Genomic DNA, 70186 nt, shown 5'->3' with positions numbered 1-70186 from the left:
GCTGTGGTCTCCGCCGGCTGTCTGTCGGCGGCGCGCCGCTCGCGCCACTCGCGCCGTGGCGCGCCGCGCGCTCGCCCCTGTCAGTGTGACGCCCTCGTGGGCGCGCGCCGCCACCGTTACAAGGCTGTCCTCTCCGCTCTCAGATGGGGTCGGTTAACAAGGCGATACCGGACGATGTGCTGCGGGTGAGTTGGTCCGTGTGTATGTGGTGTGTGTGTGTGTGCGTGTGCGTGTGTGTGCGCGTGCTTGTACTGTGACGTCCGGCGCAGTCAGCTAGCCCGCATGCCCCGCTCACGCGTTCGGCACGGAGTTTGGTGTGCCCTCTGCCGGCTGCTGTCGACCGCATGCGCACTAAGGTGTGTCGACGAAACAGATCATGGTGGACCCATGTTTCCCTGGCGCGCACAAAGAAGAGCGAACTTGACCGAGTTGGTGGAAGAAACATGAAAGCTCTAATGGGCGGTTGAAGTTCTACCACTGACATCTGGCACTGGCACGGGCACCTGGCGAGTGGTTTGGGAGCTGCTGGCTCTCTCCTGCCTTCAGGGCCAGCATCATTGCGATCTGGCACGGACCTCTAGCTCTGTCTGATGATGTCTTTATATTTCCCTGACTAGCTTGAATGGTTGCGCTTTAAAAAAAAAAAAACAACATCAATGAGTTTGCCCCGCTGTTAGACCTACGCCATTTCAGGGGCTTTCCCGTCTTCCGCTTCGTTGGACGCGGCTGGTGCGTCACGCCGTGCTGATTCCACGTTTGGTATGCTAGGCAAAGCGCAAAGTAGAGCGGTATCCGGTGTGTGGTTTACGTTGTTTTTTCTCTGGACATTTGAAGCCATCGCGTGTGGATGGCCGTCAAGTCAGGGCAAACGAGGTAGGCCTCAGTTTTATCGGTGATTTCAAACCCTAGGATGACCTCAGATGCCCATGGCATGCCCCGCACTGCCCCGCGGCGGTAATGGCTGAAGTTTTGACCGGAACCAACTGTGCTGTGCGCCGGGCATCTGAAAAATCAGCAGATCCAAAAATTCAGTATAGCCAATAGAATAGTTAACTAGTAAGTCAAGAATGTAGAATCTAGAATCAGGCCAATCTCTGAAATGGCAGTGCGTTCGGTGCAGTCAAGTCGCCAATGGTTGAACTGCAATTTCCTCCGCAAAAAAGTTTCTTCTTCCCAGCAGCGTGTTCAAATTCGTGGTTCCATGTGCACCCCACACAAACATGGCTGGCCCAGCTAGACTGGTGGACGTCTCCTCAGTGTGCGGTGACACACCCTGCGTCCCATGCATGTGGCGGCCACGGCGCCAGTGGCGAACTGGCCCTGCAGAGGTCAAAGGCACCCGGTCAGATCCTGCAGAAGTCAGAGGCACCCGGTCAGATCCTACAGAGGCCAGAGGCACCCGGTCAGATCCTGCAGAAGTCAGAGGCACCCGGTCAGATCCTGCAGAGGCCAGAGGCACCCGGTCAGATCCTGCAGAAGTAGGCACCCGGTCAGATCCTACAGAGGCCAGAGGCACCCGGTCAGATCCTGCAGAGGCCAGAGGCACCCGGTCAGATCCTGCGGAAGTCAGAGGCCCGGTCAGATCCTACAGAAGTCAGAGGCACCCGGTCAGATCCTACAGAGGCCAGGACACCCGGTCAGATCCTGCAGAGGCCAGAGGCACCCGGTCAGATCCTGCAGAGGCCAGAGGCACCCGGTCAGATCCTGCAGAAGCCAAAGGCACCCGGTCAGATCCTGCAGAAGCCAGAGGCACCCGGTCAGATCCTGCAGAAGTCAGAGGCACCGCGGTCAGATACTACAGAGGCCAGAGACACCCGGTCAGAGCCGGCGCGCACGGCTCGGCTGCTTCCACCAGCGTTTCGCAGGCTGACTGGACTTGATACTACACGGCTTTGTTGCACTGTTTGTCGGCTTTTTGTGGTCTTCGTTTCGCTAACGCATCTGCCTGTGCCCTGGATTTAACGACTGAATGCTATTGGAGTTATTATGTTGTTGGTGTGCATTGTCGTTGAGTTGTCATGTTCATTACCTCTGTCCTAGATGTGGTGTGTTTCTCCTATCGGTATTTTATTTTTCTTGGTCAGCGTGTAAGTGGGGGCTACATCTTACGCCACTTTTAGACCAAGCCGTGCACTTATACGAGCCTGGAACAGGTCAGTGTTACCTAGGCTTGTGATGTTGACGTCCTCGATGAGTTGCGATAATTCACTAAGCTGGTGGTCCGCACATCCCTGCTGGGTTAACTGATTATGAGGCGCCGTTCGAATATCGCCTTATGACACTGCACGCCATCTCGCCTGGTCCACTCAGCACAGGCAGCGACTCTTATCAGCTTCATGTCGGCTGAGCCGAACTGTGTGAAAATGTCTGAGCAAGACGATTGCATTCGGAAGCGACGGTAATCCTGGCAAAATTAACCGTTGCTTTGCCCACACACGGAGTATCTCTCGCACTTCTCTCACTGGCTTCGTTCGAGTTCTAAATGGCTGGACGTTCTGGTACCGTGAGGTCCTCATTGAACAATGTTTTCCACGTGCGTTTCGTAATACAGGCTGGGAACAAACCGCGGATGACCATTTGGTGAATACGTCATGCTTTTCGACAGCTTTTTATCATATCCGTGTCGCACACAGGATATATGTGTATTCTTTATCCCCGCTTGGTTGCGCCGGTCAGTCATCTAGAGAAGACAGAGATGATTTTAGGTAGCTTGTGGGAATTCCCAGCACGTGTTCTATTTGTGCCACATTTGGAGACGCTAGCAGCGTTTTATTGGGCTACAATTTCCTTGTTCATCTAAATATTTCAGATGATTTAAGCGGACATTTGAGCCCAAGGTATAACTTACATTGCAACGAGCAAGTCGTCTTGGATCCCAATTGGAGCACCTTCGAATATGTTTTACGTGTCACACCTCTTTTCATGACGTCACCGACTCTCGAACGCGCGTCCGGACGGGCTTGAAAAAGACAACACAAACAAAATCGCCTGCCGCCGAACAGGCCGTTATATTGGGGTACGCAGCACACGCACTAAATGGGGCGCACTGCGTGCTAAGTGGGTTACGCAGCACACATCCACGCACGCCCCGCCCGGTTGTTCTCATGTGGCGGCTAACGGCAGCCGGTCAAGCAAGGTCAGCGTCGCTCGCCCGTGCGCCGGACGATCGGTGGGGGGCCCGCGAGTCGGACTCAGACCGGCCCCCGGGACCGCGGGGCGCGCGCCTGGCGCTCCGCCGGGTCTGACCGTTGGCGTTGTTTGTCATCGGTTGTCGGATGAGAGGTAAGGTGTCGCGGTGCCGGAGGGGGACGGGGGAGGGGGAGGCTCTGTTCGGCAGGTGCGTCGCTAATGTGTGGGTCACCGGTGTAGGAGTGGGACCAGTGGCAGGCACAGTTGGGTCGATGTGCACAGTGAGGTGTAGGTACACTGTGGAAGGATTCCGTGGCAGATGTTTGTTTAAACCAGGAAGGGTTAACGTGTCCATTGCTGCTCTACTGAAACGTGTTTACGCAAGTCTGTCCCTGAGGCTTATAAGCGGCATGTAATGGCGTTTATAACAAAATGTCGAAAATGATACCCTCGTCAACTCAAAGTGAGCAGCGTTCGACATCGGGCTGTAATGAGTATGTTCGTCGGACGAAGATCGAGAATCTGCCGAATGGCCCACGGCAGGCATCTCGGTAGACTCGGTCGAGGTCTCGGCAGACAAAACGCCTCGGTGTGGGATGTCGTCATAGCGTGGCGATGGTTTCGGCCCGAGGTTGGTAGTATGCTACCACAATAGAGAGGCACGCTGGGAACTCCAGAGGCGGTCGAGCAGGATGTTGCCCACACAAGATCCAGCCCCATCCGTCATGCGACCCTTAGAAAGTTAGCCAAGAGTCGGAACGGATTATGCACAATTTGGCAGCGGCGTTGTCTGGCTCTGCCAGTAAGATGTCAGGGATCCGGAAACACCTGTGCTATCAGATGTGTTGCTGTGGAGGCCCCCGGGGTCGCCCTCCTTGTTCGTTGCCTGCTGACTTTAGCTGACCCCTGACATTGAGGTCGGGCTCTTCTTGGCTCGATGCGGATGCCGGTGCACCGCTCTGTTCAAGTGTGATCTGATTCTGTGACACCAACTCCGGTGAGAAGTCGGGAGCACCGGGGTGCCGGCTAAACGCCCTCGTCATATGGACGCTGGGCGCTCGCCTCCACGTGCGGGCAGCGGTGCAACATCATACGCAAGGCACTGCTAGAAAGTGCCAGCTGCGTCCGGATGCGACGGACGCTGCTCAAGCATCCCCTGCCTGAAGGAGTCAGCGTGGTTGAAATTGTGCTGGAGCTTCACCGGGCGCATCACACACTAGTGGCTGGGGGTACACATTGAGACATTTCCACGTGCAGAGGGGGCCGATGCCAGCAAGAATCACCTGTTCGGTGGTCTGAGGCAGCGGTGGTCCACGGAAGGTGTACAGGTAGAAAATGGGTGCCTACGGATGATGCTGGCGAGCTTCGGGGAGCGAGCCCACTAGGTAGACGCCAGCCATGTAACCTCGCTGGTATTCCGCCCCCCCCCCCCCCCTGTCGTGTGAGGCAGTATTGCTGGGCTCTGACGTCACACGAACGTGCTTCCAGAGGCCGACCTTCGTCGGCTTGGCGGAGCGAACAAGCATCACACTCTGAGTGCATGTGGAACTCGCCGAGGTCTTGTGTGACCAGCTGTGTACTCCACATGATTAAGCACCACAGCTATGGCTGGAGCGAAGTTTCATGAATGAAATGCTAAGTGTTTTTGCTCGTTTTTTTGTGGAGTGACCAGCTGCACGACTGAGTTCCATGTACCAGCTGACCGGGGACCAGTGACCGGCCGTGTGCTCCACATGGTTAAGGACCACAGCTATGGCTGGAACGAAGCTTCATGAATGAAATGATAGTTGTTTTTTTTTTGCGAAATGCTTATCACAAAACGCTCAGAGGGCTCTGATGTTCCGGGCAGGATACCCCGAAGCATTTGTATCTTATCAAAGCCACACGGTGGCCGGGGAGGTGCAGAACTCTTATAACGGGTGCCTGACATCACATGAGCAGCACTCGCGCTGTATGGACATTTGCGCGAGGCGTTCCGTGGCGGGGGATGTACCGTAAGTGCTCTTCTGTCGCGTTCTCATCGCCATCAATGTTGGGGACGCGTCCTCAGTGCGCTGGCAGGCTCGATATAGGTAACATTGGATCTTCGTGCGATGTGGGCGGCTGCGATGGTCATTGCCATCACAGTCGGCCTCAAAACGGTGTAGGGAAGCCGAAGACAAAACAAAACGTCGAGTAGTGCGTCGCAGACCCACAACCTCTAGGCTGTGGTGAGACAAAAAGACGTAAGAACATGGGGACATCTGGCCAACAAAGAGCCATGATGTCCCATCGAAGTTGGCCTTCCTCAGGTTCCGCACACGTCCTCAAAGTTAATATTACCATCTGACCTGCCCGTGTTTAGCTATAAATGGGAGTTAAAGACCAATAGAACTTGTCCAAACAATTTTTGATCCTGCCAGGGAGGGGCTTGCTACAACTTCGTTTGACAGTCCATTCCAGTGGTTTGCTACTCTTTGGCCAATGATATCTGCCTCTTCATAGTTCTCCTCCTCTCTCGTGCTCAATGAAACTGGTTTCCTCTAAGTCTCCGCCTAATTTCCGGTGCTCCATGTAGATCTACCTCGTCGATCCCTCTCGTAATCTTGAATACCCCTATCAGATCCCCTCGAAGTCTATGCTAGTTCAGTGAATGCAATCCCAAACCTCTAAGCAAGGCATCCCAGGCCAAGCCATTCCCGATGCTGAAGGGAACGCCGTCTTACCAGTGGAACACGAGACAGTATTATCATCACCCTATGGACATGAACCGAGGTTGGAATTATTCCTCGGACGGTAGGTCGTCTGAGTCAGCCGAAGTTCCAACAAGGATGTCCGCGATGAAAGTCCGCGGACTCCGCGCTGTTGCCAGGATCGTGGATTTCACAGGAACTGCACGGCATCACTTGGGTGCATTGCCGGGCAGATTACGTGGCGAATGGGAGGATCGCGTCGGTGGACGTATAAAAATGATAGTGGTCGGCGGAGCGGATCTGGCCGGTGCATTCCCGGACAACGTGGGTGCAGGGCTGGAAGCGGACCTGTCCGGGGCGGGCTGCGTGACGCTGCGACGGGGTGATAACTGTGCTGTCACTCCGCGTCACCCGCCGTAGCGGTGAACGGGCGACTGCCGGCATGAGTGGAGCGGTGGGCGCCTGTTGACTGCGTTGCTCCCGGGGTTCCTCTGGCCGGCGCGTTCTGTCCGGCCGCCGCGTGCTGTCGTCCGCGACAGCTGGGTCTCGAGCGGTCGTCACGGGGTCACACGGGGCCTGCGTGAAGACCCCGTGGTTGGCGCGCCGCCTCCTCGCCGCCGCTGTCTGAGCCCGGCTCTGGGCCGCCGGGCGCGTGACGCGGCTGCGGTTGGGCCGCCGCCACTGCCACCTGACGACGATGATTGTAACGCGCCGTGGCGAGCCCGGAACGGCACCCGGGGAGGCCGGATGACCGCTGACCAGAGCTGGGGCGGGTACCGCGGGGAGGCCGGCTGACCGCTGACCAGAGCTGGGCGGCGCCGCCGGCGGTACCGCAGGGAGGTCGGCTGACCGCTGACCAGAGCTGGGCGGCACCGCGGGGAGGCCGGCTGACCGCTGACCAGAGCTGGGGGGCGCCGCGGCGGTACCGCAGGGAGGCGGCTGACCGCTGACCAGGCTGGGAACCAGGGGGGGCGGCGCCGCCGTCGGTAACCGCAAGGGAGGATCGCTGAACCGCTGACCAGAGCCTGGACGGCAAACCGCGGGGAGGCCGGCTGACCGCTGGACCAGAGCTGGGGTGGCCGGCGCCGGCGGTACAGGCGGGGAGGTCGGCTGACCGCTGACCAGAGCTGGACGGCGCCGCCGACGGCACCGCGTGGAGGCCGGCTGACCGCTGACCAGAGCTGGGCGGCGGCGCCGCTGCTTCTGGACCTTCGTCGGCCGCCGCCGGCGAAGGCGTAGCGAGATGGCCCCGCGGTGATCGCCCGCCGCCGCCGCCGCCGCCGCCGCCGCCGCCGCCGCCGCCGCCGCGAGGCGTCTCCGCTGTTGGTCAGTGTCCCGCTATCGGCGGCCAGTGGGAGCGAGTTCGAGCAGCGGCGACGCCGCCACAGCCCGCAGAGCGCCACCGGCTGCGGTCAAGCGAGCACGCCTGCTGAAGGCGAGCGACACGCCTGCTGAGGGCGAGCTGGACCGGCGCCCGCTGTGGCTGGCGAGCAGAGCTGGAGCGGTGTGCCCTGTCCTGCCCTGCCCTGCCCTGCCCTGACCGTCTGTGTGTCTGGGACCCGATGCGGCCCGCGCTGCTCGGCTGGCAGCCGGCCCGTCCCGGCCCGGCCCGGCCCGACCCGGGCCGTTCGACAGCCGGCCGGCCGCCGCCGCCCCTGAATCAGTCATGGATATTTCCTGTTGTGAGGCGCGCGCGCCTGTTGGCCGGCCGCCCGTCGCCGCCGTTGGCGCCGCTGCTGACGCCACCTCCACATTGGTGCTCTGCCGGGTCTGATGACTTCAGCCGTCCCAGTCAAAGGCTTGGGAGCTCAAGTCCCCGATTGATGGGCCCGTAATTCCTGTTGTCCCTGACCCATTATGCGCGGCGATGCACACGTGATGTGTTTGCAGCGCGTTAGACCGGTGTGTGGCGGTGTGAACGCGCCTGCAGCGGTCTTTTATGGCCTGCTGTCTGGGGCGTGCACCGAGCTGGAATGCATGCTCCGCGAGCTAACAGTTCCACGTGTGCATTTGCCGTGCGTCCTCCTATTAAAGCCAGAGTCTGCGAAATGGCTGATTAATTACCGTGGTTGTTCCGTGTCACGACAGGGTTAGGTGGAGGTGGCGGGGAGGGGAGGACAGAATTACACCAACATCCGTGTAGTGGCATGACGGTTCGCCGTTCTCACCATCGCTTCCCTTCTGCCGGCAGTAATTTGTTTTGCTTCTGGATTATGGCTAGAGATCACACCTGCTCGCACGCTTTGAACTGCGACGCTGTCAGACCCGGACTGGCTTTCGCAGCCTGGTGGTGATGACCTGGACTGACGGCGGGTGCCCGGTGTTGGCGACCCGGGCTGACGGCGGGACCCGGTGGTGATGCCCCGGGCTGACGGCGGGACCCGGTGGTGATGACCCGGGCTGACGCGGGAACCCTGTGGAGATGACCCGGGCTGACGGCGGGCCCCCTGCGGAGATGACCCGGGCTGACGCGGGAGCCCTGTGGAGATGACCCGGGCTGACGCGGGGGCCCCGTGGAGATGACGCGGGCTGACGCGAGAGCCCTGTGTGAGGTGACCCGGGATGACGCGAGAGCCCTGTGGAGATGACCCGGGCTGACGCGGGAGCCCTGTGGAGATGACCCGGCTGACGCGGGAGCCCTGTGGAGATGACCCGGACTGACGCGGGAGCCTTGTTGAGATGACCCGGGCTGACGGCGGGAGCCCTGTGGAGATGACCCGAGCTGACGCGGGAGCCCTGTGGAGATGACCCGGGCTGACGCGGGAGCCCTGTGGAGATCTTTGCCAGGGCGGCGGTCGGCCGGCCGGCTGTCCCGCGCCAGACTCGCGCCTATGTCGGACGACTGGGGCGCCGTAGACGCCCCTGCGTGTGCGTGTGGGACGTGCGCGCGCCCCGCGGCCGGTCGGCCCCCGAGGTCGGCAGCGGAGAGTCCGCCGCATGGGTGAAGCCTGGGGCCTGTCTCGCTGTCCCCACCGCATTAACCGCTCTGGACCTCCGCGGCCCGGCTTCGGCAGCCGACGCTCTCCAGCGTCACTGAATGACTGTCGCTTTGCTGAGTCATAGGCGGTGTTCGTGTGCTTTTGATGGGGAGTACCCGTTCCGCCCTCGGCGACTGCCGTCGACAATGGAGGCTTCCTTTTTTATTTTGCTGAGATGCCCAACGCGTCCGGAGCTCTCTGGTTACATCGAGGCACGGCTTGCAGCACGACGACCATTGCTGCAGTAGGGATGGTGTGCGTATTTCTGGCGACTGACCGTCGTCATCCGAGCGGACGTGACTGCCGCTAGGCTCGGGACCGACAGTGATGCGGGGGCTCCGAGTCTGGCGGAGAGTCGGCGAACTGCTGCTAGGTGTGGACCCAGCAGCAGTTCGGCAATCATGCTGGGGCTCTGAGTCTGGCGAAGAGTCGACGAACTACTGGTGTGTTCAAGCCCGGCAGTCATGCTGGGGCTCCGAGTCTGGCAAAGAATCGACGAACTGCTGCTGGGTCCAGGCCCGGCAGTCATGCTGGGGCTCCGAGTCTGGCGAAGAGTCGGCGAGCTGCTGCTGGTGTGTTCGAGCCCGGCAGTCATGCTGGGGCTCCGGGTCTGGCAAAGAATCGATGAACTGCTGCTGGGTCCGGGCCCGGCAGTCATGCTGGTGCTCCGAGTCTGGCGAAGAGTCGCCGAACTGCTGCTTGGTCCAGGCCCGGCAGTCGTGCTAGGGCTCCGAGCCTAGTGAAGAGTCAGCTGTCCCTGGGTAGCGGTGGTGGCGCTAGTCCGCCTGGCGGCAGACACGCGAAGTGAAGTAAAGCACACCAGTAAAGCCGACGCGTCCTGAAACACTTCTTCGTAGTTAGTGCGTCCGTTCCAAAATGCTGCAAGCAAACTCGTCTGTCCCCGAGTCAAGTATCTTCGATCGCGGCTGGGTTTTTTTTTTCGCGGACGCGTGTAGTTCACGGTAGAAGTATGGCGACCTTTGCCAGATGTTCGTTTAGGTGGAACGTGGTCGGAAGTCAACAGCAGACGAGCCCATGCGTGGGCGGGGTTGGACCTCTGAATCAGCTGAAAGCTGGCGCGAATGACGTTATCTCCTTCATCTTGTTTTTGCCCCCTCCGCAAAGGCTAAGGCTCATGTCATAGGACTTCGCTCTTAATGACTGGCATCAAAGAGATCAGTGCCAAGTGCACCTTTAACCCTAACTGCGTAAACAGCCGTATGATCTACCTGACCAAAATTTCAGGTGATTGGGCCGGCTAGAAATGTTACAGGTAACACGGATTGGGCTGTCTCGCGAATTACCTTGTCCCAGCGAACACTCGCCGACCGGCGGTATCCGATGAACCCGGAGACGCCTCGTGCCCAGCCTCGTGCAATAGGTGGCCATGTCGAACGGTGGCATGCCTGTCTGATGCCTGAAAGCGTTTTTTGAAGACTGCAGTATCGCGCTCGCTTCTACGGCATTTAACCACGGCGTAACCGGTCCCATCAATGGGCTTGGGTTCTGCCGATCGCTGCACAGACACAATTGTGGGGTGTGACGCCTGCCAGTGTTGTCGAAAACCGTGCATCCGGCGGCGTGAAGACTTGTTGGTCGGTTCGCACATGTGGCAGAGGCTGCGCACCGCGTGGGGGACCCCCGTACCACCGCAGTCCGGACCCCGGCGGGAGCTCGCGCTGCTCCGCTGACGCTGCCCTGACCGCGTTGCAGTTACGCCAACAGCAGGAGCTGCAGCAGCAGTTTCTGGTGCAGCAGTTCCAGGCGCAGCAGCAGCAGCTGACGGAGCAGCATGAGAAGCAGCTGCAGCAACACATCAAGGTACGGTCACACACGCACACATTGTCTGAGTCCGTTTGACAAGTGTTGCGTGTTTAGGTGGCCGTCAGTGGTCCGCGTGTTGGTCCAGCAGCAGTGCCCGTCGCTGTGTGGAGTCCTGCCGTGTGTCGGACCGTCCGAGTGCTGTCTCTCTTTGCTGTGCCTCTGGACGGACATGCGCTGGTCTGTGTCAGCCGTGCTCCTAGTTGCGTGCGTGTAGTTGAAGCTTTCCGCGTTGCCACCTCCTAAACAGGGCATGTTTCCGTGCGAGAGAGCCGCGAAGTCCGACACGGTGTTGCTGTGCTGTAAAATTACTATCACCGTGCCTCATCATCCTCAGCATCCGTTCAGGTTTCGGTGGAACTGTGTGGGTTAAGTCCCGAGTCCCGTTAAGTGCTGTCCCGAGTGCAACAATGCAGTTTTGAGCTCGGTCGAGGTGGCGATGACCCCCCAGTCGTGGTCATTATATTAACTATATGTTGAGAAGTTGCCTTCTAAGTTTCTCATTTCACATGTAATCAGTGTGCTCTTTCTTTTTTTGCGTTCAGCATTGCCTCGGCTCCAAACCTTTGTGTTTTGAGTTTGTGAGATTGCTGTACCAATTTTAACCGGATGGCAGCAAAGCGGTTATGTTTCATCTCAGAATAGATACTCAAAATTTCCAACGACAAAAACGCTGAGGGCTCCTGTCAAAACATTCCACTTGAAGGTCACCTACCATAACTGCCAAGTTTGCAGCGGCAGGCGGGCGGGAGCTCAAAGCAGTTCACCGCCACGCTTCAAAATGACTTTGGCAGACTCCATCCTTGGTGTTGTGGTCACTGAATTATCAATGACAAGATATTCTAGGTTGGAAAAATTGCCCGGGTGTCTTGCCATGTCACGACTTGAAGTCACGTTGTCATCAGGCGCAAGTGTAACAGAAGCGACCTGTGGAAAAAGCCCTTCCTGTCAGGGTGAGGGGCGGGCGATGCCGTGTAGCCCCAGCAGCTGTGTACGTCGTAAAGCCCCAAAAACGACGTCAGCTGCGTGTGGAACTGAATAAATAGGTCATTGCGAGTTGAACAGTGCGCGATTTTCTTATGCTTCGATTACCTTTGTTCAAGGAAGGGGCCGGCAAGGACCCTTATCGGGTGTAAAATATTTCGAAATGTGCGAGGCTTGAACTCATCGGTCGTTACTTTGATCGAACTGAAAATGGTCCCGCTAGGTTCGGAGCGTGAGGCAATGGTGTACTTACGTTGGCATAGAAATCGGAGAGATTAATGTTGATGTGGCATTTAACTCATCGATGTGCAAAGAATCTTGCCAAAAATAAATCACGATCAGGTTTTGAAATCCTCAGTGGTGATTAAACGCCACACGTGTACTTGTTTTTTTTTAGCGAAGCTTCATTGCGAGTCTTTAGCGCTGGAAAGCGCCTCTTTGCTGTTCTCTCATATATGCTTAGGCCGTGCAGTCTGTGAATACGGATCAAGCGGTCAAAGCATGACATACTAAGTAATCTGAAGAATGGCAATGTTGCATTAGCTTAACACGATCGTTCAAGCAATTTTCTTCTATTGTCATCGAATTATATTGTACCATTCCCATCGTTGCCGTTCTGGATATAGGCCAGTAAAGGCAACCACCTAGCGTAACCCTCCATGTACGTCCAAGGCTACGGCTCGGTTGCCGCGGCTCTGGTACTACCAAAAATTACAGTGCTAGATTCAGAGCACCAGATAACCCCATGGGCGCTGCATGGCCTTCAGCAGTCGATGCGCCCTAAAACCCCAAATCATCATCATCACCAGATAACCCCAACAGCACATTCTCACTTAATTCTAACGCGGGAGTGCTAGACCTCATCCCTCTGTCCTGGCATGATCTTAGATTTCCTGGTATCGCCGACTCGCGGGTCATTCATGCAAAATTTCTCCGTACGTGTCCTTTACGAGGGAAAATACGGCCGCCGACGTGTTTGCGAAAGGTGCTGGGCTGCGGCCGCCCGGACTTCAGTCCATGTTCTGCACGGCGGCCCGCGGCGGGCCAGGGCTTATTGGATCCCGAGCGCAGTGGCCTGTGGTGATCAAGGTCTCATTCAACTGCTGGGTTGATTGAGCCGTGAATGGTTGCAGCTAAGCGAATCGGCGGCTGGGCGGACTGTGATGGGCGGTGGAGAGCCGCGATGCTCCAGCGCTGAGCTGGTGCGGGCCTGATTGCACCGCGCCGTCGGCAAGCTAATCCCGTAAAGTTTCTGCACCGAGCATGGATGCATTGCTCCATTGCCGCGTATTGGAAACGGCCCTCGCCAGCCGGCGTCGGCTGGTGAGGGCCGAACATCGTTGGTGGGCCCGCCGGTCACGCGGACTCCTGCCCGGGTCTGCCGGTCACGCGGGGCGGTGGTCGTGGCCGGCCGGCTCAATGGCGCCGGCTCATCGGACTACCGACTGATGTGTTGACGCTGCCCGCTGATCAGACGCGCGTGCTGCGGCGGCGGCGGGCCCGCTGCCTGCAGACCAGCGCGGGGGGGCCGGCAGCCGCCTGGCCCAGCCAGCCGGCTAGGGAGCCAGCCCCACCTCACTGGCCGGCCGACTAGAGAGCCAGGCCCCAGTGACCGGCCAGCTGGCTGAGGAGCCAGGTCCTCCTCGCTGGCCGGCTGAGGAGCCAGGTCCTCCTCACTGGCCGGCTAGGGAGCCAGGTCCGCCTCACTGGCCGGCTGGGGAGCCAAGTCCGCCTCACCGGCCGGCTGGGGAGCCAGGTCCGCCTCGCCGGCTTGAAGTGCTCGCCTGGCGTGATCCCGTCTCACAACCGTACGCCTGACTCTCGCCATTTGGCGGCGCCGGCGTCCGGCGGCTCGCCTCCATCAGACGCTGGCGCTCGGAGCGTCCATCGCAGCGAGCGGTGTTGAGCCGGCGCCCCCGCAGCCAGGGTTGACCGCGATTGACTCAAACCGCGATGTTGGAGACGGAAGGTGCGTCAGGCTTCGGGCTCTTGTCAGGCGGATAGGCGCCGGGCTCGTGGTTGTTTGAGTTGTAAACTCAGCGCTTCGGTGCCGACTCTGTCCGATCTTCAGGTCAGGGGCATCAGCGCCAATGCCGCCGGCGGCGAATGCACCGGTCCGGTACGCCGCCCATGGGCGGCCGGCGGGAGGCCGCGCCGCCCACACCATGCAACCACGCAAAAGCCAGCACACAATACTTTTGGGGGAGAGCTCAGACAGCTTGGCCCTGAAAAAACGCTGCCGCTGCAGTAAGAGCGAACCGTGGCGGGTAGTTATCGCGAGGTGACTTTCCGTGGTGGCTTCGCATAACTGCGCCAGCGCAATAACAATGTGTCATGTTTATATGCCGTTGAGCATGTGCTACTCATTACGGTTGATAGTCGTATAGTGCGACGCTGCACAAGTCTTCTAGCTTTGACATTCAAAAGAGTGCAAGGGGGCGTTTGAATGCTTACCTAACGCGTCCACTGAAATAGTTATCATGCGCATGCGATAAACTGGGAATCGCGGGCACTTTCTGTTCAGGGGTCTGGCTGTGTTGTGCTTGGTGGGACTGCCATGGCGAGTATAGGTAGTCACATCACGCTATTGGCCGCTGCTCTGTGTTTTGGGGCGCGCTGCTGCTTCTGCTGCTCTGTTCAGGCTGTTCCCATGTCCCCTCCTTGGCTTTGTTGCCCTTCCCACGTGCGATTTCCATCAGTGCCGCGCCCTGGTCCCGTCTGGAGTGAGCCATGTCTCTGTCCCGCTGCCGCCGCTGCCGCCGCCGCTGCCGCCGCCGTCCTGCGCCGGGCGCCGGCCGGCCGCGCCAGCCGGCGGCGGGGCAGTGGTGGCTCTAGCGGCGTATGTGTGTTCTCCAGCATGTTTGGTGGCAGCAGGTGCAGCTTCAGCAGCATCTGCTGGTCGCCCAGCACCAGGAGCGCTCCGACCACCAGGACCCCGACTCGCCCATGCATGACAAGGTCGGTCGCCGCCGCCGCCGCCGCTGCGAGCACCTCCCCGCTCCTCGCCTCGCCTTCCCTCCTGCCACTGCATGTGACGCGCCTGGCCGCCCCCACCGCTTCAGGGCCGGGCTGGCCTGCCACCAGCCGTGGTCAGCCCCGGCTGGCGGCCCGCTGACACTGCCGTGCCCCCCGCTCCCGGCTGGGTGTGTCGCGCACGCCGGGGCGCGCTGCGGCACCTCCTGGTGCGCGCCTCTCCACAAGCCGTCCGGGTCCTCGCTGAGGGCCTGCCGCCTCAGAGGCGGACCTGGCGCCGCACGGGGGCGCGTGCGGTGCGCATGTGGGGTGCGGTAGACACCTCCCTTCGCAATGACCCAGGCATGGATCTCAGTACTAAGCAGGCACGACTCCTGACCCGTTGGCTTCACTGAGGCAACTTTGTCTGCGAAGTGACGTTTTTGTGTGTATGAAGCCGCATGCGCATGTCTGTGTGTGTGTATGTGTGACTGTCTCTGTTGGTCTTCGTTTTTAGCTTTTGCTTCGCGTACTCCATCCGCTCCCATGTCTACCGGCAGACTCCGTTGTGCCAGGCCCATGGCTTTCGCCCTTCGCCTGGTTTGAAGCAGGCACGGCGCTCGAGTGTCGGGCAGTGACGCCACTCAAACCGTGTTTGACCGCGCTGGCTCCAGCCCCCATGCCTCTCCTCTGTCCGAAGATGGGCTAGACATTGTGGAATCGTTATTGAAGCAAATATGTGAATTCCTATGTTACTTGAGCGTTCTTCGGAGCGCTTTTGCAATTTGAATGCAATGCAAAATCAAAGCGTTCGCAATTGTCGGACATGACAGTGTACCTCTCTTCTCTAACACCATGTAGTGTGACGTAAAACTTGAGGATGTGTATAAAAAGGACAGCTTTTGCACTACAAGGCCGCGCTAAGACATTTTTGAACTGGGGTGTGAAACTTTGCCTTCAGTGCAAAATTAATCCAAATGCTCTGGCTTCAGTTCGGTCTACCCGGTATTAGCGTGATATGGGTATTGATATTGTTCTCGCTTGCCAAACGAATCAGTGGACACAAAAAGCGTCGTAACACGTGCTTGGTAACATGTTTTGGTGTGGCACATAAACAACGTGGATTGGCCGGTCTAAGCAAGGGGCGTCACTGCATGTGCAATTACATGAAATTGCTCGCCAATGTGCATGGCTTTCACTAGCATATGTGTTCAGCACTCATTTGTTAGTCGCAGAGCATGTTTCTGTGCGCGTATTCCCAAGTTGCCTGCATGGAGCAGAACAGGGCAATGACGGCGCAGTTTTCGCACAAGTCTTCGAATACGCTGTTTGAAACGCATCGGGCAAGGTCTTTGTGTGGTCGGGGTCGGAGCGCCGGCGACGCGCTGGGGCTCGCAGACGTCACCTTCCAGCCACAACGGATGAGGGCTGAATACCGTCAGACATCTCTGTATACTGCTGGTTGATTATTTCGGCATAAGCACTTAATGCTGCAAAGCGAGAGCTGAATGCCTTTCTCGCTTATTTAGACCCGTGATTCAGGGGCGGCGCAGCAGGAAATATGAAAACTGCTCTTTTTCATCGTCCTCGACAATCACCGATTCCACGGCACCGACGTCACTCATCTCTACTGCTCTCGCCCACGCCTAGATGGCTAAGGCTTTACAACTCTTCGTGGACTCCACGCACGCCTCCACGCTGTCGCCCAACACCCGGCCGTATGCCGTCGTCGGGCTATCCTCAGCGTGGCTGCCTGACGCGGCGGTCCGCAGCCAGAGCGGCATGTCAGGCCAGGTCCACAGCGCGGCGTACGTGAAGATCACGACTCCCTCGGCTCCGGCCGGCCGGCTACGTGGTCACGAGGTCACGTAGCGTGACCCGCGCGAGCTGGCGGGGCGCGCGCCGGGCGCCAGACTGCGCCGGCGGGCGGCTGTCGTGTCGGCCGGCTGTTGGGGCGGCTGTCGTGTGGCTCAGCCCAGTCGGCGCGGGCGGGCGGGCCGTGTCCGGTGTCCGGGGAGCGCCGCGCCGGCCGGCCTGCGCCGCTGGCCGGCCGGCGCGGGCCGATGGGGAGGTGCAGCGGCTCCTCAAACGTGACCGGGGTGTCCCCTTCCCTGCTGCCGTCGCCGGCTTACGCGCCGCCCCGAACCCCCCTCTTTAGACGTCCGTGCGGAGCGATCGGCGTCGGTCTGGCCAGGCGGGTCTGAACAGCCGTCTGGCTGACTGGCCGATACGCCTCTGCTCTGTCTGTGGTCCGATAACGAATAACCGCGAGTGTCGGCTGGCCGCCCTGTCCCGCCGTCTGCCGCCGTGATGTTTTTCGCTGCCGTATTCCGCTCCGGTTTGTGGTCGGGGCGTCCGCCGGTGCTAGCTCCCACAATGCTGCACGTGCGCAGGCATGCATGCATGTACGTGTATGTGTGCATGTTGCACGGCGTGTCGCTCCTGCCGCACTTTCGGCTGTACCGCGGCCTCTGCGTCCGGCAGCGCGCCTTTGTGCTCGCGAGCTGGCCGCCTGCGCCGGACGCTCAACGCCTTTTGCACTTGTCACCATCCGCTGCTCCGTCGGCTGTAGCCTCCGCTGCCCTCTCGACCGCGGAAGAGAGACGCTGTCACGAACGGGCTGCGTCTGGCGGTCCGGCCGTTGGAGCCCGCCACCGTCCGGGTCGTAACGCGCAGGGGCACAGTGCCGGTCCCCTAGCCGGGTCATGGGACCGCCGCGCGGGCCGCCGGACGGCCGGCCGTGCGGCGCGCGCGGCCGCGGCTCGAGCCTGGCGCGCCTGTTGACTGCCGGACGATGCGCGGCAGGAGTACCAGGAGTCTCAGAAGAAGCGCGAGGAGCACCAGCTGGCGCTGGAGAAGGAGCGCCGCGAGCAGGACCGGCTGGAGCAGCTCAAGAAGAAGGACGTGCGCGAGCAGAGCGCCGTCGCTTCCACAGAGGTCAAGCAGCGTCTGCAGGTGAGTGTCGGCACGCTCTGTCCGCCCAGCCCCGGCCCCGGCCCCGGCCCTGGCCCTGGCCCTGGCCATGGCCTGGCCCTGACCTGGCCCTGACCTGGCCCTGGCCCTGGCCCTGGCCCTGGCCCTGGCCCTGGCCCTGACCCTGACCCTGACCCTGACCCTGGCCCTGGCCCTGGCTCTGGCCCTGGCCCTGGCCCTGGCCCTGGCCCTGGCCCTGGCCCTGGCCCTGGCCCTGGCCCTGGCCCCGTCCCAGTCCCAGGTCCAGGCACGATGTCACTTGGAGCCAGCGGGCGGCCCGCCATTACAAGCAAGATGGCATCCCGCTCACTTGTGCGCTACTTTGTGGAAGATTTGCAAATTGGCCCGTGTCTTTGCTGGTCCCGTTGACAGGTGCACTCGCGACACAGAGTACATGAAGGCGGAAGGGAGAGGGGGGGGGGGACTGGTTCTCGGCATGGCTGGTGGGTTTGTGCTCAGCGCTGTGGCGGTAGTGTGACCTGCCATTTGACCAGGGCAGAGAGGCCGCGTGCTGGTGGGCCGGCAGAGCCCAGCCGTGCGGTGCCGGGCCGTGCTGCGCTGTGCCGCGCCGCGCCGCGCCGCGCCGCGCCGCGCCGTGCCGTGCCGTGCCGTGCCGTGCCGTGCCGTGCCCCGTGCCGTGCCGTGCTGCGCTGTGCCGCGCCGTGCCTCGCCGTGCCGTGCCGTGCCGTGCCGTGCCGTGCCGTGCCGTGCCGTGCCGTGCCGTGCCGTGCCGTGCCGACAGTACTGCTGTGTCCGACAGGAGTTCGTGCTGCAGAAGAAGCAGCGTGAGGCGGCGGCGGCCAGCTCGCCGTATCGTAACTGGTGAGTCACGTTGACTTTATCGGCTCCCCCCCCCCCCCCGCTCCGAAAACAGCAGGCCACCCGGATACGCCTGAGGTGTTACGTTCACGCTGGAGCGCGCTGGAGGCCGCAGGCTTTGGCCCCGAAGCTGCGCTCGTCAGGCGACCGAAGAGTGGTGAAGGTCATGCCCGAGCCTAGCACCACCGAGGCGGCTTGTCAAATCTTAACGCGACGCGCAGGACCGGCTTTGGTCTGGAACGTGGAACAGAATGTCTCCTTCCCTGCTTGCTTTTGATGTCGATTTGATACTTGAATGGGGAACTTCGCGCACGGAAATGCCCGACTCCTGCGGCCGCTCAACCTCTTGTTGCTGACTCATGTCGAGGGCTGCTAGTAGGCTACACGCGGCTAATTATACATGCTCTTTACCGTGTATAAGACTAGGGTTTTCGTGTTTCGCCACTCCCGCGGTGCAGTTGCGGGCTCTGACACGTGGCAGTGCCTTGTTAGTTCCTTGTAATGTTCATACACGAAGTTAAAAAAACGTCAAACGCACGCTCGGGAATTGAGTAAAAGTTGATTTTTTAAGGTATTACCCCGAGCTTGAGCAGCACGTTAGAGCCACCCCTTCCGCCGGCGTGCTGGCGGGATGGGTACATCATCATCGTTATCCATTATCGCGGCACCCTGCAACGTATCAGATGGTGGCATTGGCCACCTGGCTGCGAAGGCACCGTTCCAAAGCTGCCAGATGTTGTGAATAACAGACCTGCATTTCAATTAACAAAAACTGACAGGGGGTACTTCACATTTAACACACTAACAGATTGGTTGTGAAGCATGGAGTGTAGGGCCATTCAGGAAATTGCGCAACTGACGGGCGGTGACAAGTCTTTTTTAGTTGCGCGTGATCATTGTTTTTTTCGAGCTTTCGCGTCGGCATACGTGTGTTGACAACACCTTGTTCGATAGTCTCCATTGATGACCGACCACACAGATGGCCTGGGCGCATCGCAGTGATCGTACGATCTTCATCCAAAGTGCATGTAGACGACAGCCTGTGCAACCCCATACCCTTATGAAGGCTTGCGTGGTCCGTAATGGACGGCGGCACTCGAGCGTGTCCAATAGCATGTACCACACCTAGTGTAACGTTATCCCAGCGAGCAATCAGACGTGTTTCTAGAGTCGTAACGAACCTCCACGCGTCATTGTCATTAACGTCAGTGTAGATTGCCGTGCTTCCCACTGCCACTGCCGTGTTGGTACGGCGGCTGCCGTGTGTATGTGTGGCCGTGTGGCGGGGCGGCGCGCTCGTGCTGGAGCGTAGGCGCCTCCGCCGGCATGCCCGCCCGCCCGTCTGTCTGTGTCGCCGCCCGTCACCGTGCACGTGAACTAACGGCGTGCGTGTCGCGTCCGGCGCCGTCCAGCAGCAACCGGAGCGGGCCCGCCCACCAGCGCTCGGCCGAGAAAGTTAACGCGTCGCCCCACCCCTACAGGACGTCCGTCCTCTCCAAGTATGACGACGATTACTGCCCGCTCAGGAAGACCGGTACGTAGGGCCGCGCTCGCGCCCGCCGCCCCCGCCCGTCCCTGCCTGTGCGCGTGTGCGGGTGGGTGGGTGTGACCGCCGGTCGCGCCCTGCCCCGCGCTAACAGCTCGACGGCTGGCCGCGCCGCCCGGCCGCCGCCGTGTGCCCGGCAGCTTGGCGAATGCATTTTTAGCCTGTCTATTTTAACCGCTGGCCGGCGCTGCGCCGCGGCCGCCCCGCCCCGTTAGTAATAGCCGGCCGCACCGGGCGGACCCGGCGCCCGGCGAGGGCGGTGGCGGGGCGGCTTCAGCGGCGCGCCGCGCCGACGTCCCCGGGCGCGCTCCGAGCAGAGCCGACCGCGTTGGGACCTGCCGCACGCGCAGGCCGTGGGGGGGGGGCATCGTCCAGTCGAGTTGTTCCGCGCGGAAAGGTCATCAATCTCGCGAGGCGCGTCTTTGTGTTTGGAGAGCGTTCTGCAGGCGCTCTGTGCTTGTATGATGACTGCTGGCGGCACGCCGACGATGACTAATAGCAGCCGCTTTTTGTTCGAACCAAAATTTGCTAGCATTGAGCTTAGGTTCTTGCTTTATTGGGGAATTTCAGCCACGTGGACCAATAAGCTCTCCGTTATCAGTCATGGGCCCCCGTCCGCTCCCTAACTCGTTCTTGTTGTTGGCCAGTGCCATTTCGCCGCGACTCTGGACACGAAGGTTGTGGGCGGATGGCAGGGCGCGTGTCGCGCCTAAAAATAGTGTGATTGGTGGGCGGCGAGAGTGCTTCGCGCTGTCGTGTCCGCGAGGCGGGCCATCGGCGGCGGGCGCCGCCTATTTCCGGCTGGCCGCTGCGAGCGGCCGCCTATTTCTGCCGCCACGCCCGGCGAGCGTGGGCGCTGACTCAGCCCAGGTCGAGCCGGCGGCGCTGGGTCGACGCGCGGCACAGCCGGCGGGGTGGGGTCAGGGCGCGTCATGGGGACAGCACGGCCGGGGGCTCCCAGCGCCGCATCCCCTCCCCCCCCCCCTCCCTCCAGACAACGCGGGGCGGGACGACGTGGCCCAGACAGATGAGATCCCGCGGCTTTGCCGGGATGTCGTCCTTTGCGTGTAGCCTAGGCTTGTAGATTGGCCCTCATTGTGGACGGTGGAAGGAGCACTAACCGCACGCGGACTGCCCGCTGGGCTGCTCTGGCCCTCAGCCGCCGTGGGCTTCTTCACATCATGTCCCGACGGGCGAGCGAGCGTGGCAGCTGGCTTGTCCGGAGCTCGGTGTCGTCTGTGTGAGATAACACGCCTGTCGTGTCGTGTGCCGTGCCGTGCCGTGCCTGTCCGGTGGGCGTGAGCGTGCGCAGCGACTAACGGCGCGCCGACGGCCGCCGCAGCGTCCGAGCCGAACATCAGCCTGAAGGCACGCATCAAGCAGCGTGTGCTGGACCGGTGCGCCGGCTCGCCTCTCGGCCGCCGCCTCCACGAGCACGCCGGCGGCCCCATCAAGCACAAGAGCAAGCTGGCCCGTAAGTACCGCCGCCGCCGCCGCCGCCGCCGCCGCCGCCGCCGCCGAGAGCGGGGGCGGGGAGGACCCGAGAGGGGTCGGGACCCGGACCCGGCCCACCTCCGCTGCCCGGTGCCAGCCGGTCACGGGCTGTCACAGGTCAAGCCGCCCCCGTCACCCGCGGTTAAGGGCATGGCGGCGGGCCGGCCAGTGTCCGGCTTCACTTCGCAGCCGATTGGACGGCGCAGGTATGACGAGTGAAATGTCGCGACAATTACGTCATCATCCCGAACGAATTCCGGTGCGGTTATGAGGCTGTGACAGTGGGTTTGTGTCACGGCGGTTTGTGGTACTTTATGGGAGGTAGGGATGATGGTGAGATCTGAGGAAAGGGATAAGTGAGGATAAGGTAGGATAGCATAGGTGAGGATATGAGAGGATAGGATAGTTGAGGATAGGATAGGATAGGTGATGATGGAATATGATGGGATATGATAGGATAGGATAGGATAGGATAGGATAGGATAGGATAGGATAGGATAGGATAGGATAGGATAGGATAGGATAGGATAGGATAGGATAGGATAGGATAGGTGAGGATATGATAGGTGACTGTAGATGGCGAGATAGTGGGATGCATGGTAGCCCATGAGGTGGGAGCTGAGAGCTGAGACAGAAAGTGGCGTGTCACCGTATGAATTGTGACAATAACACCATGAATGGCTAGGTAGCGCCTTGGTTTCCCGACACCTAGACTCGTCGATACCCCAGAGCTGAATGTGTCCTGAGGCGCTGATTGCTCGGTGCCGAAACGTGTGGCCCTCCAGCTTGAGGGCAAACGTAGACGTTCTGTTTCACCGCGATTGAAAAACAAAGGCGAGGACCTTTAACCTTTTTTCGGATTGAGTTGCTCGCGTGTCCTGAGGCACTGGGAGTGCTTGTGAAGATTTAAGAATCCTGTTAAGGGCCTCGGTCGGCGACCAGTTTTATCAGCTTTATTGTTGCATCGATGATGTTGATAACCAGGTCTATTTTGGGAATTCCAAGAAATCAAGGTTCATGCTGTCCATTCGAGGAATGTTGTCAATCGACTGTCAGCATGAAGTACGCTAAGCAGGCCCTTACGATTTTTGGTTTGCCTGTAATCTCGATCTTTGGGCAGGTGGATGGTTTTCGGCGCGTACCGAATGAGCAGGATGTGTCCGCGCATTTTGCGGTAGCGTGTAGGCGATTGACAGTGATTTATCAGCAAAAACAAAAACCAAAACAAAATAAAACACAACAGGACTGTCAGCTCAACTAAACACCATTGATCCGCCAGCCGTTCACGCCGTAGCCTCGTACATCCGGAGGACATCCGTGTGTGGCCTGTGTGTGCTTGTGAATTGGTTGAGGATGGGGGACGGGGTGGGGGAGGACCAGCGGTACCGTCGTCACTCCTGCCGGACTGGCGCTGACACCCCGCCGTTCCCGGCCCGCTCTGGGTTACGGCCTCTGCCGCGGCCGCCCCGCAGGACCCGACGTAGGAGCGGCGCCGCCCTGGCCCGGCCGGCGGCTCGCGGCCGGCTGCTCTGGCGCTCGGTGCGGTCGTCTGTCTGTGTGACGTCGTGGTGGGCTGGGCCGGACCGGTCGGCCGCGCTCAGGCCGGTCGGCCCGGCCCGGCCCGGCTCGGTGAGGGCGGGCGCCCGCCGGCCGGGTGCCTCGGCGGCCGGCGCGCTAGCCGGCTCGGGCATAGACGGGCCCCTGTCGAGACGCAGCCGGAAGGGTCCCGAGAGCGGCGGCAGCGCCTCGCGGGCGCCGGGCGTCGTCAGCGGACGGCCGGGCCGTCACCAGGCCTGCCCGGTCCCCGGGGCGGCCGGCCCGATCTCCCAGTCGGCCCCGTCCGGCCCGGCCACTGGCGGCCGTGCGCTGGCCGCTGTCCGGCCGCCGTCTGAGCCCGGCCGACTGGAAGACCTTGAGCCGGGACGCCGCGGCGCCGCTCGGACCGGCCATGTGCGGCACAGTGCCGAGCGGCGCGCATCTGCCGCCGACGGGCCGGTCGGTGACGTCACGGCGGACGCTGCAGCGCCGGCCAGCGCTCGCGCCGGCGCGTCCGGGACTGGCGCGGCGAGGCAACACTTTTGGCGGGCTGAAAATTAAGGCGGTGCTCGCGTGCGTGAAATCGAACCCGTGCAGACCGACGTGGGGTTTGTTTTCTGGGTGAACGGTGCAGGATTACATTTGGATAAATGTTTCAATTTGTCATGCGTCTCAACTTTTGAAGAATTAAAGGGTGAGCAGATGTGATTCAACACGCAATATTGCCGCATTTCTCAGAATTTGGGGCTGGGCTCTCTACCTCTTCCCCCCCCCCCCCCCTTCCTTCTGATCTGCCGCCTGTGCGTGAGGCAAGGCCGCCGAGTTAGAGACCACACGCGGCGCGTGTCGGACGCGCGGCGGAGGTGTGGCGCAGCCGGCAGAGCACGCCCCGCCGTCCGCTCGAGCCGTGTGAGGTCATCCCGTGCCGTTGGGTGCCAGTCTGTCGGTGACCGGCCGTGTCGGACCGCCGCGGCGCGCCCCGCCCCGCCCCGGCGGCGGCGTCTCGGCGCTCGCGGCCGGACGCGGTCGGCGGCGGCGGCGGCGGCGGCGGCGGCGGCTCGGCGCACGCGGCCAGCTCTGGACGCGGCGCGGCTCTCAGCGGCGGCCTGCCGGCAGCGGTGGGAACGACCTCCAGGCTGGGAACGGCCGCCGGCCGGCAGTCTGGCGTGTATGGCCTGTTGTCGTGACGGGTGACCGGTTCGGAATCCAGGCTCACCGGTAGCGGGGCGGCGGGGGGCAGAACTCGCGCGGTCTTCGAGTTGCCGGGTCACTGGGTATGGGGCTCAGCCGTTTGACTGTCGCAAACGCTGCGGCAGCTGGCGTCGGACAACGCCGTCTGTTGCGCTCTTCGCCTTTGTTGACGAGCCGGGATGGCACACTCGGCCGCCGCTCAAGCGAGACGTCCGCCGGCCAGACGGGTCGGCGTCCTGCCACGCCGCGCGATGCTGCGGCCGGGGCCTCCCTGACGGGGGCTCCTTGTGTCGGCAGTGGAGTCCAGCACCAGCACGCCCGACTCGGACCCGAGCTCGCCCCCCAGCGCGTCCTTCCTGATGGCCAGCGGCCGGCTGGGCGGCACCGCCATCCAGGAGGTGAGGTGGCGCACCGCGCCGCGCCGGATCTGTGCGTGCGCACCGGAGCGTGGGCACAGGACAGCCACCGCCCTCCGTGCGATGTAGCGTAATGCGGATGCGTAATGTAGCGTACACATGGGCAAGCGCTTCTGTGGTGTGATGAAGTCAGCGCGTGACGTATCTGTCTATGGACGTTTGTAATGTCCGGTGTGCATATTGTGCTGACATACTGTTTGGTGGGAATCGCCGGGGATTGGAATCGCCGGGCTTAGGTCGAGAGTTTCAACATTGCTCCCCCGCCCGCACAGATCCCACGGAGGCGACACTCAAACCGGTTACGTGGGCCCCTGGTGTTGGACGAAACGTGCTACCGCCCGGTCCTCGACACGGCCCGCGACGTGGGGCTGTGCGGCGCCGTGGTCGGTTGGCGCGGTTGTCGGTCGCTGTGGCGGCCCGCGTGCCCCGTGCTGCCTCACACGCCCCTGACGCGCGCTCCCGTCCGTCGCAGGAGGGCGGCGGCTTGCCGTTCCACCTGGCCGGCCTGGGCGGCCGCGGCGCGCCGGAGATGTCGCTCTACAGCAGCCCGTCCATGCCCAACATCTCGCTGGGCAGGCCGCCCGTCCACACGGTAAGCCGGCCGGTCGGCGGTGCCGCTCCCAGCGGCGTCGGCCGCGCCCCCGCAGCCGCCCGTGCTGTTAGGAGTGCCCGCGCCGCGGCTGGCGGCACCCCAGGCCCGTGTCTGGACAGCGCCGGCGTTTGGGAGCGGCATTCTGCTGTGTTCAGATCTGTTTTGAGTTGCTTGGATTGAGTGTCTGGAATTTTCCCGCGCTGTGTGTAGCCGTGATTAAAAGAAGAGACGTGGTAGATGTGATGTACACAGATGGTTTGGCAGTCGTTTAATGTCGCGCCTCGTAGCGATCCTTGCTCCCGGCCTTGGCAAGCAATGGTGCTTACACCCTCAGAAAAGCCCGCTTCCTTGCCTCGAACGTTTTTTTCTTTACTCGTTCACAGCGATTTGCATATTGCAACGGTGCCTGTCGGCGAAATGTGGTGACCTATTCAGCAACAGTTTCAGCGGAAGAATGCATCGTCATCGATATCGAGCGAGCGCGATATATGCATTCGCTGATCAACCACTGACATTTCGAAAGGTTCTTTACCCGTCGCTGTTTGTGTGGTCCATATATATATGGCCAGAGGAACCAATAACCACAAACGGTTCGTGGAATCGACTGCGGTCATTTTCCAGCGAGACCTTTGAGCTTCCGGGAGCCAGCGTCCTTACGGAAATAGAGTTAATAATTCAGGAGCGTGCTTGTTTGATGATGTTAGCTCCTCGCATCGACCCGTCCAGATTTAGCTCGTACTTCGTTTCACTTTTACAGCTAGAAGTTTAGTGCGGCTTCCGTTAGTGCTGTCAGTTGGATGGCGTTTGTGGAGGCTCGCCGTCTGTGGTATACCCGGAAGGTGTATTCGCAGTGCACCAGGAATGTGCTTCTCTACGTGATGTCGCGTGAAATAAGTCGGACGTGTTCGCAGTGCGGCACGATTTCTGTTTGCGTTTTCGTAACTGTCGCGGCAATAACTGCGCATGTGAAGACACGAAGATTCTCGTTTGCAGATACTATGATGCTCCTAAAAATGGCAGCTGCAAATTATGGGCTTGTAACGTAAAACACCTTTGTTTCACTCGTAGTCGGTCCTGGGCACACAAATTGACCTCTTCGTAATTGAATCTTGAAAAATTGCGCCATTTCTGGCTTAGTTGGATCGAGTCTCGGGAGAACATTCCGCGCGTCCTGCTAACATCCTGCGTGACATCACGTAGCATCTTTGTCGTCCGGGTCCCGGCGAACAAACAAAAGGCACACAATCTATGGGATATAACATCATGAATAACGTCAACGGCATCGATTCGTTGTCGTCCGGGTCGCTGGAAATGCACCTTAAGTGGGGCTTTTCCGGGCCGTGTTCACAGAGCTCCAATACGGTCCCATTCGGCGCATGAAACATCGGCACACCAGATTACCAGAACACCATATCACGCACCACGCAGTGCGTGGTGCGTGAATGAGCCTGATATGGTGAATGCGCCGTATGTTTTTGCGGTATTTCGGGAGCAGGCTCGAAGCGCCCCCTTTAGTCCGCATTCATCAACGGCGGCCGCGCGCTGACGTCGCCGACGACGCACGCTGGGGACTGATGAGCCTGCTTGGGCTTCCTGCTGACCCGGCCCGCGTCAGCGTCAGCGGCTGCGGCCCGGACCGGGCCGGGGTCACCACCACGCCTGCTGCGTCGCCCGGCGGCGGCGGCGGCTGGGCGGCCGGCCGAGCGCCGTGGCCGACCGACCTCGCCGGCCGCCCGCCCGGCTGTATAAATACCGACGTACTGCGCAGCGCTGGGCCGGCCTATTCGCGGCGGCGTCGGCGTATTTCTAGCCGTCCCGGGAGAGCAGCGCCCGACACCGATCGACCGCCGCCGCCGCGCGCGCGCGCCGAAATAACCCCTGCGGCGTGCGCCCGGCCGGCCCCGGGCCGCCGCTCCGGCCGTGTGGGAGGAGGACGAGGCGGTGACGAGCTGCCGCAGGAGGCGCGCGGCCAGAGCGGCGGCCGGCGCTCGGGCCGCCGCCTGGCGGCCGGCGGCGGGACGGCCGCGGCGGCGCCGCCGCGCCGCCGAGGTCCGCTCCTGACCGTCCGACAGGGTCAGGGCCGGCCGCCGTCGGCCCGCCGGGGGCCGTCGACGGCTGCGGCGCCGCCGGTCGGCGGGGCGTCAGCGGGGCGTTCGGCGGCGTCCGGCAGTGTGTGCGGAGCACTGCGCGCCGGCCGGCCGCGGCGAACGGCGGCCAGCCTGTGCGTCTGGCGTCGGGCTGACAGCGGCGCCGGCAGCCGGGGCTCTGTCGCCGGGCGGAACCGGCGCCCGTCGCCACGCCGGACCGCGCCCGGTCGTTGCAGCTCTGCACCAGCTCCGGCTGCGACGGCGGCCTCTGGGCCGCGCGGCGGGAGGTCGGGCCGCGCCCGGCCACGAGAGCTAACACTGGCGCTGGGGGCGCGCTATGCTGCAGGCGCGCCGGTCGGTCGAGCAAGACACCCGCAAAGGCGCATCCAGGCGGCATGAGCTTATGGGCGCGGAGACTGGCAATGTCACACAGAGATGCTGTCTGTCTCCGAGCCGCAGGCGCCGCTGTCTCCGAGAATGTAGGTTGACAATGTCTCGGAGAGACTTACAGCGGGCCTTCTCGCTGCTGTATGTATGGGTACATCTTGATTTCACCACGTGGCTTCGAGCGAGAGGAACAGAGAAGTCCTATATCATTCACGGGACGGACCGTGAAGGCTGCGGTGTTCACGGTCTATTGACCAACGTACTTGTACCCTATCGACGCTGCGCCCGCCCGACTGAACGGGCCGTGCGCCGGTCGTCCTTCGGCTACTCCTGGCTGTGCGTCGTCCGTCCTTCGGTAGCTGCCGGCCGTCCTTCGACAGTTGCCGGCCGCCCCTCTGCGTAGCTGGCCGTGCCGGCGTCCTTCGGACAGCTTGCCGGTCGTCCCTCGCTAGCTGCCTGGCCTGTGCATCGTGCCGTCCTTCGTAGCTGGCCGGCCGTCCTTCGGTACAGTTGCCGACCGTCCCCTCGGCTGCTAGCCTGGCTTGCAGCCGGCCGTCCTTCGGTAGCTGGCGGTCCGTCCGCAGCTGGCGGCCAGTCCTTCGGTACCTTGCTGACCGTCCCTCGGCTGCTGCCGGCCTTGCGCCGGCCGTCCTTCGGTAGCTGGCGGTCGTCCTTCGGTACCTTGCGACCGTCCCTCGGCTGCTGCCGGCCTTGCGCCGGCCGTCCTTCGGCAGCTGGCGGCCGTCCTCCGGCTGCTGCCGACCGTGCACCGGCCGTCCTTCGGTTGCTGGCGGCCTTCCTTTGGCAACTGCCGGCCGGCTTTCTGTAGCTGGCGGCCGTCCCTCGGCTGCTGCTGGCCGCGCGCCGGCCGTCGTGCGGCAGCTGGCGGCCGTCCCTCGGCAGCTGGCGGCCGGTGCGCCGCCTCCTCCGGCCATCAGTCTCCGTCGGCGGCGGCGATCAATGCTCATCAGGCGACCTTTCACCTGACCGCGGGTCGCCGCCAGCCGGGAGCGGCCGGCCCACTCGTCGAGGATTGATCCGAGCCCCCACCGCGCCGGCCGGGTCGTGGGCTGGCCGTGGCGGCGTTCGAGGCCAGTTGCCCAGGTTTGGCTGGGCCAGGCGGTGGGGCTTTGACGCGAACCAAGGTCGTCATACGATAAAACATTAAGTAGCCAAACATCAAAGCACTGTACGGCCCCTGCGAGTGCCTTTAGCTTCCGGCACCGTGATGCTTGGCCGGTGGCCAGGGGTTTAGTGGCCAACTATTGCAACTTGTCTCAAAAAGGCGCAGTAGAATCTCGCCCATCAGCCAATCCGCGCGAGCGATTGCATCTCAACGCTGAATGTCAAACCCGTGTGTCTGTTATCTCCTCGCCGGCCGGGCTCGGCGTACCCTGGACCGGCATCAGCGGCACCCGGACATGGCGTCGACGGCCGCGGCCGTTGGCGGGCCTGCAGGCGCCGTGGGCGACGCCGGCCGGTCAGCGGCGCCGTCGGCGGTGCGTGAGAGCGGTTGGCGGCGGCGGCGGCGGCGGCGGCGGCGGCGGCGGCGGCCCGGCTGGCGTGGCCCGTGACCCTGTGTGTGAGCTCCATCGATCAGCCGGGCCGACGGCGCGCGACGATCGATGGCTCCTGACCCGACGCCGTCGCCCCAGCGCCGTCTTCAGACGCGGAAGTGGCCCCGACCGCCGTTCGGCCGCCCCTGCCCGGTGTGCGCCGCGTCGATACGGGGCGCGCTCGCCGTGGCGGCGCCGGCTGTGCCGCGCGCCCGTTGCGTGTCCTACGCGCGTCCGGCATCCACCAGCGCGCCAGCCGAGGCCGCTGGAGTACGCGAGCCATCAGCAGACGCCGGAGGGCCGCGCTGTGTCGGCGGCAACGAACCGCGGTGCGCCGACCCCGCCGCCAGGTCCGTGCGCGGCTAGCGTCAGCCCGGCGCCGGCGGTCCGCCGTCTTAGCTTCAGCTCCAGCCCCAGCCTTAGACTCAGCCCCAGCTCCAGCTCCAGCTCCAGTCCCAGACTCAGGCTCAGCTCCAGCACCAGTCTCAGGCTCGGCTCCAGCTCCAGTCCAAGCTCCAGGCGCAGCCCAGCTCCAGCCCCAGCCCAGGCTCAGTCCCAGTCCCAGCCCCAGGCTTAGTACCAGCCCCAGCCCCCGGCTTAGCACCAGCCCCAGTCCCCGACTTAGTACCAGCCCCAGCCCCAGGCTTAGCACTAGCCCTAGTCCCAGGCTTAGTACCAGCCCCAGCCCCAGGCTTAGCACCAGCCCAAGTCCCAGGCTTAGTACCAGCCCCAGTCCCAGGCTTAGTACCAGCCCCAGTCCCAGGCTCAGCACCAGCCCTAGTCCCAGGCTTAGCACCAGCCCCAATCCCAGGCTTAGTACCAGCCCCAGCCTCCGGCTTAGTATCATCCCCAGCCCCAGGCTTAGCACCAGCCCCAGCCGCAACTCCAATCCCAGCTCCAGTCCCAGCTCCAGGCTCAGCCCAGCCCCAGACCCAGCGGCTGCTGGACCGAGCTTGGCACTGGCTGGGGGTGGTGGTGGGGGGACAGGCAGGCGTGCCGGTCGTGGGCGAGGTGGGCGGGGCGTGTCGGCCCGGCTACAAATTGCCGGTAGAAGGTCAGGTCGGCTAGAGCGGGGGCGCGCCGGGACCATCGCTCAGCCGGCTGGCGCGGCCGGCCGCGCCGCGTAGGCCGCCGGCCGCCTCACGCGAGGGGCTTAACGGCGCTCGGGGCCGGCGACTAATGACCGGCCGCGCCGAACAGACGGAACCGACGTACCGGCGCGCCGGCACTGAGAGTGCGGAGCGCACCAGGCGACTGGCCTGGCGGGGCCGTCTGCCGAGTCCGCGGTCTCCCGGCACCGGCCGCGCCGGCCGGAACCTCCCTCCGGGGCTGACCTGGCCGGACTGGTGTGTGCTCAGCGGCCGGGCGGCGTGGGCAGCGAGACGGAGCCGTCCCGGCCCGGGGCCGCCCCTGGTACTGACTGATCTGACCGTGATGGGTGTGTGTGTCCGGCAGGCCGTCGGCCCCGGCAGCGAGACGGAGCTGCCCCGGTCCGGGGCCACCCCTGGTACTGACTGACCTGACCGTGATGTGTGTGTGTGTGTGTGTGTGTGTGTGCGTGTGTGTGTGTCCGGCAGGCCGTCAGCTCCGGCAGCGAGACGGAGCCGCCCCAGGTCCGGGGCCGTCCCTGGTACTGACTGACCTGACCGTGATGTGTGTGTGTGTGTGTGTGTCCGTCAGGCCGTCAGCTCCGGCAGCGAGACGGAGCCGTCCCGGCCCGGCCCGTACCCGCCGCTGATTCCGATCGGGGCGCCCATCATGGCGCCCTTCTTCCCCATGCTACCCGGTGAGTAGGCACTGCTCGCGCTGGCCTGGTTATGGCCACTCTGAATCGATATTGCAAGTGAACCTCGACTCTGAGCGGTGGTCATTGGCGCGTGCACACAGTTGTGCGTATAAAGGTGCGTTGTGCGCCTTTGACGAGTGTCGGTTGTCGTCATGCGTGACGTCAGTTGGCGGGTGTGATGGCACGCTGGGCGGCTGGTTAGCGGCTAATCACTGTAGAACACTCCTCTGCGTGCAGCGTGGCGTGAGAGTGCTGATGATGGCGCCGCCTTGGCAGCCTGTTCACTGAGGTCACTGAGCCGGGGTCCCCAGACCGAAACGGGCCTCAAGCCCGGTTCCTCTGCCCGAAGCGTGTCTCGAGCCGGGGTCACCAGCTTGAGGCGTGTCTCGAGTCGGTGTCACCAGCCCGAGGCGTGTCTCGAGCCGGAGTCACCAGCCCGAGGCGTGTCTCGAGCCGGGGTCCCCAGCCCGAGGCGTGTCTCGAGCCGGGGTACCAAACCCGAGGCGTGTCTCGAGCCGGAGTCACCAGCCCGAGGCGTGTCGCGAGCCGGAGTCACCAGCCCGAGGCGTGTCTCGAGCCGGGGTCCCCAGCCCGAGGCGTGTCTCGAGCCGGGGTCCCCAGCCCGAGGCTTGTCTCGAGCCGGGGTCCCCAGCCCGAGGCGTGTCTCGAGCCGGGATCCCAAGCCCGAGGTGTGCCTCGAGCCGGAGTCACCAGTCCGAGGCGTGTCTCGAGCTGGGGCCACCAGCTTGAGGCCGGTCTCGAGCCGGGGTCTGCCGGTTGCGCCGCCTGCACGCTCTGAGGCTGGACCTCCGCTGTTGCAGTGATAGACAGCGAGTGCGCGCCGCCCACGTCCCCCGCCTACATCCGCAAGCAGATGGAGACGCTGGAGCAGGTATCGCGCACCTCCAACCCGCTCATCAGCGGCTTTTACCCGTCGCACGGTGTCACGTGCGCCCAGGTGAGGGTCGGTCCCTGCCCGGCGTTGCGGGGCGGGGGGGGGGACGGGACCTCTGGAGGATCAGTGTTTATTATGGGGCGAGACGAGGGTACCCAGGTGAGAGGTGATCCCCGCCCGGCGGGAGGGGGGGGGGGGGTGGCGGGACCTCTGGAGGATCAGTGTGAGGGGGGGGGGGCAGACGGGGTGCCCAGGTGAGGGGCGGTCCCCACCCGGCGATACAGGGGGTGGTTCTCGGAAGGATCAGTGTGGGGGGGGGGGCAGGACGAGGATGCCCAGGTGTGGAGCGATCTTCGCCCGGCGGTGTAGGGAGGCGGGACCTCTGGAGGATCACCGGGGGGGGGGGGGGGGGGGGTCAGACGAGGGTGCCCAGGTGAGGGCGGTCCCCGCCTGGCGATGAAGAGAAGCGGGACTTCCCGAGGATCAGTGTGGGGAGGGGGTCAGACGGGGTGCCCAGGTGAGAGCGGTCCCCGCCCGGCGGTGAAAGGAAACGGGACCTCCCGAGGATCATTGTGGGGAGGGGGGGGGGGTTAGACGGGGGTGCCCTGGTGAGGGACGATCCCCGCCGGGTGTTGCGGGGGACCTTTGGAGGATCGGACGCGGCAGCGTAGGCGGCCCTCCACACGGCCTCTGGGGCGGTACGTGCGTTCGTGTGTGGCGCCGTGGCGGCTGGCGCTGTCTGTTTGCTCTTGGCCGACGGTCTGTCGGGCGCGTGTGCTCGCACGCGGTGCTGATGCGGTGCTTGACCGACGTGGCCCTGTGTGCGTCAGGCGGCGCAGGCGCGACTGGGCCGCACCATCCAGGGCCGGCCGCTGAGCCGCACCCAGTCGGCGCCGCTGCCGCTCGGCCACCCGCTGCTCCAGCAGGCCAGCCTCACCCAGCAGCAGTACGACCAGCTGGTCAAGGAGCGCCGGCTATACGAGCAGCAGCACCAGCACAACCTGCTGAAGCAGGTGCGACAGGCCACGGGGCGGTGGGCACCAGAGCCCAAGCTTCAGCGGTGCTGTTGGGTGGTTATGTCTCCACATTAGTCAGTGGCTTCCATTGTCATTGGCTTTTGACGCCCTGTTGCAAACCGGGACCTGCAAAAGTTTCGCACGACGGGAACTGAACCCCAGACCTCTCGATTTGGAGCCAACTGCCGTAACCACTCGGCCGGTTGTGACCTTGCTTGACCGTAAAGCGGCTACAGGCTCATGCTCGTCTCAAGATTGCAGCGGCCCACAAGTTGCATCAGCGATCCTCGATCGCTGATTGGTCTGTGCACACGTCATGCTGTGTGCCCTTCCGGCATCAGGCCGCTTATAAGGCGTCCACTCCCCACTACCCGCACACGATCGCTGAAGCTCTGCCCGCTCGGGACGGCGGAGCGCTGTCCGACCGACCGTCACTGCGCCAGACCTCTAGGCTGTCATGGGGCGTCGCCGGGGGGCGACCTCCACGGGCGGGAGGAGCAGCCTCGCCTCGGCAGGACTGGCGGTGAGCAGCCAGGCGGCCGCACTGTCGGAGTCGGCCCTTCGCAGTCTGGACAGCCGGTGTGTGTCGCCTGCGCCCGGCGCGCCGCGCCTGACCCGCGCCCCGTCTGTTGCAGCACATCCGCCAGACTGTGCTGACCCGGGCCGGCAGCAAGAACCACGTGGAGAACGTGGAGGAGGAGACGGAGGCGGCCGTGGCGCGCGAGATGCAGGAGTCCAAGGACGCGGAGGTGAGCCACTCCCGCTGCCCCCGCGTCGAGCTCTCGTCGAAGCGGGCTGTAGACCCTGCGGTGGTGGTGGGCCGGCGGCTGGCCATCGGTGGTCACAGCTGGCGGTACACCAGCTGAGGTGAGCCGCTCCCGCTGCCCCCGCGTCGAGCTCTCGTCGAAGCGGGCTGTAGACCCTGCGGTGGTGGTGGGCCGGCGGCTGGCCATCGGCGGTCACAGCTGGCGGTACACCAGCTGAGGTGAGCCGCTCCCGCTGCCCCCGCGTCGAGCTCTCGTCGAAGCGGGCTGTAGACCCTGCGGTGGTGATGGGCCGGCGGCTGGCCATCCGTGGTGACAGCTGGCGGTACACCAGCTGAGGTGAGCCGCTCCCGCTGCCCCCGCGTCTAGCTCTCGTCGAAGCGGGTTGTAGACCCTGCGGTGGTGATGGGCCGGCGGCTGGCCATCGGTGGTGACAGCCGATGGTGCAGCAGCTGCTGACCGGCGGTCACAGCTGGTGGTGCAGCAGCTGCTTACCGGCCGCCGGGCGCGAGCTGTGGCGGCAGAGGTGTGCGGCGCCCACGGCCCCGTCACCCGGCCTGACTCGTATGCACACCCTGCCCGGCGCTGCCCGACAAGCGGGGACGGTCGCCAGCGGAGCGCGAGGACGATCGCGGCGACTCGGGCAGCGGCGGCCTGTGCAGCGACCCGTCTTGCTGCCATCGTGATTACATGTTGTCACATACACATACCACACAGCCTGGTACAACCAGGCACATTAATGATGCAATGGGCTCAGTGTCCCTTCAGAATAACGCTATTTTTAACCTGGCCAAGCTGATGTAACCAGTGTGTAAACAAGAGAACCGGGATATTTTAAATTTATGGTTACGACCGTGATTACGACGCCGTTCGCTTTAAATGCTCTGGAACAACTTACACTGCAAACAACCGGAGCTCAGTAAACGACAAGCAGGCAGGCTTCAGCGGGTTGTGGTGATGGCTGCGGACGCGGACGTATGGTGCGTCTCCGCCTCTGGAGTATCTGCACAGCAGGCACTGGAACGAGTTGACGGCGCTGTTTCATGTGTGTAATGTAACCGTATGTTTTTGCGACAACGCACATATATCCTTACACGTGGTCGCCCGTAATGTGCATTGTGGCGGTATTGAGCGCCTGCACCTTGCGTCTTGCCCGCCCGTTGTAATTTCGCTCCATATGTATTGCAGTCCTGCATTCCCACAAGGGAACTCCAGACATCCCGACCGCCCGTTCCGTATCGTGTCTGCATGCATGCTCTGTCGCACCGGTACAGCGCGAAGTGACGCTGTCGCGCTGTACCACGTTAGGGCATGGCGTTCTGCGCCGCGCGCGCCCGCGCCCCGACCGTGCGTCCTGACGCTGTGACGCTTCGCCAGGTGATCGATCTGACCGAGGTGCGGGAGGAGCTGCAGCCCCAGCTGAACTTCAGCTCCCGGTCAGCCTACAAGGACGGTACGTGTGGGCGCCGCCGGGCGCTGGGAGGTGCATTGACGCGCGGCGCGGTGCCACCGGCGCGCTCAGCCGTCGCCCAGCTGTGAGCGGGTGTCGGCTCGCCGCCTGTGTCCGCGTGCCGAGCGACGGCGCCGCCGCTATCGGCGGCTCCGCCCCTTCGCCAGCGGATGTCGTTGCGGGGACGTCAGCGCCTCGCTGGCGGCGTTGGTGGAGACCCGGAAGCGCCTTGTTCGTGCGCTCGGGGCGTCTTCGCGGCCAACAGCATGTGGCTGTTGATTGGCAGGAGCGCTCGGCAGCCAATGGCCGTTTCTGTGAATGAGGCGCGCCCGCGAGTGCTGCCTTGGTTGTGTGCCACCAGGGCTGTCGAAGTCGCCCCTCAGCGGGCCTCGGCGCACGTGGCGAGCAGGGCCGGCTGTCAGGCGGGATCTTAGCCGCGGGAGGGGTCCCTGGCTCCGGTTCTCGGATATGTCGGGCTTCTCGGAATCTGCCCCGCCGCTAGCATTGGTCATGATCTCTGGAACCAGGCCGGCCACGTTTTCCAGGTAGGCCTCCCGCCAAACATTGGGATATTCCCGGCGTCCGCGGGTCCAGCCGTCCGACGCCCCGGCCGCGCCTGGGAGACCTCGGCTCGGCCCCGGCCGCCGCGGCAGTGACCGTGGCCTGACGGCAGGCTCGTCGCTCATGCCATGTTATGTCGTCAGTTTCAGTTTGCTTGCCATGCTTTGTCAGTTTTAAAACTGTCAGTCTCAAAGTGATTGTGTCAGTTTCGCTGTCGTCTGGGCGGCCCTTGGAAGTCGCTTGTCCGCTGGGCCGGATCGCACGTCCGTTCCGGTCTCGCTGGCTCGGTTGCCGGGCGTGCAGCGGGCCGTCCCCGCGCCGCTGTCTCAACGCTCACTAGGCGCTCGATCCGCTCCGTGTGTGATGGACCCCGTCGATTGCTCGGTTTCCGCTCCTGGCTGTGCGAGATTGCCGCCTCCATTCGCAGCAGTCGTGATGACGTCCCGCAAAGGCCGTCTGGCCCCCAGAGACAAGGCTGGGCCGGCTAATAACGACAGAGACACGGCCTCGCACCTCCGGCGGCGTGTGTCGGTCGAGTGACGTGACCGGCCGCTGGCGAGCGTTCGCACGTACCTTATTGATTGGCGCCCGGGCTGTAGCGTCGCTTCGACCCGCCGCCGTCGACATGTGTGGCGCGCCTTCCGTATTGATCCCGGGGAATCGATGTCCGGATTAATTAATCCAAGGTACCGGCCGAGCGGAGATTGATGCCTGCGCCCGGCCGTGCGATGGCGGGAGGCTTAAGGTCGGGGCCGTCCTTCGATGGTGACGGCTGGGTGGGTGGGGGTGAGGGGGGGAGGGGAGTAGCACACGCCAGCCGGGCACCCTGAACGGTCTCAATGTCGCGGCGGCACGAGTGTCGGTCCCCCCGGCTGTGTGTATGGGTTAGGTGGACGGTCACGAGGGCCTGTGTCATGGCTGGGCGGATGTGGCTTACGCGATACCATAACACATGCCTGGGGCCCGGGCGCATTCTTCTGTTCGCGTTGTTGTTTGCGTTGGCTGGGTCGGACCGGAAGTGCTCCGGGGTCGATACCGGGTCAAGTGAGGCGCATAAATGATTCGGGGGAGTCTGAGCAGACTGCATTGAAGGCAGGCGTTATTGTATTCCAGGAAGGGAGTTACATCATGTTGTTGCATCCGATAATGCTAGAGGCTGCTATTGCATACGTCCATTCCACGAATGCTGGTCGATAGCGCTGCGTGCTTCATCACGGTGGATAAGCTTTCGGAGGTAAATGTGTCGAAACTGTGGGAGGGTGGGGCGGCGATGGGATGCGTTTCCAAGGCGTGCGCCAATGCTGGATTTGATTGGCCGAAAGGTTTCTCCATGTTGGGGTTCATGTCGCGACAAGTAAATAGTGTGACCGGAAAGCCTTAAATCGCAAGCTTTAAGATCTCAACTTAGCCGAGCTTGTATTTTACGAGGGGAGAGAAGTGTGACGAAAATTGTTTTAGGCCACTTTCCGGACCGAGCTCACCTTCATTTCTAGGGGAAAAGGGTGGGTTGAGTGGGTTGAAGGGGGGGGGGGGGAGGGGGAGGCCTCAACGAGCGAGCGGGCCCATTGTCAGCAGTGACCCGACTGCATCGCGTTAAACTTTCGACGCTTGTCGTGCTGGCTCGGTCGTCTGGTCAGTGACTGCCAGACCTCCCGTGCGAATGACCTGACACGCTGAAGATCGTGGTAAGCTTGGAACTGAAACCTTCACTCTGCCCAGCCGGTGGCAAGGCTTGCATAATGTGCTAGACTGGTCTACAGCCCTGCTGAACCACGGAGAAAATGGTTTACCAGGTCACATGATAAGTGCGGTGAGGCAGCGGAGAAACAAGGCGTTTCGTCAGCACGGTTCCAACGAACATATTTGGTGGGCTAACAACAACAGTCCACGTGCACCCGAGCTGGACCGCGTTCGCCGAGACCAGCGGGACAAGCTGACCCTGATTTTGACGTGCCAGCTCCGGGCATATGGGCGCACGGCGCTGGCCACAGTATGCCTGTGCCTCTTCCGGTCAAAACACAGCACCCAGAGGCTAGCACCCAGACTGACAGAGGCCAGCACCCAAGCCGACAGATCGGCACCCAAGCCTACAGGCCAGCACCCAAGCCGACAGACCAGCGCCAAAGCCGACAGACCAGCACCCAAGCCAGACCAGCACGCAAGCCGGTAGAGACCAGCACCCAAGCTGACAGACCAGCACGCAAGCCGGCAGAGACCAGCACCCAAGCTGACAAACCAGCATGCAAGCCGGCAGAGACCAGCACGCAAGCCGGCAGAGATCAGCACCCAAGTTAACATACCAGCACGCAAGCCGGCAGAGACCAGCACCCAAGCCGGCAGAGATCAGCCCCTAAGCCGACAGCGAGCGGAACGTCAGTGCCTCACAGTTATTGTCGAATGGTCCTGGCATGCCGGAATGGGCGTTGCATGACCTACAGCAGTCGATGCGCCCTAAAACCCCAAATCATCACCATCATCATCACCTGGCATGCCGGCTGCGGCCCGCGGTTTTGGCCACCACCTGGCGGCCGCCCTCTCAAACAGCAGGGCCTCCACGTGCCCCGGCCGGGGCAGTGCTGACACCAGACCCACGTGTTTATAATGCAATACGTTTTCATCTTAACTTGTGCGCGGTACGTTTGATGGGCACAATGTTTACTCACGTGAACGAATGCCCTTCAAGCACGGGTGTTGCAGACTTCCTGTTAGGCTGTTCACCGGGCTAACTTTGTTCAACAGGTTGGCTGCCTGATGTGAGGACTGTGACGTTCCTAATCTGATGATGCCTTTATGTTTCCGCGCCGTGTAACTTGCTTAATAAGCCCAGCGGGTTTTTCATTCAGCTGGTTTCCGGCGGCTTTTTGTGACACTGCGTAGAATGATGTCACGGTGGCGCCTGCGCTTGGAAGGATCGGCCGGCCCAGCAGGTGTTCCGGTTCGCACGCAGTAGGACGAGTTAGAGTCGTGGTTCCAGGCGGGATCCAACGGCTGTGGGATCACGTGTACCGGGCAGACCTTGCATCGATTTTGCTGCTGGTCTTCCGCGGTAATGGGCATAAGCGCTATAAGAATGAATGATGGGTTTTAGCCGTCTTCCATCGGGCCAGATTACAGCCAAGACTTTGCAATAGCACCCCAGCGTAAGAACAAAAGCAAAAACATGCCACAAGAAATGTGCTGAATGCGTTAGGAGCGCGGGCCGCAGCTCGCCTCAGTTTTCATAAAAAGACGCCATTTTTTGGCGTGAATCGTATGTAACAGGAAATTATAGTTGTGCCACGTCGCACCTACGATACTTGGGTATTGTATGTTCGATGAGAATAGTCCAGTTTGTCGATAATTGTTCGATCACTTGCGAGATCCATAGACGAAAATGCAGTGTTGTGTCACTAAACGTGTTCGGTTTTGTAAGCTTATTTTTGTGCGTGAACCTATAATTTTGTCATCCGAAGGCAAACGAAGAATGGAATATTTTAGTTGCGGGGATACAATGACGGTTTTTTATTCATTCTCTTTCGTTTTCTTAATCGTTGTCTCGCTATACATTTTACTATTCCACCAGACGTGCCACCAACAAGTATAGCACGTGCCGAACAGATGATTGGGTGATGAACTCCTGAAGTGGTGCATAAAGCTGGCCGAAATAGTAGTTATCTTTTTTGTTTGTTCTCCTTTCTAGCAAATTGTGTGTTCCTTTGTGTTACCGCGGCGCGAACAACGCCACAAATCTGCCGTCCTTTAGCACCGAGACGTTCGTGCCGTAGCCGGGCCCGGCCCGTGATCTCAGTGGGAGCACAGAGCTCGGGGGCATGGCCGTCCCCGCCTGTGACGAGCGGCCGGAGCCGCTGTCCGGCTGGCTGGCGGCGGCCGCCGGCCGGCCGGCGCTGTTCCACTCGGCCGCCGCGCTGCTCGAGGGCCTGCTGCGGCTGCTGGTCGGTGCGCCGCTGGAGCTGCTGCGCGCCGCGCTGCCCGGCCCCAGCGCCAGACCGCGCCGGTGCCGGGCGACCCACTACCGCTGCGGCCCGCGACGCGGCCGGGCGCGCGCCCGCCGCCGCCACCTGGCAGCGCCCGCTGCCTGCCACCTGGTGGCGTACGTCACCAACGTTACCAACGTGGTGCGCGCCGACGCGACGCGGCGGCGTGAGTGCGGTGCGCTCTGCGGAGAGGCGCCGGCTGTCCATCGCGCGACGCGGCAGGGCCGTGTCGGGCGCCGTCCGCTCGTGTGGGACATTAGGCTGGCCGTTCACTTCGCCTTGTGACTGAGTGTTTCCATCTCTCGCCGGCGCCGCTTCCGCGCTCTCCTGTCAGCGCCGTGGCCAGCGCTGTGTGGATCAGGCCGCCCACGCTGGCCGCTTGGCCGTGACGGGCACGCCTCTGCCGCCAGGTCCGCCGCCGTGCGCGCGTTCTCACCATTCCATTCGGCCGCTGGCGCGCGCCTTCTCCTCGCCCCTGGTGACGCTGAACCCGAGCGCCGCCAGCGCCTCCCGCGACCCGCACATCACCTACGTCAGCAAACAGGTATGCCTCGTGCAGCGCAGTGCTGCCGCGCCGCCAGCTGTGGTGCGGCACGCACATGATGCTTCGGTGTTGTCGATCGTGCTACTATTTTTTTTATTCAGATGCATTTCATCTAACTGGGTTTAGGGTAAGACAAATCTTGCACTGCACGTAGGATAGTGCGGGAGGTACAAATTTTACGTGGGTCTGTTATGGTGAGTGAGAGTCACCGCGTTTTATGCGACAAAACTTAGATTGAGGCTCCTCGGATATTTTGTATTTCCATGGCAGCTTTCGCGGTGCTCCAGTTTTGGCAGCGTTATGTTCTCGTAACCTGCAAGGTCACCTTCTGATCCATCTGGTATGGTACCCAATAATGTGGTGTTGGCCCTTGTGAGGAGGTGTAGGGGCTGTGTCGTCTCGGTGCCGACCTGTGTGCTATCTGTGACACGAAGCCCGTCCGTCCTGACCCCATGATGCCTTGCTGGCGCTTGCTGAGAACAGACGGCCGACCCCGGCAGATGGCCGCGCCGGCCCCCATCGGGCCGCGTCCGGTGTCCGCTGCTCCTCTAGGTCTGCGGCGTCTGACGGTGCCGTTTGCTGCCGGCAGGGCTGCGGCACCGGCCTGGTCTACGACCCGCTCATGCTGAAGCACCAGTGCGTGTGCGGCGACAGCTCCAACCACCCGGAGCACAGCGCGCGCCTGCAGTTCATCTGGAGTCGGCTGCAGGAGACGGGCCTCACGCAGCGCTGCGACCGCATCCGCTCGCGCAAGGCCACGCTGGAGGAGATCCAGACCTGCCACAGCGAGGCGCACACCATCTTCTTCGGTACGGACCGGCTGCCCGACCGTCTGCGCCAGAGGCCGCCGGCGAAATGGTGTAGTGTGGAGCGGAGACAGAGCTACGTCCACTGGACCACGGCGTCTGCTTGCTCGCCGGTGAACCGTTGCCAGCTGATAATTACTAACAAATTGTGATGCAGGTGTTCAACAATGATTTTTAGGAAGTAATAGCCTACCGTGTACTTTTCGTGGCAAAGCTTACGTAAGCGTGAATGTCAATTGCAGTACGGCGCTCAAGTTAGCAATCTAAGCCCCCTGGACAATATCATTTTCGTGAGATTCTCCTTCTACTCCCAACATTTGTTCGCGGTGGGAGCTTCTGAGAATATGGTCTCAAATGTTCTTTATCGACCCGTGCCGCGCACGCTATTTTAAAACAGCGTTCCATCTGCTGAAATCCCACATAACCTGCACGCAAAGTGAACCGCGGCTGGGAGAAACAACGCTTCCGAAGCGTGACCCGTACCGCGCCCGCGCGCCCGCCAGGCACGAACCCGCTGAACCGGCAGAAGCTGGACCTGGGCAAGCTGGGCGAGCTGCCGATCCGCTCGTTCGTCAAGATGCCGTGCGGCGGCATCGGCGTCGACCTGGACACCACCTGGAACGAGCTGCACACGAGCAGCGCGGCGTGCATGGCCGCCGGCTGCGTCAGCGAGCTGGCGTTCAAGGGTCAGTGCCCTGTGACCCGGCGAGACGAGGCCGCGGCCCCGGCGGCGCCGTCTCGCCGACGGTCCCCGGTCGCCAGCGGCGTTTGCTGAGCGGCGCCCGCCGTCGCTGCCTCAGCCGTGCTGGTGTCAGCCGGGGAAGGCGCAGCAGCGGCCTTGCTGTCGTCGCCTGTGTGAACGTTTCTTGTGTGCAGTTCGTCCCAGCTGAGTCACAGGGCTGGGCTCGGTCGTATTGTTTGGCAGCTGAATGCGGAGCTCATTATGTTCGGACACAAAACGGGCAATAGGCGAGTGGACGTATAGAAACAGGAAGGGCCGTATGGAAGACGTTCTCTTCTGTCGGCTCGTTCTCTGCCACACGCTGCAGACGTCATCATCCGACACAGGCGGATGCGGCAGACATTCATTATTTTTTACCAAAACCACAGAGCTATATAGGCCGGCATCACCTAGGACCAAAGGTTATGCCGGCGTGGCGCTGAGCAGCCATAACGGCTGACGCAGTCCAGCATGGGGTGGTACATACGACCCGTCTATTGTCGCGCGATGCTGTGTGTTATAGTTTTGTGCCTCATCCTCCGCACTATTAGCCTCCGCTCTCTATGACATTCCCAAGGCGTGGAGTGTGTCTGCGGAACGCGAGCTTCACACTAAACAGACTCTGCTCCATGACTGGGGAGCGGGCTGATCGGAGCGTGTCTGCGGAGCGCGAGCCTCACACTAGATAGGCTCTGCTCCATGACTGGGGAGCGGGCCGATCGGATGTGTCTGCGGAGCGCGAGCCTCATGCTAGGCAGGCTCCGCTCCATGACTGGGGAGCGGGCCGATCGGAGTGTGTCTGCGGAGCGCGAGCCTCATGCTAGACAGGCTCCGCTCCATGACTGGGGAGCGGGCCTATCGGAGTGTGTCTGCGGAGCGCGAGCCTCACACTAGACAGGCTCCGCTCCATGACTGGGGAGCGGGCCGATCGGAGTGAGGGTGCTCTGCTCGCCGCTGAGGATGTGCGTGGTCGGGAGCGGTGCCCTGACGTGACCGCTTGTGCGCCGCCAGTGGCGACCGGCGCCGTGAAGAACGGCCTGGCCCTGGTGCGACCGCCGGGCCACCACGCCGAGCGCCAGCAGGCCATGGGCTTCTGCTTCTTCAACTCGGTGGCCATCGCCGCCCGGCTGCTGCGTCTGCGGCTCAGCGTCGAGAAGATCATGATCGTCGACTGGGACGTGCACCACGGCAACGGCACGCAGCAGCTCTTCTACGACAGCTCGCACGTGCTCTACCTCTCGCTGCACCGCCACGACGACGGCAACTTTTTCCCGGGCACCGGCGCTCCTGTAGAGGTGAGCCCGCCGCCGCGCCGGCCGCTGCCCGCACGGGGTCGGCACTCGGCTCGCCGACACGGCTGACGGCCGGCCGGCCGGCTGACCGGTGCCGCGCCGTGGCTGGTGCCCCCTGTGGCCCGCTGGGTTGCCAGGAGGTGTGCCGGGTGTTGGCCAGCGTAGATAGAGGGCTCGTCATCCCGGTGCTTGCCCGCCGGAGCGGCCACGCGCCGTGTCGTCTCGAGCCGGCAGCCAGCGCTCGTGGCCGTCGTGTGTGGTGTCGCCGCGGTCCGTCACCTGACCCTGCGCTGGCCGCGGCCTGACCGTGCCCCCGTTGTGACCTGGCCACGCCCCGGCCGTGACCTGGCAGTGCCTCCGCCTCGACCTGGCAGTGCCTCGCCGTGACCTGACCGTGCCCCGCCGTGACCTGACAGTACTCTTGTGTCGGACAGTGTGGCGTCGAGGACGGCATGGGCTTCAACGTGAACGTGGCCTGGTCGGGCGGCTGCAACCCGCCCATGGGCGACGCCGAGTACCTGGCCGCTTTCCGCACCGTTGTGATGCCCATCGCCAGGGTGAGTACGCCACCACGCCGCCCGGTGGCCCTCCTGAGAATGTGGTCGGATGGCCGCCGCTAGGCAACGGCGTCGCCGCCGAGTCCACGTCCAGCGGTGGACTCCCCTTGCCGTGAGATAGCGACGCGCCGTCCCCTCGGCCTGGCTGTGGTGGTCGCCGTCGCTGTCGGCCTGTGCGGACGCGCCGCCGCCGTGCGCCGGTCGGCGGCGGTGCAGCCGGCCCGCCGCGCTGCTCTGGCCGGTGCCGCGTCGCTGCCACCGCCAGTACCGGGCCGCCGCGCTGCTCCGTCTGGTGCCGCGTCGCTGCCGCCGCCAGTACACAGTACTCAGGGCCGCGTCCTCTGCCGCAGGACTTCCAGCCGGACCTGCTGCTCGTGTCGAGCGGGTTTGACGCGGCGCGCGGGCACCCCTCGCCGCTCGGCGGCTACCAGGTGTCGGCCGCCTGCTTCGCCTGGATGACACGCCAGCTGATGACGCTGGCCAACGGCAAGGTCAGCAGGGGACGGGGGTGACCGGCCCGCCCCGCCGCGCCCCGCCCCGCCCCGCCCCGCCTGGCGCCATGTAGAATGTCAGGGAGGTTCCCTGGACATCTCGTTGATATGCAGATTGGATGACAAAGTTGTTGGGATAGGGGTAGATAAATCGGTCAGTAGGATAAGGATGTTAGCCATGTCTCAGCCGTTGAACATTGTCTGTTGACGGAAAAGCGTTGCATACTTGGGAAATGTGCAGTGTTGTTACCACGGCAAGACGTGTGCTGGGAAGGCTGGAGACTTCGAGCATTAAGTTCGGAAGAACCTAACTGTGGAGATGTGGGAATCAATTGGACAACAGTGCACCGCCCTCCTGAGTTTATTAGGCCGCCGCGGCACGACCAGCCTGCTTAGATTATAGTCGTGCCGTTATAACCTGCTATAACCCGTTGACCCGCTCATGAGTGTGCGGCTGTCGGGTAGATAGCGTTGGACTGGGGCTGGCATTCGGCTGCCAGACAACTCCGTGTTTGCCAGGTGGCGCTGGAGATTGAGAGCTTGTGGCTCTGTGTTAGCCAGGTGGCGCTGGAGCTGGAGGACTTACGGCTCAGTATTGGCCAGATGGCGCTGGCGTTGGAGGCCTGACGGCTCTGTTGGCCAGGTGGCGCTGGAGCTGGACGGCTGATGGGTCTGTGTTTGCCAGGTGGCGCTGGCGCTGGAGGGCGGGTACGAGATCAGCGCCATCTGTGACGCCACGGAGCAGACGATGCGCGCCCTCCTCTCTGATGAGGTGCAGCCCATCAGCGACGAGGAGCTCAGCAGAAAGCCGTGCCAGGCGGCCATCGCCACACTCCAGAAGACCATCGCCATACAGGTGAGCGAGCGCGGTCGCTTCCCGCCGCCTCCCCTCCCTCCCCATCCCCATCCCTGGGCGCCAGGGTCATCCAGACATCCATTCCTCAGTCCTAGGGTCTTCTGGGTAGTTTGGCGGGCGTGGCCGCTTCCCGCCGCCCTTTCCTCCTTCCCTGCCCAACCTCATCCCTCGACGCGGGGCTCATCCTTAGCCGCGCAGTGACTGGCCGTGTTTCCCGACTTGTCGTTGACATCACTATTCTGGTACCACCACCAGTCTCGCGCCTTCCATACATCTTCAGCCGTCATATCTGCCGCGGCTCGGACGCTGTGCGCTCGGCTCGGCGCCTTCTCGCCGTCTGCGATGCCGGGCTGTGCATGCGGCCGTGCGCGTGGGTCGGCGCCGGCGCTGACCGTGTGAGCTGACCTGCTGCCGGCGTGTCCAGGTGCCGCACTGGCCGTGCGTGAAGCGGACGGCTCACCTGGTGGCGCTCTCGCACGCCGAGGCGCTCAACGACCGCGACGCCGAGACGCTGTCGGCCATGGCCGGTCTGTCCGTCCACCACCAGCACCAGCACCAGCAGCAGCACCCGCAGCATCAGCAGCAGGCGGACGAGGCGGCCGTCGCCGGACAGCCGCCGCCCTGCAGGTTCGCCGCCCGCCGCGCCTCGTCTGCCAGTCGGGGGTTACGGCGGGCCAGCTGCGGACGCTGTGTAGCGTCGCCTGCCGCTCACCCTGGCAGGAAGGGCGGGCACCCCAAGAAATGGGACCCCGTGCCTCTGCTGACCCAGACGTGTGGTGGTTAACTCGGACGCGTTCACTGCTTCACTATCGGCACCTCGCCGTCGTCCCATGCTCTGATGCCTGTTCAGACGCCCTTGGTGTCCCCCGCAAGGTGCACGTGTTGGTATCTGTCTCCGGACCGTGGCACGGTCGTCCGCGCTGGCTCGAGCTCTGCGTCACTGGCCGAGGCGATGACCGACTCCGTGTGTGCCTGTCCCCAGGTCATCCCCGGCCCGTCCCGTCTCGCCCACACAGGAGGAGCCCATGGACCAGGACGAGGCGGAGGCCAAGTAAGCCCGGTCCGGACACCTGGCGGCAAGCGGTACAACTGGAACATTGTTTTGTGGTCGGTGCGCGGCGCTCCACGGTACCTGTGCCCTGTCTGTTGGAGCGCGTGTGTCGACGCGCCGGAGTGTGTGTAAGTGCGCGAGCGCGCGCGCGCGCCGCGCGATGCTGGTGAGGGCGGCGTCGGGGTCGTCCAAATTGGCCGTGATAGCGGGCTAGCGCGCGCCGAGTGCGGGTGGGCACAGGTGGCTGTCGCGCTGTGCAATGTTCAACAGAGGCCGCGGCCGCGGGCGCCGGCCGGCCGCACGCTGCCACGGCCGTGCGCGGCTGGCGCTCGCAAAATTGCGGCGCGGTGTTTTGAGATGAACTATTTTACGGTATGCATGTGGCTTCATTATTTGTATACATTCCACGTAGATGTACGTTCTAGTCAGCCGGCGGTGTCACGAGCCCCGGCTACAGACGGCGCCGCGCGCGCGCCCGCGAGCTGCGCCGACCGCCCGTCGCCACGTTATCTGTAGTTTGTTGGAACTCTTCTGATATTTGTTGTGGATGATTAATGTTTAGCTGTGCGTTTTCCGTTGGCCGCGCGCGCCGCCGGGCGGCACTGGCCGCCGAGTCGGTGCGTGTATTGGCGGAGCGCTGGCGCACGGACCGCGAGGGCGGCTGCTCCCCTGGCTCATCTCCAGCTGCCGGCCCCGGCCCCGACGCCTGGTCCGGCCCGGTCCGGTCTGGTCCGGTCTGGTCTGGTCTGGTCTGGTCTCCATATCTGTCCGTCCGCCCGTCAGCACTCACGGCTGTCATGGTCTGCATCTCGTGTGCATCTCCTGTGCGCACTCTTCCTTGTCCCTTGTTTATGGATCAGTTATGTTGCCTCGTATTTCTCCTGCTTTCCTGGCCGTCGTCCCCTGGTTCTTATTCACTTCCTTTGTTTATGATCTGTGTCCCCTTCATCTCCTCACACCTCTTCCTGTCCTGTTCTGTCCTGTTCTGGCCCGTCCTGTTCTGTCCTGTTCTGTCCTGACCCGTCCTGTTCTGACCCGTCCTGCCGTGTCCTGCCTCACACCTGGCCGGGTGGCCGAGCGCGGCCGCCGCCTCCGGTCCGGTCCCGGCAGCCGCACAGCTCCGGGTGCCGCCCGCCGCCCGCCCGCCGCCCACACGACACCGGGCCCGCACCCGACGGCCGAAGCTTATTTTTGTATGCACGGCCCACTCGCAGTGTCTGAGGTGTTGTGATCAATACACATGGACTGCTTATAGTACCGGCTTTGGTGGGGCGGTCGCTGAGTCGGGGCGGTGCTGCGGCAAGCGCCGGCTGCGGTCAGGCCTTCTCCCGCGTGGCCGCCCCTCGGTATGGAGGGCTCCCTCGCTGCCGTGTGAAGTTAGGCAAAACGATGCACGTGACAGCGTTGCTATTGTTCGAGTGCATTTATTTATTGACAGTCCCGGAACGGGTCCGAGTTACCCAGCTGCCATTCAGTTTTGCATAACGCTCCAGAGCAATGGTGGAACGGGAAGTTATCGAATGACGGGTAATGCAGGGATGAATAGGCTGCATTTGATCCGCATTCATCCCTGGGAGTGGGCATGCCTTACAGCATGCAAACCTGCCTTCAGTGTGAATGGTAAGCTGTAGGTGATATATAGGTTTCGAGTTGTATTTTGTGAGGGCTCTGCCCCCCCCCCCCCCCCTCCCCCAATGTTTCACATGCGCCCGAGTGGCCGGCTGAATACCCTACGCGAGGGTGAGCGGGGTCCATTTGACATCTCCTGAGGTCTCGAAATCTAAGATAGGTGGAGATACCGAATTCACAGGCTGGATTAACCTGAACGTGATTCCCAGTTATCCTAATTTGGGTTCCTAGATCACCACCATGGGGTCAGATAAGGTCAAACAAGGTCAACCTCCGGATTGGTGTATCATGTGCCCTCAGACCTCCTCACGCAACTGCCATGAAGCTGTTTTAAGCAAAATGTCACGAATCCCAGTGACCTTGTTTGACCTTAATAAGGCTCGAGTAACAGCATTTCTACGAGATTGCTCCTGAAGTGCCATTCAAATGAGCGTCAGGGGTTACGTTAGGCGGTTTGGTCCTAGAAACGAAGTGTTGACACAGATCATTTGAGGTCAACAGTTTACGCTAACCTTAACACGTGCCCGGGTAACCGGCTGGATACCCCTCGCTCGGGTGGGGGGTCAACTGGACCTCCCCCCTGAGATCTCGGGAACTAAGAAAGCTAGAGATACCAAATTTGCAGCGTGCATTGACCTGTATGTGAACTCACTTGGGTCAAAGTTTGAGGTTCCCAAGTCGTGATCTTCGGGTCACTTAAGGTCAAACAAGGTCAAATTCCAGGTTGGTCTCCAAAGTGCCTCCGGAACTTAGATAACTGCTTCTAAGCAAAATGTGGCATACTCATGGAAGGTCAGTGACCTTGTTTGACCTTTTCGAGATCATGCTGACCAAAATCGTACAAGACCGCTCTGAGTTTTGCACTTGAATAAGCGAGAATGATTGCGCAGGGCAGTATGTTCCCCAAAACAAAATATTAACCTGGGTCATTCCAGGTCAATGACCTATTCTGACCTCGAAAGAGTCCATGGCAGACTATGATGCGGTTCCTGCTGTCAATAAATTCGAGATGGGCACCAGAAACTATCCCATACAGCAAGACCTAGAGTAATAAAACAGATTGGTTTTGCCGTTGGTCTGACGTTCATACTTGACCTTTGGTCAACGTGATTTGTTCATTCAATATCTGTGTTGTCTAAGAAAGCCTCCCAGAGATGTGTGGTGTCGCCTGACGCTCCGTTGTTGCATCAGATTGAACGATTCACTAGAGATTGACTTCGCTGAAACCGTAGCCTGACTTTGACCTGCCATGGGTCAGCGACCTTAGAAGATACATCTAGATTTTTGGTACCAAACGATTCGCTATCCAACTGTCGACAGCTGACAGCTATGCAAAATTGGGCGCGGCTACGCTACGCCGTTCGGAAACGGTCCTGGAAAAACCTTTGGGGGAGTCAATTTGACCCCCGCCGAGTGCGTGTTAAAAAGTCCATGGAACGTGTCTGTTGCGTTCCCTTTCACTAATAAATTTTAAATGCGTGCTAGGAACTACCATGAGAAACCAAGCCCTGGAGTAAAAAAAGAAGATAATTTTGACCTCGTTCTCACCTTCATACCTAACCCTAGGTCAATGGAAGTGGCTGTAATTTTAAATTTAATTGGTTTAGTGCCTAAGAAACTATCTCGGATATGCATGGCTTCGTCAAACATTCCGCTGTTGTATTACATTGAACGATTCCTTAAAATTGCGCTTCACTGCCAGCCGCGGCCTGATTTTGGCCTGGCACAGTGAGCGACTTTACAGTGTACAACTAATTTTTACATCAAAACATTTTCTATTCAATTATCTACACATATGCAAAGTGTAGCGCCGCTACGCCGCGCCGTTCGGAAATGATTCTGGAAAAACCTTTGCAGGGGGGGGGGGGGCAATTTAACACCCGCTCATCCGAGCGCGTGTGAAATGAGTGCGCTCTGTGTTAGCTTGGCTCATCTGCAATATTTTAGCGTGAATATTTCGAAAGTTAAGCAACAGGCTCATGAACACACCAAGGCTCTCTTTTTTGGTCCTTCGTAGTGGCGTGGCCATGGGGGTGCAGCAGGGTAGCTTGACCCTACAACCTCAAAATTATTTCTTTAAATGGGTGGTAACGTGAGACAACGGTCGTAAACTATGTTAAATTTTACTTTTTGTTGTGTCCGTCAATCGTAATCCAAGACGCCTTTCCCCTGGAACCTTACCGTGATATTGACCTGGTCTTGTGACACATTTACGGCAAGCCACACTTGGCATTCTATGGTGGGCCACGAACCTCATGTTGTTTTACTAGAAGTTGAGGCCCGCATTGTTTTGATGGAATATCTTGTGAGAAAACCAAATCGGGTGGCATTGCGTTTTTGGCGCAGTATCGTTAGTTGAGATTATATTTTCAGTACGCCCAAAACATGAAAAACAATACGGAAAATGAAAATTTTGCTGAGACAGATTTTTAATCTGGTTTCGTGCTGGACAAATTTATTACCAGCACTCCGAACTACAATACCATGTTGGCAATGCCTGATCAAAGGATCCATTTTGCCTTAGTCGCAGGTCATGTGGCACCTCCACCGTGCCATGCGACTGCACGACCACCGGCCGACACTGTCAGGCCAACGGCTGAATGGCCCTCTTTGGCGATCCTTATACAAACACTTATTCGGGACGGTCAACCTATTAGCACGCCATTCGCCACACCACGAATGTGGTCAGTGTAACTTCAGCGCTCTACTCGAGTCGGGCCTCTACAGCAACGATTGGTGTGTTCGCGCGGCAATCAACTTTTTTGTGAGCGTTTTATACACCGCAGCCATCGGGTTGGGAGGAAGGCAGTGTCTGTAAACCGCACCTTCGCTATGCATTTTTGTTTAAAGGTATCACCTGTAACCTGGAAAGCAGTCACGCGTAGAAACTCGGCTAAATGCAGGATATCATCAATTAGAACAGTGCCATTTATCCCTTAAACTTTACCCTAATGTTGCCCCGAAAGGGATGACTCATCTGAAGTCCTATGGCCAATGTGCTTTTGGATTGTGCAGGTGCGTTCTTTTACGATTGCAGAGAATTCAACGATCCTCGATGAAATCAAACTTTCGGATTGCAAGGGATCGCGACGCTGTGTGCGACGACGAATGATGCTATTTGAAATGCACGACACTACGCATTTAAGTCCAACTTTTTCTGTGCGCTGGTCATTTGCCGCTTTATCATGTTGACGAAGAACCAGACCACATGGAATTCAGATGACTTACATAATATGTCATAGATCCATTCAACGGAAACCTGCTCGCACCTCAGGCGCAAAACGACAATTTTATTACAAGCATGCATGTGGCGGTCCCACGAGAAAAAACTTAGGCATTTCTACAGCACGCAGCAGTTGCAACGTGTTCCCTTCCGTTGTTGGTGAGGTCGGAAAGTCTTTTGTCATAGATATTGGGCTAAGCTCGCTGAATTGTGTACACTGGTGATCTGTGGCTCGGAGAAGCTGTCTAGGTTAACACGCGCCCGGGTGGCCGGCTAGATACCCTTCGCTCGAGTGGGGGGTCAATTTGACCCCACTGAGATCTCGGGAACTAAGAAAGCCAGAAATACCAAATTTACAAGATGTGATATTTACGTGAACTCACTTAAATCAAAGTTTCAGGTTCCTAGGTTATGACCTTCGGGTCACAAAAGGTCAGACAAGGTCAAGTTCCAGGTTGGTCTCCAAAGTGCCCCCAGGGCCTAGATAGCCGTCTCTAAGGAAAAGGTCACATGCTCATTCAAGGTCAGTGACCTTGTTTGACCTTTCGAAGGTCAAGGTGCCCAAAATAATGCCAGATTGCTTTGAGTTTTGCATTTGACTAAGAGACAAAGATTACGCTAGGCAGTATGTTCCTAAAGCAAAATGTCGACCTGGGTAATTTTAGGTCAATGACCTATTCCGACCTCTAAGAAGTCCGTGGAAGATGTATAATGCGGTTCCTGCTATCAATAAATTCGAAATGAACACCAGAAACTATCCCATACAGCAAGCCCTAGAGTAACAAAGCATGTTAGTTTTGACCTTAGTGTGACCTTTATACCTGACCTTAGGTCAATTTACATTGCTCATTCAACTGTTGTGTTACCTAAGAAAGCATTTCAGAGATGTATGGATTCTTCTAGCACTCCGTTGTTAGATCAGATTAAACGATTCCTGAGAAATTGCGTGACTTTGAGCTGCCATAGGTCAGTGACCTTACAAGGTACACCTAAATGTTTGACGACAAACGATCCACTATTCAATTGTCTACAGCTATGCAAAATTTGGCGCGGCTACACCGCCGTTCGGAAACCATTCCGGAAAACCTTCAGAGGGGTCAATTTGACTCCTACCCGAGCGCGTGTTAAAGATGGTGCTTTGAAGTCTGAGATTATTTCCGCCACCAACCTCAGTTTGACCTTCTCTGACTTCATTTGACACGAAAATCACCAATTAGGACCTCAAACATTGTCACAAATGAGCTCGCATAGAGCCCAACATTTCTGTGAATTTTACGCATTTAGCTCGCTTATTTTTTCAGATCTCGAGGTCAAATAGCCCCCATCACCACCACCACCCGAGCGTGTGGCATTCAACCGGCCACCCGACCGCGTGTTAAGGCTTTATGGCACTCGATAACATCGGCGGAAATCGAGCTGTCAATGAATTCAAACACGAACATGGCTGCACTAAACCAAAGAGCATGTACCGAAATGGTCCTTAACAAGCACTCCTTGATCTCAGGTCACGAAAGGTGTTATGACTAACGGCAGCTGGTATGCTGCATGACTTGGGCACGTCTTTAATAAGGAGAAGAGCTCAAGTGCTATCGCGTTCGCAATTGACATAATGTAGTGAGCAGGAAGGTAGCCAGTTGTTGGTGTAAATCTGTATAACCTCAGGTCATGCAATGAACCATTGGCTAGGTATATCAGATATCTTTTAAATCTTCCGGTAGGTTGCGCACAATGATGTACTGAAATGTGAAGACGCCAGCATGTTCGCAGTCGGCTTCAAATAGCATGATTCCGGCAACCCAGTACCAGAAAACCCCCGCTGGACGTCAGGTCGCCCGGCCGGGTCAGCGGCTGGGTCTTCAAGGCGAGGCACAGGATTTCATCGCAATGTGGGGTTTCCTTCCAAACGTGGAAGGTGCGCATTACAGCTCTATTTGGATTTGAACCGAAATTTCGTTCCGCTTGTGGCCACAAACTTCACCATAGCAGGGACGGGAAAGGCTTTCCCTATAACTCTTCAAAAAAGCTATGCGCCAATGCGGCGTTATTGCGCTGAATGGAATGAGCGGTGTTGAGAAGTCCGAGTGTTCCCCCGGCTTTTGACCACCGGCGGAGGCGATGTTTTTGACAAAAGACCCGGCGCGACGCGTCAACACGCAAACGAGGCGAGCGGTAGGTGTACGGGAGTGTCCCACCTTCGTGGCATATTTCAAAAGCATAGTCTAGCGAAATCTCAGGACTAGTTACGTTTATTAAAAGCGCGGAATAGTGCCACTGCAGCACCGTCAAGACAGTAAGGGTTTTTTCATTTTTTATCAATCAATTTGTAACATGTTTCAGTCAAAATCGCACTGCCAGTGTTTTGTAGCAATGCTATACTTCTTTGCAGTTACGACCACCGTTGTTATGACAACAACCGTGTGCACCTCCACTTGTGCGAATAAAAGAACGATTGTGATTGGCCCAGCGAGGAATGTCCTGTTATCGAGAAGTGTATTGGTTTAAGTTTGAACCAGTGCGTCATCAGAGATCATGTGATGCTTCCATTTCCAAAACCAAAGTATGCCTCGAAAAGAGCCACCGGTAAATGCCATTGGCACCTAAAAATTACAGCTTTGTAGAGGAGAAATTAAAAGCCATAGTACAAGGTTTCGTAGAATTCGCGGGATAACAGCTCCATGTTTGCGTATATATTTGTCTACACAGCGGGCTTCAAGCTTCCGTGGCATTCAGTGCACAAACATTTTGACACATTAGTGCGCTGCAAGCGTTGCAGAACACATATGTTGCAAAAATGAGGCAAATGAAACGCATTACTGTCATGGTACTGAGCGGAAAGTCAAACGAGATTTCTCCCGCAGGGTCGACTGCTTCGAATACAAGCTCTGACCTTTTTAGAATGAGTTTGAGAAAACTGGCATTGCTGATCAAATCGCAAGCGTCTGATGTAACAAGAAAATAAAGTACAAAAAGATGGGATACTCCCCTTAAAGAACGCGCATGAAGGCGCCTTTTGGATCGCCCTGTTTTCACCTGGCGGATGGAGGCGACAAAACTCCGAGGACCTTTTGGACAGCGGCGGCAAGACTTCCCTTGACCTTTGTCAGTCTACACTGATTTCGCACCAGCTCGGCTCCTGACTTATGTGCATTCACGTCCCCTGAGGCAAGATGTAAGTAAGAAACGCCTTAAAGGAATATTCCACATGTGTGGATATTGAGGCAAATATCAGAAATGATCGTAACAATTCACTTGTAGATGTAAGAATGTCTGTAAGGAAGTGCAAACGATTGCTCTAGATATCGAAATTCACTATTTAGTAAATGCGTGTCACAAGACGTCAGCGTTTGGTTGCTTCATGGACGTTAGTATGGCGTCAGTGTTTAAAGCCTCATGGCACGTTAGTATGACGTCAGCATTTGATTGCTTCATGGGACGTTAGTAGGGCGTCAGCGTTTGATTGCTTCATGAGACGTTAGTATGACGTTAGAATCGCTGCCAGACTGGCTGTGTCAGAGCTCTCACTGTACCGGCGGGCTGATTCACTTGCAGTACTTGCGCTTGCCGCGAGTTGGCTTGTTATTTAGGCATGTGTGATCAACACGGTTACAGTTACGTGCACGCGTTCTGGCTCTTTGTCGTTGTGTTTTTATATACTTCTCTGTCGTTTTGTATTCTTTCTCTGACATTTGCACTCTTGGTTACGGCACTATTTTTGAGTTGCTCTATTCCCAGTCGCACATCCGTCATAACTAATAAGACTTTCTAAATGTCGGTATCATGCATCACATGCGCGGTTGGTGATCGAGATTTACATTTAAGGCGTCAAGATGGTTGGAGGCCAACTGCTGTCTGTTGGTGCTGCGATTGATACTAACGTACTCCAAACACGAAATAGTCATTAGTCATCTTTTACATGACCTTGAGCACAGTAAGGCCATTCAGGAGACGGAATCACTGTGACGTATCTATGACGCCATAATTTTTGCATGGCTTAAAAATAGGCGGCGCGAAATAGACTGCAGTCGCGTGTGCATAGCTCAGAACTGTAGGCAATGATCTTGAAGCTGTCCTCCACAGTTTAAAACGTCACGCAAATGTAGAATAGCCTCTTGAAGGTCTAAGCCCCGTGCTTGTTCTGCACCATGGGTTCTTGCTGATGATAACCGACTCATGGCGTTCTCTGATTAATCAGGTATTGGCTTACACCCAGCTCACCCGGCCCTGACCAGTGCTGCCTTCACATCTTACCAGGCTGTCCAGGACATCTGAGCCCCATCATCATCAAGACAGGACATCTTCAATGCCAATGGAAGCATGGGTTTGGAAACAAGACAGGGAATGGGCATACCCCTCGCCACTTTTCAAGATAGGGGTCAGCGATGTAATTCCCCCCCCCCATTTTCACATTTAAGCTGCGTTTAGCTTACTTTTGTTCTACCATAAACATGCCTGCCGATTTACCTAATTCACCAGCCATGTTCCTCGAAGCGCACTGGACACAATTGTCTCATGTGGTAAAAGGCAGCACATTATCCCATCATGTACGGCGAACGGATATACTTATGAGCAAACCCGAGGCTCCTGAATTACCAAAGGCTCCGTTCCATCCATTTATATAGCCCTGGTTCTTCTGCTTGACTGTTTATGGCCCCCATCAGCGAGTATTCATGGTGTTCAAAATGGTATGATGTATCCCCTAAGGGGCTCCGGATCGGTCAGGGCAGCCAGAATGGCAGCCGCCGGAATGCACCCCACGTAGGGACGAAATGGCCCTTCAGTCCTAGACCGGTATTGATAATGTACCCCTTGGTGTTCTCCGTACTGGCCTCTTGCCAGGGAACCGTAAGGTGTCTCAGAAGTGTTGAATCGAATGGATCTAAGTGAGGTCAAAAATGAAAAAGGCTAACACTTATTCACCTGAGGACGTTCAGCCTTTTGCAAAATTGGCAGGTGAAACAATAACACGAAACAGTTTTAGACCCTGCACGCTCGCAATCTCTTGAGCAAGAGCAGCGATAGTCAGGCTTGCAGTTTCGTAAAACCGAACGGCGTTGGCCGCTGCAGGTAACACCAGACGCAGGGCGCTGTGCGCGAGAACGGCCGTTGGGAAGAATGCTTCCGGAAGTCTTTCAAAGTAAATTTGAGCCATTCGGTCATTTGAATGGGACGTATCTTTTAAACAATTTTGAGGATGTTCTTTGGTCAAACTAACAGTTAACACGACACAAAAATAGATGTTCTACCTTCAGTCTTCTAGTTCCACCACCAAATTTCAGCATCACTTCGCGGTTCTGTAAAGGCTAATCCGTCCTTATGATCAATCTCAAAATCGCGCCGGTGCAGCATACGCCCAAACCACTTTCTAAACGCACGAGTTTATGTCCTAAGCGTTCATTACTTCTTTCAGCTGCGTCATCTTTTTCGTCGGCCCGTCGGCCGCCGCTTGGTGTCAACCGCGGGGCCGACGCCCCGCGGCCTGCGGGAGCTGCAATGCCGGGCGTTAAGCCTGTTGCAAGATTTGCGAATGCACACGCTCAGAACCATGTTACATAATGTTTCCCAGTGATCGATTCTGACTGAATGCCGAGCATTTCGAGACGGACATGGTTAGCCATGACAACACAAATGTTGGACCCCGTTTCGACCCACGATCTACGTTTAGGGGTCTTCATTATTTCTGGAGAACACATACAAAATCTGGCAAAGCCTCTAAGTTTTGTCTGCTTAAAAAGGGTCCACTTAGCCATTGTAAAGTTAAGAGCGCCAGTAACCTATTCCATACAGTCGTCCAAACCTGATTTCTGCAGTTTATTGACTCCAAAATGCAAGCAAAATTGATCTCGCGGTAGCTTCTGGTTTCTGCATCTGCTCTGGTTACAAGGCAAAAATAAACAATGAAACAACAAACAGTATCCCTCGTTAACAAGTGAGCTTCCTCCGGCAATTTCTGGGAGGGACTTTCACCATCAGGGGGTCTTTGTCAACCACATGCCCCCATCTTGGCATATTTCGTTAACAAGCGAGCTATATCCTACGGTTTTCCTTGGGAGGGGAGGTCGCGATCAGGGGGACTCTTGTCAACCCCGTGCTCCCCCTCAGCAAGGCTCTGGCTACGCCCCTGCCCTCACACAAAAGTAAATCAAGTCGGCTCCGCTGAACGAGGGACAAATGAATGCTCGGTAGACCAATTGATGCCTAAGGCAGGCAGCTCCCCTATTCCCGATACCTTATTTCCTGCTGTGTTGTGATGTAAGGAACGGTAATCCGGAAGCAGATACTGCAGCAGTCTCCAATTTATGCCTCACACACAAATAAACATGCTGACCCATGAACATGCAGAAAAACAGTCACATGATCAGTTCTCAGTGGGTCATGCGGGGGACCGTCAGGCCAGGGCAGCGGCCAGCGACGACGGACGGATGCAAGGCTCAGATGAGGAATACCTGAAAGGAGAGCCTTCATTCGTGATTTCCGTTCTTACTCAGGACAAACTCCAGTTTGATGGTTTTCTTCACATTATTTTTAGCAGTTAGCATCTGAAGCTTCCGAAAAATGCTGAAACAAATCTTTCTCTTAAAAAGCAGCAGGCAAAATCAAGGTGCGTGAAAGCTCCGACGCACTATTGGCCATTGATTCGCATTCAAAATTCTGACCAGCCGGTGCCCAGATCGAATTTTGGCACCTACCCTAAAGAGGCAGACGCCTCCCCAAAGGACCCAATTGCCTGCCCGGTGGTGCGATTTCGCCCCCTTGGGGGAACGGCGTTGAAATGGACGAATAATCTCAGGAAGCTGCGTAGTTTTATTTGCCGAATGGCATAGATAAGTCAAATAGGCAAGAGTGTTTGCCAGCGGGAAACAGCTGTAGATGTATCACCAGCAAAGCAACCATAACCTTTACTTGCTTCCAAAATGTGCTTTGTGAATTAAGAGCGGACAATGTCCTCCATCTCTGCCCCCCCCCCCCCCCCGTCACCGGGCCCGTTTCCCAGTAAAAGTATACCCTGATTATGACCTCTCACTTTTTGAAACGTTCCTACTCCTAAGAATGGAAAACTGTTACTTGCGCAGACGCCACGACCCGAGCCCATCCCTTACCCGGCCAAGAGACGAAGTAAGCGCGTCTGTTTACAAGTAAGTCGTCGGTGCTCGCTCAGCAAGGGTCGATATGTTGTTGACGACGTAGTTTGTTCGGCAAACGAGCAGGTCTCGATATCATGGGATAGTGTGATAGATCATGTTGTATTTAGCTGCAGATGACTTGCCAATAACTCTTATTCGAATCACATTCAAGCGCGCCATTCCCTCGCGCCACATGTCTCCATCATTGGGTTGGGATCAGCTGATTCTACTGGTGCCCATATTTCGAAAAAAGACGTTCGTCACTGGCGTGTACCTTTGATGTCACCTGAGTGGGCGGAGGTTGGGTCGTAAGGCACTGAGGAACTGGTCTCTGTTTGATCAAGCAGTGACCTCTAAGAAGTCCGATTCACCGGAGAGATGCACCCTTGTTACGTCGATCCGACTCATCATTGTGATCAAACGGGGCGACGACAGACAAGCCAACATGACCGGAAACACATGTCTGGACAGGGTTCCCAACGGCGGAACAATAATGCAAAAACAGTCGCCGCGATACGACGAAGCCAGCACGCTTCAGCAAGCATGAGCATTACACAATGCCAGCAATGTTATCATCACGTAATACTCCGTCGGTCGCCGTCGCCGGGCACTCAGACAGCTCGCCATCCAGTCAGGGCATGGTATGGTATTTTGGCTTGATGGGCGCGTCTACTGCAGCGGCCATTTTGCGCCCACTTCTTGGTCAGGCGGTCTTCACATCATCGACGCGTGCGTACAATGCGCGTAGCGGCCGAAATCGCCAAGCCAGAGTTACGCGTATTGAAGTTAAACTGAAACGACGTCGCGGCACAATGAAGAGGTGAGAAGATCATCCTGAAACCTATTGCTTCTTGAAGTCTAAAACGATCTTGGTGTCGAAGATCAGTTCCTCCCCAATCAAGGAGCGCAGAGACAGTCTCCACCGTGCGTTGGGGCCGAAGTAACGCTGACGCTCAGCCTCCAGATGGTAACACTGCACGAGCACACGGGCAGCCGACTATGGATGATCGCGCCTGGGACACCATGGTGCTTGAGCTCCAGACAGAAGAAATCCGTAGGCGGCAAAGACTGACCTCCTCCCTCCTGCTACTGCTACTGCTACTGCTACGCGGCGCGAGGACAGCCACTCACCCGATGAGTACCGCGATATTCTGTACCGTAATGCGACGTCCTGGAGACTTCGGTGAACTTGCACCAGTGCCCTAGAATTGCCGACTTTGGATGAAAAGCAACACCCTATGAGGAGGAATTTTCACTCCTTTTCCCCATATTTTGAATGAATTTTTCACTCCTGCCTGGCATTGTCTAATCGCACATGCTAAACCCGTATTTTCCTTTCTGAGGTTTTCAGATGTCATCCAAAACCGAGCTCACTTGAAACCACCGAGCATAAACGAGGCTCCGCAGGACATGGACACCTATGGCTATGTCCTGCATCACCTACATCTAAATCACGTCTAAGTATGCACAGAGCAAGGGCGGCAGGCACCTCCAAGCTCAAGAACCCCAGCGGCCCCACCCGCTTGCACGCATTAAGTTTGGTTTGTTTACAAAATGCATCACAATGTGCAGCTGTGCACCAAACGCAAGGTTTTCACGCATCCCCTATTTTTTTGGTCTCACCACCACGCCACGAAAGCAGAGCCTGGCGCAAACATCAGCAAGGCTTGGTAGAAAATTCTACTCCACGCATTTCTTTTTCCAGAGGAAACTTGACCACCAAATTGCATCACCGCCGAAATGCATGAGTGAAAAGTTCAAGAAATGCCTTCTAATTTAAACTTACAGGATGAATATCACCACTTGAGAATTTACATTAACAGATTTTAAGTCAAATCAGCTGATTACAAAATTTTGCGAGAAAAGTAACAGTCTTTATATTTATTTAGCTACTTTTGTTTTTGTTGGTATCATACCAGTGTGATGCCACTTTATTCTTCCTTCCTTTTCGATTGTCTTTAGAGGCGCCATCTGCCGCTTAAAATTTTGACGAGTTTCTCTGCAAGGTGCTCCAACTGCAAACTTGTACTAATTTCATACATCAATTGGATTAATTCGCCAGCCGCCCAAACATGTTTGATATGCACCCAAGCGTGAACAATTCACAGGGAATGAAGGAGGCAATTTGAAGCACGGAACTTATTTTTACTGTCATTTTTGCCCTCTTAAACCTACTGTTAATCGTTTTCTTGGTTTATGGCGGTGCTCAATAATGATAAATCCAAGCCTTTCGAGTGTCTGACTCACCAGGCTACCTGGCAAGGCTATTAAGGCAAGACAAGGCCGCCATAAAGAGCCTTGGGGCAGACCTGACGCAGTTCATGCAGAAGTGTTTGATGGCGAAATTCTGCCCTCTGGAGATGTTTATCGTGCACACCTCTTACTTGTTTCGCATTTTACTCTCGAAGTTTGGTGGGCATGATTGCAATTTATATTTGAGGGTGAGTCGGATGATTCTGTCTGCCAGCAGACCATGCAAAAGGTACTGAATTTTTCTTTTTGGGGAAGCAGGAAGAAACCAGTAAGTCTCCTGTGGACCAAGTGATTGCTTACCCTACCTGCTTTCATCGCATGATTGGTAACCAGAGTTAGCCATTTTCTGTTTAAGTGCATCGAGTTTTGCCATAAGACAAATTATGATGGCTCAAGCTTATTTTGTTCCATATTCTTGGTTATTTGGTCCGAATTTCTTAAAGTGGTCCGTCATGGCTGCTTTAACCAAATGTTGTCTATAGTTGTCATGGTTTGCTGACCGGCAAATGACTGTACTGTATATGTGCACCATATTTTTAACACAGCGATGCTCTAAGCTGCATAGCAATTATAACATGAGTTAAATATTGATATCTAACAAATGGTCAGACCACCCCATTTAGAATGTGAAGCCAACATCTCAAACTTTGTTATTAAATATGAATAAACAAGCCCAAATGGATGCATTTGCTGGGGCTGAAACGGCAAGCAGCAATACTGGCATGGCCATATAAAACTTACGTTATTTTTGGAGAAGAGTTGCTGTTTTGTGGAGCATGCCCATTATTGCCCTTGACAAGTCAACCAGGACAATCAAAATAAGTTGTTAAAAGTGATTTAAAGTGTTTTGATGTGTGTGTTGTCAACTTTGTCTGATGTCAACAACCACACAAATGAACTGAATACAAATGCAAGTTGAAACCAGCCAAAAACTAGCTTTAAATATCGTGTTTTTATCGCAAGTGCTGCTGTCAGCAGATAGGTGAGTTGAGATGATGTTTATCATATGGGCTACTCTAAGTTAGGTTAAGTTGGTCAAGTGCATGGTAAGTGGCAAAAGGAATTGTGCAAGAATCAGTAACTCACAACTGCTGTTGTGATACAAACAGGTTATACAGGATGAGATGATGTCAGGCCTCTTTAGGTTAGGCATGAGCTACTTTCATGGAAATAAGCATTGGTATTTTGTAAGAAACAGTGGCAAAATGTTTGTTTTCTCTGACCTCATCTTAACAGAGGCCAGAATTACGTCTATTGTGTATGGCTTGGTGATGGGCTGATGTGTAGGAGTCCAATATTTTTTTGCTTGGGTGTTTTATGCTTGTTGCATTTTCTGTTGTTATTTTGTTATTCAATTCCTTCGCTTTGTTTTGTTTTAAAATTGCTGTGGATGGGAATCGAAAAGTGCAGCATCAAATTATTGGTGTTAAATAATTTGTTATGCTCACAATACTGTCATGAAATGACTGCTTTAACACGCGCCCGGTTGGCCGGCTCGATACCCTACGCTCGGGTGTGGGTGGGGGGGGGGGGGGGAGGCAATATGACGCCCCCCTCTGAGATCTCAGTAACTAAGAAAGCTAGACACCCAATTTACAGGGTGTCTTGACCTATACGTGAATTCACTTAGGTTAAGGTTTCAGCTTCCTAGGTGATGACCTTCAGGTCGAATAAGGTCAACAAGGTCAATTTCCAGGCTGGTCTCCAAAGCGCCCCCAGAACCAAGGCAACTGTCTCTAAGAAAAAAGTCACAAGGCTATTTGAGGTCATTGACCTTGTTTGACCCTTTGAAGGTCATGGTGACCAAAATGATACAAGACTGCTCTGCGTTTTGCATTTGAATAAGCGACAAAGATTGCGCTAGGCAGTGTGTTCCTAAAACAAAACCTTCGACCCGGGTCATGTTAGGTCAGTGGCCTGTTCTGCCCTATAAGAAGTTAAATGAAGATGTATAATGCGGCTCCTACGGTCAATAAATTCGAAATGAGCACCAAAAACTATTCCGTACAGTAAGCCCCAGGGTGATAAATCAGGTTGGTTTTGACCTTGGTCTGACCATCATACCTGACCTTAGGTGAACGTAATTTGCTCACTCAATGTTTGTTGGGCCTAAGAAAGCATTTAAGAGATGCATGTCTTCGTCACACACTCCGTTGTTGTATCAGATTGAACGATTCCCCCAAAATTGCCTTCGCTGAAACCATGGCTGACTTTGGCCTGCCATAGGTCAGCAAACTTTCAAGGTACGTCTAAAATTTGTATGTCAAACGATCTACTGTGCAATTTTCTACAGCTATGCAAAATTTGGCGCAACTATGCCACGCCGTTCAGAAACCATTCGGGAAAAGCCCTCGGGGGGGGGGGGTCAATTTGCCCCCCCCCCCCCACCTGGGGGCGTGTTAATGTATTCTGTTTCACTTTCATGGCCTAAGATGTCAAAAAAACGAAATATTTTTGTCGGGTTCTTGCTATTACGTCCATGCCAACTTGAATAGATGTCTTTGCTGAAGCATCAGTCACGAGCTCATAAGCTCCATCTTTTGTGAATTGATTTTTTCACTCCCGCACGGTCTTTTGGCGATGGAATTTTTCACTCCCACCCTAGTTCAAAAGCGGTTCTAACTCCCCGACTTGCACACACCTGAGCTGAACAGTGCTGGCTCGGCCGGTGTCAAACAGCCGGATCAGACGCTCTGAGAAAAGGCTCCCGCCGCACAGTCAGGGCCTTTGCGCTGTGTCAACGCGGAGAGACAACCCCGCTACAGTCCTTCTCATTGGAAACACGAGACACCACGGTGTAGTCCAATACCCAGACTCGATGGGCTACTCGGAACGCTGCGCCGCATCGCCCAGCTCTCGCGGGAAGTAGCCGCCGGCTGTCTTCGCGGGAGCTGATTGGCACACGACGGTATTCACAGCTCCGCGGCTGAGGTTTCGCACTAATTAGGTGTGATTAGCGTCGATGGCGGAGCCAGGATTTCGCCCAGGAGGAAGCCAGATGGCGTCACCGGAAGGTCTTCCAGCCAAGAGGCCCATCTTTGCCGCCTAGGGCGCTGCAATTGTTGTGGACCCGCTTATGCCTGGGTTGTATTTTCAGGCCTCGGGCGTCGTTTTTCTATGCTACGGGCGTCGTTTTTCATGTTTCATCAGTCAATTTTATGGCAAAAGGCATGGAGGTCTTCGTACCCATAGGGTATCAATACACCGGGTCAGGAGCTGGCTTACCCTCCATCTTACCCTTGGCTGCGTCTCTGATTAGTATCCGATTTATGCATGAAAGGCGCCAGAGGCAGTTGTAAAGTGTGGCAGTGGTAAGTGATAGTGGTACGGGCACTAGTAGCAGTGGAAGTGGCCCCCTAAGTATCCATATGCGAGGCGCTGAATTCAGACTGCTTGTTTTGATTGGCATGCTAACACCTCCGTTCTTCTTGGGAACACTGCTCTTTCAAATCCGACTCTTAACTGGGTCGCAGCATTCTCACAGTTGCAGCGCGACAAACTCAATTATGACCTTAACCCAGCATAAGCATGTGCACATACCCACACATCTGGACTGGCGCGGCCACAAGACATGGGTCGGCCGTAGCTCAGCTGGGTCAGTCGGCCATAGCTCGGTCGGCCCGGTCAGCCGTAGCTCAGCCGGCCCGGCCAGCCAGCGCAGTGGTTGGCCGGCCCCACCAGACGCAGCCCCGGCCAGCCTCAGCCGCATCACATCTACACAGTCACAATGCAGACGCCACGACTGGAATGCATGCGCCCGAGTCGTGCAAAGGAATGTAACAAAGAGTAAGGCAACCGATTTACGTGTTATTTGGCCCTTGTTTCTCATGGCGTGCTTCAGGCCTTCTGCAGGTCTGCTGCACGACCGCGGCCCGGCGCTGTACATTAGATATCTCGTCACCTAGCGTTAGGTATCTTGTCACCTAGCCTTCCGTTTCACAGGATTTATCTATTTATTCTCCAACAGGGGGATTACAAAAATAAGTGCATCAGGCAGCCGGAGGAAACGGGTTCTGAATTCTGCTTGAGCTATATCACTATTTATAAATGGCGATAAGCTTCAGCTAATGCTCCACACTTGAATTTTTATATTTGGGCGATGTAGCGTGCGCAAATTCCTGAATAAAACAAATGGGCCATGAAACACTGCCAGAGATCTGTCTCTGCTCTCAAGGCCAGCTGGCAAGACCAGCTCTGTCTTGCTGGCTGTAACTGACACGTCTTAAATTTCGAGCAGCGTAAGAACCAAAAGCTCTCGGGCAACACGCCCTCAACAGAAGGTTGATCAACTTTAAGAATCCTGAAGACGCTGGCGCCACGTCAGCCTAAAACTGGTTTGGCGTGGTTTGGTTCATTAGTAACAACTTGTGTGTGGCATGGTCCGTAGTGCCACAGAATTGGTAATGTTCCGAGATTTCAACCATTCTTTTTCAAGCAGCAAACATTTTTGCAGCATTTTACGCAAAGAGATTCGAAAGCTTGAAATATTGTCCGCCAAATCTTATATGACAAAGGCCAGGTCAAGGTCCAGTGCTTGTTCTGCGGTAAACGAGAAATATCGTCAACCGTGTGAATGTTTTTTTTCGGATATTTCTGGCCGGAGCCTTACTCTTGCTCGCCTGTCAGAAACCCCCAGCCTGTCCGAGCTGCTGCAACCGACGGCGACCGCCACCCACATGTCACTACGAACTGATCGTCGGACCGCTTTGTTTGATGTGTGGCTTCCTGCCAGCTGAATTGTGTGGGACGAAAAATATCAATCAATTTTGTCCGGCTTACCTTAGCTATATACTGGGTAACCATAATAGATGTTTTAGATAGCATACAAATAAGCTGCATACAATTATGTTTTTAAAGTGGAGGGGGTGAACATAGATTACCACCACTGACTCTCTCTCTCTCTCTCTCTCGATCTCTCAGCTCTCTCTCTCTCTCTCTCCTCTCTCTCCTTCCTCTCTCTCTCTCATCTCTCTCTCTCTCCTCTCTCTCTCTCCTTCCTCTCTCTCTTCCTCTCTCTCTTCTCTCCTCTCTCTCCTCTCTCTCTCTCTCTCTCTCTCTCGTCTTCTCTCATCTCTCTCTCTCTCTCTCTCTCTCTCTCTCTCTCTCTCCTCTCTCTCTCTCTCTCTCTCTCTCTCTCTCTCTCTCTCTCTCTCTCTCTCTCTCTCTCTCTCTCTCTCTCTCTCTCTCTCTCTCTTCTCTCTCTCTCTCTCTCTCTCTCTCTCTCTCTCTTCTCTCTCTCTCTCTCTCTCTCTCAGATCTCTCTCTCTCTCTCTTCTCTCTCTCTCTCTCTCTCTCTCTCTCTCTCTCTCTCCTATCTCTCTCTCTCTCTATCTCTATCTCTCTCTCTCTCTCTCCTCTCTCTCTCTCTCTCTCTCTCTCTCTCTCTCTCTCTCTCTCTCTCTCTCCTCTCTCTCTCTCTCTCTCTCTCTATCTCTCTCTTCTCTCTCTCTCTTCTCTCTCTCTCTCTCTCTTCTCTCTCTCTCTCTCTCTCTATCTCTCTCTCTCTCTCTCCTCTCTCTCTCTCTCTCTCCCTTTCTCTCCTTTTCTCTCTCTCTCTTGCGAAGTAGAAGCCTTGCTCCCCTCCCGCGGGAGGGGAGCAAGGCTTCTACTTCGCTTCTACAAGGCTTGTACTCTACTATCGCGGCGACCTGAAGTCAAATGCGTCTTGTTTGGGTTCATTTTTGGCTGTGCATCTTGCTTGACCTAACCTGGACATGTAAGTGTTTCAACTTTCTGAAAGCCCAATGCTCCCCACACCGAGGTAATCTTTCCTCATCAGCGCGGTCCGGGGTAGCGGCCCGAGGCCGCTGATCGGGGTACAGCCCGATGCTGGCTGCCGCATTCCACGCGTGGAGGCCTGTGCCGTCATGTTTTTTGCCGATCGAGTCGATCACGCTGCGACACCTACTATTGACGATGCTGGGATGGGTAGCGTGCGTATAAGACAGTTTGTGTATCCTCATCTTAAAGGTTAGCTTGCCGACTCTTGGTGACATGTTGCCTTCGCACCACGAATTTCTATACCCCACCCAGTATGCTTTCATGATTCATGGGCGCAATCCATTATCCGTCTCACTCTCGAATGCGACGATCCGTCCTATCTGTCCAACTTTAGAGTCTCAGACCCCTATCCATCATCCCAGTCGTAAACAAAGTGGTCGAGCGTGTCGTGCAGCGTCGGCTCTGCTGGCACTACCTAACGACCAGCCACATGTCCCCTCGCAGCGCTGTCTCTGTCCCCGTCGCCCGACAGAGACCCTCGTGGCTAATGGCGGTCGACTGCGGCCTCATCGGCCGCCGACAGCGGAGTATGTGTAATTATTCCCGATCATATGTTGCCTAATATACCTCTTTGCCCAACCGACGAAAGAAAATGTGATGACGTCACAGATCGTGACATCCTCAAGTGCACACTGGGTCTGCGTGGTATTGTCACCGCCTGGGTCGCTGCCCACCCGTGTGCACGGTCATACGCAGTGTTACATCGCGACCCTCTCCGACCCTGACGGCCCGCGCGGGCGGACGACGACGTCACAGACGCTCCCGGGCAGCGCGGGCGTTGACGGGGCCTAGCTCCAGAAACCTCTTTTGTTCGCGATATTTGTTGACGTGGCTCCGTACTCCAAGAAACTGTCGTCGTCCGCTGCACGGACGGCACGCAGCTCCCTGCTGCGGGCAAGAAGATGAACCTTCCAACATTCGTCTCTCGTCTGTGGGCCGCTGACGCTGATGCAATGGTTCCACGCGCGCGCTCTCGAGGTCAACTTTTCTAAAACTCAACTCATGCCTTTGGCGGCCCGCCGAAATTTGTGCAATCTTGCAAAGTGACATGTCGCCTCCTGTCTCGCGGTCATGGCACCATGCAATGATGGCTGCTTTGAAATGTGCGTGACTCTCGCCTGGATGCATCAGATCTGGGCAGGCATCTTTACAAAGGTCTGCTACATGTAGGGGGACTCGCGTGTGACTGCCATCATGGGAATCCTGGCTGGTCTCTTACATGTGCTGCAGTGCTCGGGGATGCATCAGATCTGGGTAGTCATTTTTGCAAAATTCTACTACATGTAGGGGACTCGCGTGTGACTGCCATATGGCGATCCCGGCCGGTCTCTTACATGTGCTGCGGTGCTCGGCTGCCAGAATACTCTCACTGGTGACAGCCGTTGTATTCTCGCTCGTCCGTTACTGTGCCTCAGTTTATTGCAATGACTCGCAGCAGAATTTGGTTACAATTCGTAAGACCATTAACGTGAGTGATACAATTATATGTGTGTGACGAAATTTGGGCGGCGTATGTGACCCGCAAGGGAAACTGGGTTGGCTGGAGGCTTCGCCAGTTGGTGGGCTTTAGCAGCATGAGACCTACGCGCGGTGCTTTCGCAGGAGGACCCGAAATTACCAGCTGCATTTTTCCACGTAAATGAGACGCGCAATCGAAGCACGAGGCAAGGCAGGCGACTGGGCGCGCCCCGATTTCGAAGCAGGAGGCAAGGCAGACGGCTGAGCGCGCCCCGATCTCGAAGCACGAGGCAAGGCAGGCGACTGGGCGCGCCCCGATCTCGAAGCACGAGGCAAGCCAGGCGACTGGGCGCGCCCCGATCTCGAAGCACGAGGCAAGCCAGGCGACTGAGCGCACCCCGATCTCGAAGCACGAGGCAAGCCAGGCGACTGGGCGCGCCCCGACCTCGAAGCACGAGGCAAGCCAGGCGGACTGAGCGCGCCCCGATCTCGAAGCACGAGGCAAGCCAGGCGGCTGGGCGCGCCCCGACCTCGAAGCACGAGGCAAGCCAGGCGGCCTGCGCGCTCCCCGATCCCGCATAGAGTCAGGCCAGAGGCGACCCTGCTCCAATGCGCCGTCTTTGCATTACTGGCTTCTCACTCCTTCTTCCTGACTTCTCGCGCCGTGTCGGCACGGCGCTGCGCAAAGCCCAAAACGGTATATGAGCGATTAGATGCCTGATGAAATCTCTGGTCGTCACCCTATCGCTATGTATCACAGTGAGTGTAGTGTGTCTTGACTTTCTGCTGACTCATTTTGCTGCGTATCTATGCATGGTTGTGGTTGTGTATGTGCGTACCTGCCACCATTAGACTGGAGACGTGATGACCATAATAGAAGTGTCAACAACCACACGAGTGTGGCTAAATAAGGTACAAGAAAAACATGGAGTTACTGCATAACAGATTGACCTTGTGACATACTTTGATTGCTGGACCAAGAAATTGCAAGACAGAATGTTGACACCGTAATACAGCCGGAAAAATGTGGATCGCAAAAGACTGACACGCATAGCATAAACACGTAAAATATCGACGGGCTAAATGTTTTCTGAATCAAATAACAACAAATACAAGTCATCACTTGCTTTTTTGACCATGTTCGAACTAGAAGCATTGCATTGCGTTTGATGGTGTCATCATGAAGATTGTCGATCACTTTGCGTAGAGCGGTATTGATCAGAGAAGAACATAGTTCGCTCCATGCCAAGCTACAGGAAGCGCGCACTGTCCTCCCCTCCTCCTGTTGCGAGTCACTTTATCGTCAACGGCGGCCAGCAACCGTGAGTACTACGCTGGTATCGAAAGTGGTCTGCTAACTGACCCTGTATGCTTCCTGTGTGGCTGAACACCGAACGCCCTCGACCGGCCGTAGACGAGCTCATGTGGGAGGCTGTTCTGCACGTCCCACGTGAGCGACATAAGACTTCCTCAGCAGTCTGGGCGTCTCACCGACATAACGTGCCGCTGAATATTTGGTCAGAACACATATCCACGACTGAAATATATATATATATATATATATATATATATATATATATATATATATATATGTATATATATATATAATATATATATATATATATATATATATAATATATATATATATATATACTTCTGACAGGTGAGGCTCGAGGCGAGTAACTTTTCTGCTTGCACGTCTGGTTGGTTCATGGTCGGGGGACCATCTAAGCTGTGGGAACGGAGACCATTGGTCCCAGGCCACGTTGTCAGAAATTGAATATATTGCCAGCAGGGACTACCCTTCTCAGGAAAGCCACCCATTCGACAAACTTGCGTGGCAACTTGCCAGCAGGTCGCGATCTTGTCTTACCAAGAACGCCAACGTCTGAACCTAGTGTACAGATCTCGGTCGTCCGGTATGTCACCCTCCAGACTTCTGGTATAGGTAAATGAGCTCTCCCTGTCCACCCCTGCATCTTGTTCACGCTGCCCAGCGCTCAGCAAGCCACGGGACGCCGGCGTAAGCTCCGCAAGACGTGTGCGACTTGAACTGCTGCGGGCTGACAAGCGGGGCCTTCGCTCTTGTCATAGACTTGATGCCTTTTTCCGCTAGGACTTCGTAAGCATTGTTTTGGCTGGTCCCAAATCTGCTTGTCAGGAGACGGGTAAATAGCCTGACCTTGTGCTTGGCAGCACGCATCAGCCAACTCCACTGCGTCTTGAATAACTTGATTGTCGTCCTGCAGGATCCACCAGCGTTTGTGTTCCGGATCACGTCCATATTCGGATATCGGATATGATATATATATATATATATATATATATATATAGTCGGATATCATAAACCACTGATCTCGCTAATTCAAGGTGACGAAAGTCATGGCTTTCCATGCCCAGGGCCGATTATAATTTTGTAGTGCAAGCTCCTCCACCAAGTCTCGGGCTTGTTGAGATGAGGTCGAAATGCTGACTGGCGCCGCGGGCGAGGCAGCCATGCATCCATATGCCGCACAGAGTAAGTTCTTTCTCGGAGAATTGCGTATGCGAGGAATATAAACTGAATGAAATAATAGTACCGGATGAACAATAAGCATACGGAGAACGGCTTACAAGGAGACTGCAGTGCGGAGAAATGCGGCGTGCGTCGCGTTGGTCTCATCAAACCACGGGGTGTGTTCAGCGTCAAATACTACCGGACTCATGCTACATCAGCTGATTGTAGGTGCTTTGTAAGGAAACTCTGGGAAAGATTGAGCATCTGGCCAGCTTAAAGGGAATGGTTCGCAGTTGAGGATGTTGAAGCAATCGATACACGATGATG

General features: G+C 58.0%; 1 protein-coding gene across 1 annotated transcript; it reads left to right on the top strand.

Annotated features, from left to right (window-relative positions):
- The first annotated feature begins 10043 nt into the window (after nucleotides 1–10043).
- On the top strand, nucleotides 10044–47151 carry LOC119096683 (histone deacetylase 4). Its single transcript, XM_037219576.1, has 23 exons — nucleotides 10044–10052; nucleotides 10493–10600; nucleotides 14459–14542; nucleotides 17342–17491; nucleotides 18270–18331; nucleotides 19741–19862; nucleotides 21217–21348; nucleotides 24393–24493; nucleotides 24984–25103; nucleotides 30814–30919; nucleotides 31741–31877; nucleotides 32645–32827; nucleotides 33466–33579; nucleotides 34972–35047; nucleotides 39990–40123; nucleotides 40713–40932; nucleotides 41433–41615; nucleotides 42662–42945; nucleotides 43377–43499; nucleotides 43850–43990; nucleotides 44676–44846; nucleotides 45271–45473; nucleotides 45829–47151. Exons 1-23 carry the CDS (start codon nucleotides 10044–10046, stop codon nucleotides 45899–45901), a joined length of 3036 nt encoding a protein of 1011 aa, XP_037075471.1. The 3' UTR covers nucleotides 45902–47151.
- Nucleotides 47152–70186: the final 23035 nt, after the last annotated feature.

The sequence above is a fragment of the Pollicipes pollicipes genome, unplaced genomic scaffold (assembly GCF_011947565.3).
Source record: "Pollicipes pollicipes isolate AB1234 unplaced genomic scaffold, Ppol_2.1 Scaffold_4295;HRSCAF=5057_pilon_pilon_pilon, whole genome shotgun sequence".
NCBI classification, from domain to species: domain Eukaryota; kingdom Metazoa; phylum Arthropoda; class Thecostraca; order Pollicipedomorpha; family Pollicipedidae; genus Pollicipes; species Pollicipes pollicipes.
The sequence above is the reverse complement of the archived record's forward strand: the minus strand, read 5'-3'. Positions and strand labels throughout refer to the sequence as shown.

Coding starts and splice junctions, on each gene's coding strand:
- LOC119096683 (XM_037219576.1), top strand. Junction 32,828..33,465: donor AGCACAACCTGCTGAAGCAG/GTGCGACAGGCC, acceptor CGTCTGTTGCAG/CACATCCGCCAGACTGTGCT. Junction 45,474..45,828: donor GGACAGCCGCCGCCCTGCAG/GTTCGCCGCCCG, acceptor GCCTGTCCCCAG/GTCATCCCCGGCCCGTCCCG.